At 46.6% G+C, this 72,089-nt stretch overlaps 2 protein-coding genes across 3 annotated transcripts in view; one reads left to right on the top strand and one right to left on the bottom strand.

The window, feature by feature from the left end:
• The first annotated feature begins 14,195 nt into the window (after positions 1 to 14,195).
• On the top strand, positions 14,196 to 57,333 carry galnt7 (UDP-N-acetyl-alpha-D-galactosamine: polypeptide N-acetylgalactosaminyltransferase 7). 2 transcript variants are annotated; one of them, XM_056280920.1, is made up of 15 exons: positions 14,196 to 14,532; positions 16,402 to 16,510; positions 17,538 to 17,853; positions 31,279 to 31,445; positions 33,265 to 33,395; positions 38,240 to 38,319; positions 40,408 to 40,590; positions 44,376 to 44,493; positions 45,544 to 45,666; positions 45,831 to 45,946; positions 46,983 to 47,085; positions 47,224 to 47,322; positions 48,989 to 49,117; positions 51,529 to 51,559; positions 54,993 to 57,333. In XM_056280920.1, exons 1-15 carry the CDS (start codon positions 14,410 to 14,412, stop codon positions 55,097 to 55,099), a joined length of 1,935 nt encoding a protein of 644 aa, XP_056136895.1. In that variant the 5' UTR covers positions 14,196 to 14,409; the 3' UTR covers positions 55,100 to 57,333. The 2 variants fall into 2 exon arrangements, with proteins under 2 accessions (XP_056136895.1, XP_056136894.1); XM_056280919.1 differs by lacking the exon at positions 40,408 to 40,590 and adding an exon at positions 40,903 to 41,085.
• A 9,111-nt stretch (positions 57,334 to 66,444) lies between these two features.
• LOC130113389 (opsin-5-like) overlaps positions 66,445 to 72,089 on the bottom strand; it is a 53,113-nt gene continuing 47,468 nt past the window's right edge. The window contains exons 4-6 of the mRNA XM_056280978.1: positions 67,507 to 67,611; positions 67,091 to 67,314; positions 66,445 to 66,993 (exon numbers count right to left, since the gene is read on the bottom strand). Of these exons, the coding sequence (XP_056136953.1) occupies positions 66,511 to 66,993; positions 67,091 to 67,314; positions 67,507 to 67,611 (812 nt within the window). The 3' untranslated portion in view covers positions 66,445 to 66,510. The remainder of the gene's footprint in view (positions 66,994 to 67,090; positions 67,315 to 67,506; positions 67,612 to 72,089) is intronic.

The raw sequence follows: 72,089 nt of genomic DNA on the forward strand, positions 1-72,089 counted from the left end.
GTTAGCTCAACTTTTCAGGCGCTGCAGCTTTGTTTTCGGCGAGCCTGCCGAAAACAGGAGCTGTTCTCCACATCCCGGCTGGCGTCTGTGCCCTCGGGCAGTGATTATTTGTTTAGTTGGGATGTAGGGTGTGTTCGTTTGAATATGTGTGTTCTTGTAGTTCTTGAATGTGTTTTTGTCTGTATGTTGTACTGCTGTGGGCTGGGGGAAACGGCATTTCGCTTAATTTCATGTGCGCAAGTACATGAGGTGAAATGACAAGAGTGTTCCTGATTCTACTGCTACTTCTACTAGTACTACTACTACTACTACTACTGTTGCCGCTAGTATGTTTACTGCTACTGCTACTGTTACTACTATCAACGGTGTCTCTACACTATGAAGGTGGCGCAGATTCATGTTTGCAGCACCCTCACCCAGTACCGGTGTCGGAGGATGGCGGCGTGGATTCATATTTGCGGCGGCCTCACCCAGTACCGTCCATGCAGTGTCTTTGTCCACGTCTGTGTCTAAGGTTTGTCTTCGTTTGATGGCTGGGAGAGCTGGTGCTGGATCTGCTGGGAGAGCTTGGTCTGCTGCATCCTGTGGGCCCAGGGACCACGGCCCTGCCCGGAACTACGCCTGAGGAGGTAACGCCAAGGGCGGTCTGACAGGATGCAGAAGTGGGGCAGGCTAAGCTAACTGCTAGCCCTTGCAGTTCCAATAACACCGAGGGCGGTCTGGCGGTGGCCTCACCTGGCCTTGACTGTGGTGTTTTTGGTGTCGTCGTGTGGAGTGCGGGGAGGTGTGTCCACGGTGTCTGTCTGGGAGAGCTGGCGCTGGATCGGCCGGGAGAGCTTGGTCTGTTGTATCTGGTGGGCCCAGGGACATACGGCCCCTGCCTGGAGCTGTGCCCGAAGAGGAAACACCGAGGGCGGTCCGACAGGGTGCGGAAGCGGGGCAGGCTAACTGCTGGACCATGCAGACCTGCAGTTCCGACAGTCATCCTGGCTGGCTGGCGTTCATTCCCTTGGACAGTGATTTAAAAAAAATTTTTTTTAGTTTAGATATATGTGTTAGTTTGGATATGTGTGTTGTGTTCTTGTAGCTTTTGGATGTGTTTTTGTCTTTGTGTTGCACCGCTGTGGGCTGTGATCCTGATTCCTGATTAGCGGCTGGTGGAGTCTGTCCCCACCAGATGTCGCCAGTGCACGAAATGATCAATAAATTCAGCGTGTATCGGCCCCTTCGTGATGGCCTGGCGGCCTCTCCAGGGCGTCTCCCCGCCTGCCGCGCAGTGACTGCTGGGATAGGCTGCAGCATCCCCGCGACTCTGAGAGCAGGAGAAGCGGTTCGGATAACGGATGGATGGACGTCATATAGACAGTTTTCTGCGGAACTAGCGTTGTTGCGGCGTTAATCACATATGACGGAAGCGCTGTCCGATAGTATTGTAGCGAATTCGGGGGACAACGCAACCACAGGTTGTGCCGCGGCCGGGACGCGAACCCGTGTCGCCCGCACCGCAGGAGGCATCGCTAACCGCTCGACTAAAGGCTCAGACCCGCCAGCCGGCGGCCAGCGTGTCTTCTTATCCATGCACGTTACAGTATGTTGCCCTACGTGTTGTGTACTTTCAACCAAGCGCCGCTGAATACTGCGCATGCTCAGCGCGCTGTCAGTGCCGAGCAGTGGGGCACGGTCACGTTGGCCCCACGCTGAGAGCAGCCAATGAGAAGTACCAGAATGACGTACGTCAGGACCGTCAGTAAACATGCTTTGCGGTATCGGCGTTGCTGCGCAGCTACACCCAGCACCACGTGACACCACGGGGCAACAGGGGTTAAATGCGCTTGCGGTCAGTGATCATGGATCATGGCTTTACTATGGGCAGCACGGTGGCGCAGTGGTTAGTGCGGTCGCCTCACAGCAAGAAGGTCCTGGGTTCGAGACCCGGGCTAGTCCAACCTTGGGGGTCGTCCTCTGTGTGGAGTTTGCATGTTCTCCCCGTGTCTGCGTGGGTTTCCTCCGGGGGCTCCGGTTTCCTCCCACAGTCCAAAGACCTGTAGGTCAGGTGGATCGACGGTACTACATTGTCCCTAGGTGTGAATGTGTGTCAGCCCTGTGGTGGACTGGCGGCCTGTCCAGGGCGTCGCCCCGCCTGCGCCCCATGACTGCTGGGATAGGCTGCAGCACCCCCGCGACCCTGAGAGCAGGCTAAGCGGTCTGGGTAATGGATGGAACCATAACTACTACTACTACTACTACTATGACTACTGCCTCTACTAGTACTACTATGACCACTGCTGCTACGACTGCTACTATGACTACTGCTTCGACTACTACTACTACTGTGACTACTGCGTCTACTATGACTACTACTACTACTATTACTACTGCCTCTACTAGTACTACTATGACCACTGCTGCTACGACTACTACTATGACTACTGCTTCTACTATGACTGCTACTGCTAATACTAGTACTATGGCTACTTCTACTATGACTACTGCTGCTACTATGACCACTACTACTACCATAACTACTACTACTACTACTTCTACTACTATGACTACTGCCTCTACTAGTACTACTATGACCACTTCTGCTACGACTGCTTCTATGACTACTGCTTCTACTATGACTGCTACTGCTAATACTAGTACTATGGCTACTTCTACTATGACTACTGCTGCTACTATGACCACTACTACTACCATAACTACTACTACTACTACTATGACTACTGCGTCTACTATGACTACTAATACTACTATTACTACTGCCTCTACTAGTACTACTATGACCACTACAACTACGACTACTACTATGACTACTGCTTCTAATATGACTGCTACTGCTAATAGTAGTACTATGGCTACTTCTACTATGACTATTGCTGCTACTATGACCACTACTACTACTACTACTATTACTACTGCCTCTACTAGTACTACTATGACTACTGATTCTATTATGACTGCTACTGCTAATACTAGTACTATGGCTACTTCTACTATGACTACTGCGTCTACTATGACTACTATGACTACTGCGACTACTAATACTAATACTATGACTGCTACTACTAGTGCTACTAATGATAATTATACTATGACGACTACTGCTACTACAACGCCTACTATGACTACTACTGGTACTACAACGCCTACTATCTACTATTACTACTACTACTACTACTACTACTAATAACAATAATAATAATACTGTGACTACTACTATGACTACTACTGCTACTACAACGCCTACTATCTACTATTACTACTACTACTACTACTAATAATAATAATAATGATAATAATAATACTCTGACTACTACTATGACTACTACTGCTACTACAACGCCTACTATCTACTATTACTACTACTACTACTACTAATAATGATAATAATAATACTGTGACTACTACTATGACTACTACTGCTACTACAACGCCTACTATTACTAGTACTACTACTACTAATAATAATATTGAATATGAATACTACAGCTACTACTACTACTACTAATAATGATAATAATACTATGACTACTACTGCTATTACAACGCCTAGTATGGCTACTACTGCTACTACTAGTACTATGACTACTGCTACCAGTAGTAATAGTGATAATAAAGTACAGCTTGTAAGGGAACACACACCCTCCTCTTGGTAGAGTCTGCATGTATAGTTGTGTTTCACCAGACGTGACATGTATAGTTGTGTTTCACCAGACATGGGACATGTATAGTTGTGTTTCACCTGACATGTGACATGCATGTATTGTGGTGAATGTATAGTTGTGTTTCACCAGACATGTGACACGTATAGTTGTGTTTCACCAGACATGTGACATGTATAGTTGTGTTTCACCTGACATGTGACATGCATGTATTGTGGTGAATGTATAGTTGCGTTTCACCAGACATGTGACACGTATAGTTGTGTTTCACCAGACATGTGACATGTATAGTTGTGTTTCACCTGACATGTGACATGCATGTATTGTGGTGAATGTATAGTTGTGTTTCACCAGACATGTGACATGTATAGTTGTGTTTCACCAGACATGTGACACGTATAGTTGTGTTTCACAAGACATGTGACACGTATAGTTGTGTTTCACCAGACATGTGACATGTATAGTTGTGTTTTACCAGACATGTGACATATATAGTTGTGTTTCACCTGACATGTGACATGCATGTATTGTGGCGAATGTATAGTTGTGTTTCACCAGACATGTGACATGTATAGTTGTGTTTCACCTGACATGTGACATGCATGTATTGTGGTGAATGTATAGTTGTGTTTCACCAGACATGTGACACGTATAGTTGTGTTTCACCAGACATGTGACACGTATAGTTGTGTTTCACCAGACATGTGACATGCACGTATTGTGGTGAATGGTATTCATCATACCTCCCGCTAATTATCGGTCCGTCTCGTTATGTTCCCATTCTGACTCTCCTTCCTCTCACCTCCCTCCCCTCTTTCCCCCCTCCTTCCCTCCCTCCCTCCCTCTGCTGATTTACTGCCATGCTGGCCTGCAGGCTGCATGGCGGTGTTGTTAGCTGTGTCGTCGAGTGGTCTCACACCTCCGTCTCACCTCCCTCCCTCTCTCTGGGTGGCCCGGTGGCTTTGCAGGCGTTGAACAATGCAGAAAATAAATCAGCCGTTCCCTAACCGAGCCCGTCTTAGCGGCGGGTCAAAGTCCAGACCCAGCTAGAGTGTTTCTAGGGTGGGTTTTGTGGGCGTTCTAACGTATTGTGTATTTCCATTTGGTTTCTGTTGAGACGCTGAGACTGTTGCAGCCGTGACACACCGGTGCTGCTGAACTGACCTGCCGGCAGACGAGGTACCCTCACTGAATCAGTACATTCTGGAGTATTTTCATGAATCAGTACATTCTGGAGTATTTTCATGAATCAGTACATTCTGGATCATTTTCATGAATCAGTACATTCTGGAGTATTTTCATGAATCAGTACATTCTGGAGTATTTTCATGAATCAGTACATTCTGGAGTATTTTCATGAATCAGTACATTCTGGATTATTTTCATGAATCAGTACAGTCTGGAGTATTTTCATGAATCAGTACGTTCTGGAGTATTTTCATGCATTAATTTCAGGTGACAGTAAAACTGCATGTTGTGTTTGTGGTTTTGTGCGGCAGGGAGAACGGTCCTCTGCATGTCCAGCACCCCACAGACACGGTGTTGCAGTGTGAGCCCCGCAAGGCCTGCTCTCTGCAGATAGGGGGAGTCGACCTGGCGGCATCTCATATCCTCTGTGCTGCAGGATCCTCACCTCTGCATCCTGAGACCACCCCGGACTGAGCGGACCACCAAGGTTTGACCATCCGCCTCACCCGCTTTTGATCAGGGGGTCTGGAAAGACCCATAAAACCTAGGGGAAAGGAGACTTGCACACACCCGTGTACACATGCACACACCAAACTGCTGCTACCCTCACACACACACACACACACACACACACACACACACACACACACACACACACACACCAGCCATCATGTTGACACACCAGTACACATGGACACAAGGCTTTTATTGGTGTCCTGGTTTTATATCTTTATTTTGTGTACTTAAGTCTGGTTCTGTGTGTGTGTGTGTGTGTGTGTGTGTGTGAATATACAGGACAATGGCTAGTTTTGTGTCCAGAATGTATGCATTAGTTACGGCTCTCTAACTCGCTCTCTCTATATACATATATATAATGCTCTATATAACTATATATAGTTATATATTATATATATAACTCTATATAACAATATATATAGTTTTATATATATAGTTATTTATATCACAATATATTGTTATATATATATATATAACACAATATATATAACAAAATATTGTAACATATATAACACTAAGTATCTATATATATATATATAAAATCAGCTTCATTATATCAAACCTCAACAGTAGGTTAAGTGCTCAACAGACAATGAGCAAAATAATCCAGTGATTCAAGTATTTTTTTATTTTTAATTTTAATTAATTTTCAAGCTCTAGTGACAGCTGATGACTGCATGTAGCATGAAACAGGCTTGTACTGTCTAATTGAAAAGTTACTTGAATCACTGGATGTTCATTCATTCGTTCATTCATCTTCAGCCGCTCCTCTGGGGTCGGGTCGCGGTGGCAGCGAGCTAAGTAGGGCACTCCAGACGTCTCTCTCCCCAGCAACTCCCTCCAGCTCCTCCTGGGGGATCCCAGGCCAGACTGGACATGTAGTCCCTCCAGCTCCTCCTGGGGGATCCCAAGGCATTCCCAGGTCACATTGGACATGTAGTCCCTCCAGCTCCTCCTGGGGGATCCCAAGGCGTTCCCAGGCCACATTGGACACGTAGTCCCTCCAGCGAGTTCTGGGTCTACCCCAGGGTCTCCTCCCAGTTGGACGTGCCCGGAAAACCTCCAAAGGAAGGCGCCCAGGAGGCATCCTAATCAGATGCCTGTTCCACCTCAACTGGCTCCTTTCAATGCGAAGGAGTAGCGGCTCTACTCGGAGCTCCCTCCGGATGTCCGAGCTCCTCACCCTATCTCTAAGGCTGAGCCCAGACACCCTACGGAGGAAACTCATTTCAGCCGCTTGTATCCACGATCTCACCCTTTCAGTCACTACCCAAAGCTCATGACCATAGGTGAGGGTTGGAACCAAGACTGACTGGTACATCGGTAAAACTCAGTATTCACTTGATCTTTTTCACATGCAGTTTCTGCCAGCTTACTGAAACATCATTCACACAAAACTGCTTGAAAATATTTTCAAGTGAAAAAACACCTCTTTGAGCCTTACAAACTTTTGTTACCTTCAGTTGACCAAAACATTGTTCACATAATCCACTCTTCACCCGCAAAACATTCCTTAAAGGCTCAATCCGTGATTTATATTTGACCATATATGCATGCATCTTCAACTCTGCCACCTCCAGCTCCGCCTCCTGTCTTTCCATCAGTGCCACCGTCTCCAAAGCATACAACATAGCTGGTCTCACAACCATCTTGGAGACCAGACATGGGCAACTGGCGGCCCACGGGCTGCATTCGGCCCCCATCCTCACTCAGTACGGCCCGTGGGTCGATTTCTAAAAATCAATAAACTGTTGGTTTCACAGGCGTTGGAAGCAAGCAGGTCACTTGAACACATTTGAACCAGATCCGAATGGTAATTATACTGTCCACTGATAGAGGGCGCTTCCTCGAAACACAAGAGGCCTGTAGCCAAGCAACTGCTTGCACATGGTCTCATCTTGGTCTCAGCAGGCCTCTTCCGCAACGACACGCGATTAAGAGACAAAATGAGCTTTGGGAAACATCCCCCCCCCCTTTTTCTCCCCAATTGTGCTTGGCCAATTACCCCACTCTTCCGAGCCGTCCCGGTCACTGCTCCACCCCCTCTGCTGATCTGGGGAGGGCTGCAGACTACCACGTCTCCTCCCATACATGTGGAGTCACCAGCCCCTTCTTTTCACCTGACAGTGAGGAGTTTCACCAGGGAGCCATAGCGCGTGGGAGGATCACACTATTCCCCCCCAGTTCCCCCTCCCCCCCGAACAGGTGCCCCGACCGACCACAGGAGGTGCTAGAGCAGCAGCAGCAACTAGGACATATACTAACATCCGGCTTCCCACCCGCAGACACGGCCAGTTGTGTCTGTAGGGATGCCCGACCAAGTTGGAGGTACTACGGGGAATCGAACCAGTGATCCCTGTGTTGGTAGACAACGCCACGCCACCCAGACGCCCAAACAGAACATATTTTTTACTGAATTCAAAGGCAAACCTGTGTGTTTAGTGTGCCAGGAAACAAAGTCAGCCATGAAGGACTTCAACTTGAGTCGCCACTACAATACCACGTACAAAGACAAACATGGCGTGTACACCGGAGGTGCCAGAGCCGCCATCATCACTGACCTCAAAGGAACAATACACCAACAGCAGAACCATTTTACCAAAGCCACGTCTACACAGGAGTCCTCTCTCAAGGCGTCTTCTGCTGTTTCCCTTGAGCTTGCTGAAGCAGAGAAGCCCTTGTCAGATGGCGACACAGTGAAGCTACGTATGTGCAGTAGAGATGGCTGCTAAAGCTCTTGGAGATGAGAACATGGCCAAGAACTTTGGAACAGTCTCTGTCCCATCACAAAGTGACGCGAAGAATTTTTGACATTCAAAATCAAGTTGAGGGAAAGCTAAAACAAGTCATGCATGACTGCCAGTACTTCTCCTTATCGTTGGATGACAGTACAGATGTGATGGGTGTTAGCCAGCTTCTCATCTACACAAGAGCCACTGACAGTTTATTTGAAGTGCACGAGGAGTTATTGACACTGGTGTCTTTGCATGGCGCTACCAAGGGCAAGGATGTTTTCAACGCCGTTAAAAGTGTTGTCCGCTTCCTGTGCGGGAAGATGGCGGCACGAATTGACATTCGCGGTGGCCTCACCCAGTACCGTCGATGCAGTGTCTTTGTCCACATCTGCCTCTAAGTTTTTGTCTTCGTTTCTTGGCTGGGAGAACTGGCGCTGGATCGGCCGGGAGAGCTTGGTCTGCTGCGCTGTGGGCCCGGGGACCCTGACCTTGCCTGGAGCTGCACCCGAGGAGGTAAACCCGAGGGCGGTCTGACAGTACGCAGAAGCGGGGCAGGCTAAGCTAACTGCTAGCCCGTGCAGACTGGCAGTTCCGATAATACCGAGGGCGGTCTGGCGGCAGCCTCACCTGGCATTGACTGGTATTTTTGGTGTCATTGTGTGGAGTGCGGGGAGGTGTATCAAGGGGGTCTGGCTGGGAGAGCTGGTGCTGGATCGGCTGGGAGGGTTTGGTCTGCTTCGTCTGGTTGCCACAGGGACCACAGCCCCTGCCTGGAGCTGCGCCTGAGGAGGAAACACGGAGGGCGGTCTGACAGGACACATAATCGGGGCAGGCTAAGCTAACTGCTAGCCCATTTGTTCCCTTGGCAGTGATTTGTTTAGTTTGGATATATGCGTTAGTGTGTTCTTGTAGTTTTTGGGTGTATTTTTGTCTTTGTGTTGCACTGTTGTGGGCTGGGGGAAACGGCCCTTCGTTTCACTTCATGTGCACAAGTACATGAGGTGAAATGACAAATAGTGTTCCTGATCCTGATTCCTGAGTGTAAGTGAGCATGGGGGCTTTGACATGCTTTCTGCTGTTGTTACCGATGGCGCACCATGAGTGTGAGGAAGACGCTGTGGATTCGCCGGGCTCCTCCAACAGAGCGGCCCTGACTGTCCAGTATTGCATCATGCATCCAGTGGGTGACGCTACTGGTAGCCAACTGTTGATATGCGGTTATGGATGTGGGTTTTCTTTGTGAGCATTTTCATCATAGGCAAGGCTGAGCGTTTTCCGTTTTTATTTTTCAAACCCATCCAGCATGCCGAATTTCGCCACAAGGGGGCACTGTTACATAACCTCACACGAAAAGGAACACCTTCTGGATCCGTGGAAACATAAAATCTGGGTGAGAGTCCGTTTCAAAATCTGGGTATTTTTCGCTGAGCCTTGATCATAGGCTATATCATATTTCATTTTGATCTTACGGGAGGCCCTCTCTGCCAAGACAATGAACTTCAGCCATGTCGTGGATTTGGTTACCAAGGTTACCAGTCTCACTCGAGGGGGGAACGGGTCTCTCAATCGCAGGAAGTTTGTGGCCTTGTTGGATGAAGGGAGCGCCGCTTAAGGGGATTTACAGATGCACACTGAGATCAGATGGAGGAGTGGCGGGAAGTGCTTGGAGGGGCTTTTGCGCTGCACATTGAAATCCCCGTGTTCTGGGAGGACACAGCATTCGGTGTGATACAAGTGCTTCCTGCAGCAAGCTCAAGGATACAGGTTGTCTGCAACACGGCCGTCCTAGCGCATATTACCTCGCATCTCGATGACCTTCGTACGCAGTTGCAGGGAAGAGGCCAAACTGTGTCAGATCTCTGTGCACACATGAACGTATTTAAGCGTAAATTAGCCCTGTTCAAAGAAGACTTTTCACCCGACCATCTGAATTTGCTACACTTTCCCGCCTGCGAAGAAATGCGCAAAGATGTCCGCCAACGGGAGGAATCATTTCTCAAGTACAGAGCAGACATAGAAACACTGCAGCAAATCCCCACGTCCTAACTGCAGTCCACTGACTTCCGGTTTCTACTGCAGCGGTCATACCAGGTTCCTGTTTGTTGGCGTGTGCTGTTGACAATGACATATTTTCCACGATGCCTGCAAGATTTACCATGGATACATGTCAACGACACGCACACAACTGTCCACACACTTTCACCTGGACCTACCAGCACACGGGTGAACAGATTCAGGTTGTACGTATCAAGTTACGTCCGTCTGTCCATCTGGACCATCCTCGGCCGTGTCTGCGGATGGGAAGCTGGATGCGGGTATGTGTCCTGGACTCCTGGTCGCTGCATAGTGCCTCCTCTGGTCGGTCGGGGGGGGGGGAGTAGGGGGGGAGTAGAATGATCCTTCCACACGCTACGTCCCCCTGGTGAAACTCCTCACTGTCAGGTGAAAAGAAGTGGCTGGCGACTCCACATGTATCGGAGGAGGCATGTGGTAGTCTGCAGCCCTCCCCGGATCGGAAGTGGGGTAATTGACTGGATACAATTGGGGTGGGGGGGTAAGGGGGGGCACTGCAGCAGCAGTTCAAGGAACGCTTTCAAGATTTCAACACCATGCAGCCACGAATTGGGTTATTCACTGACCCCCTGTCTGCTGCTGTCCGTGAGCAACCCCCCGAGTCGCAGCTTGAACTTTAGGAACTACAGTCAGGCCCCGTCTTTCAAGCGTAGCGCAGTGAGAGAGGAATTTCATTTTGGAAACTACTACCCGAGTCCCACTTTCCACCCCGCCGGGGTTTTGCACTGTCAGTGGCCAGCGTGTTTGGGACCACTTCCACCTGCGGGAGCAGCTTCTCGACAATGAAGCACATCGAGTCAAAAGAGGGAAACGGGCTGACAGGCGAAACTCTGGTCCAGCTCATGCAGACTGGATGCACAAACGCTGACATTCAGTCTGTTGTCCGCCGCAGGAGAGGCCACAAGTGTCTCATGAAGACACAACTTTATACTGATCCACCTGTGGGGGAGTTTCAGTGGCGTCATCAGTGTTTGAATGGGTGAATGTGAGGCATACACTGTAAAAAATAACTCTGAGTGGCGGGTAGACCAGAAAAGCGCTGTATAAAATGCTTTCACCATTTTCAGCTAAAGGCATGTTTATTTGAAACGTGTCGTGGAATGGGAGGGCAGAGTAGAAACGCACAACTAACATGAATATTAGTTGCTGCACTTAGTGTGAATGTTAACGTTTGTACCATTATTAAAGGAGGATTTTTGAGACCCCAGAGAAGCGGCTGATGATGAGAGATGTTTTGGACATGACCATCAGCATTGGGGTGTACTTTGATGGCACGTTCAATGGGCCGAAGGCTCGAGTACACCCCAGTGCTGATGGTCATGTCAGGTCAGCCGAGGTGCAGATCCAGGACCGTGTCTACACCAGACCGGCTGCACGGCTGGTCGTCCTGCAAGCCATTTCAGAAGGCGGAGATGAGAGACACCCTAGCGCCTCAGTTCCCCCTCAGTAGACTGTTTTCACCTTCCCGTGGAGCAAATGCAATCTCCACATTTGGGGGCAGCTGTTAGAAAGGTCCCAAATGGGTGTGCGTTTGTGTAGATCACCGCTGGCAGCGCCTCCCGTTGTGGGGCAGAACTTTCCTCGTCCTCCAGGAGAGCATCGGACCTGTTTAAGTGACGGGCCGAAAACCAACATGAGGTTATAGCGTCAGATTACCGTAGAAGTCAATAAGGCGTCTTAAGGTGTACAAGACCCTCTCACAAACTGTGCCTATTAATTTGGTCCCGACAGTGGACAAGGAGCTAAAAATCTGTGCAGCTCTTGTACATCTGAGAGGAGCGCTTATTTCCAGGAAATAGACACAATGACTGAACACAGCCGACATGACTGACCACCTGTGGTGTCATGTAACTAAGTACTGTACTGAAGTACACATTTGAGGTACTTGCAGTTTACTCGAGTATTTCTGTGCTATGCAACTTTGTACTTCTACTCCACTACATGTCAGAGGCAAATATTGTAGTTTTTACTTCACTTCATTCGTCTGACAGTGTTAGTTACTAGTTACTTTTCAGATAATCGTTCACACCATTCCTGTCCAGTGGAAACCAGAATTTGAGTGTTTGTGATAAACTGAAGGGTGAAGTGTTCCTTTATGGGTCGAGAAAATTCTCCTACTTCTTAATCTGAACAAACTATTTAAAACCCTCTTGGATTAGTTGGAGGCCCTGTAATGGACTGGGGCCCTGTGATGGCCTTGCAGCCTGTCCAGCGTGTCTCATAGGGATAGGTTCCAGCATCCCCACGACCCTGAGAGCAGGATAAGCTGTTCAGATGATGGATGGATGGATGAATGGATTAGTTGGAAAAGCCATATCAATCACAAAGCTGAAATCCGGCTGTTTTTCTGATTTATTTTATTTTTTAATTTTTTTTGAGATACGTGATTCTTGCAGGACAGCCATGCTACAGACATATGATGATCTTATAGAATATGATGCATTGCTGTAGATTAAAGCAACAAACAGTGTAGAAAGTAGTTCGGCTGAGCTCCGCTTTAAACATCTACAGCAGTAAAATGCAGCTGAGCTAACACGTCAGACCAGGACTCCACAGTCTACACCATAGTGGCCACTCTTTCAAGGATGAGGATGTGACCATCCTTGGTGGGGAGGAACACTGGTTTGAACGGAGAATCAAAGAGGCCATCTATGTAAAGAGGGAACAACCATCCCTGAACCTAGGGGGGCCTAAGAGTACACCTGTCACCATCTTACAATACTGTGATTGCAAACATTCCCAAATCCTCTGTGAATAGTACACATGGCCATTAAACTAGTTAATGGTCACACCCATATTTGCTTATGAAACTGGTCGTTGGTTTATGTCGTTATGCTACTGTATTGTTTATAAGGGTGGAGTACCTGCAGTCACTGTATTGTTTATAAGGGTGGAGTACCTGCAGTCACTGTATTGTTTATAAGGGTGGGGGTACCTGCAGTCACTGTATTGTTTATAAGGGTGGGGTACCTGCAGTCACTGTATTGTTTATAAGGGTGGGGTACCTGCAGTCACTGTATTGTTTGTAAGGGTGGGGTACCTGCAGTCACTGTATTGTTTATAAGGGTGGGGTACCTGAAGTCCCTGTATTGTTTGTAAGGGTGGGGTACCTGCAGTCACTGTATTGTTTGTAAGGGTGGGGTACCTGCAGTCACTGTATTGTTTATAAGGGTGGGGTACCTGAAGTCCCTGTATTGTTTGTAAGGGTGGGGTACCTGCAGTCACTGTGTTGTTTATAAGGGTGGGGGTACCTGCAGTCCCTGTATTGTTTATAAGGGTGGGGTACCTGCAGTCACTGTATTGTTTATAAGGGTGGGGGTACCTGCAGTCCCTGTATTGTTTATAAGGGTGGGGGTACCTGCAGTCACTGTGTTGTTTATAAGGGTGGGGGTACCTGCAGTCACTGTATTGTTTATAAGGGTGGGGTACCTGCAGTCACTGTATTGTTTATAAGGGTGGAGTAGCTGTAGTCAGGTGAGACTGAAGAAGTCACTTAGACGAGTGGTGAAGCGTTTCTCTCAATAAACGTTGTGTCCAGATGAACTGATTCAACGTTCTGTGATAAACTATATTTTAATTCATTATGAAGAAAACACCCTAAAGGGAGGTATAATTGTTGCAAGCAGGCTGATATGGTGTGACATGTATTGATGGGGCGTTTGGTATAGGGGAAAAAGATTTCAGGGGTCATTGAGCAGTAAAGTTGTATGAAAGATATTGATTTTGACAAACTTATGCACGTGTTCTTTAAGTTCACTTTAGTTATTTCATCCTCCCATCCATGATCCTAACCGCTTATCCTGCTCTCAGGGTCGCAGTTAAGTCTAGATACGTGACCCGGAGCTAGTTTTCTGCGTGTTTTATGAGACATGCGTTTCGGTACATCCTCCGGCTCAGCTGGTGGCAGTGGCGCGCCGCGAAGTCGTCTGCCGACCGCCGTATAAAAAAACCACAGAAGAAGCGGAAGACGACGACGACGAAGAAGAAGCGCGAAGGCGGAAGAAGAACGCGGTGGGACGTAAGCGCGTCGTGTGAGGCGCAGCGGAGAGTGTGCGTTTGGAGTGCAGGAGGTTTTGTGAAGTTTGAGGCGTCCACTCGGAGGACACGGGCAGTGTTGGCAGGGGGTTCCCGTCCCAAGCCAGCCCGCTTATTTAGCGACGGTAGCCCGCGTACAGCAAAGGTGTGCCACCCGCCTTGCCGAGCCGCCGGTCTGCCCTGGAAGAGCGGTCGACATGAGGTTCAGAGTTGGATTTACTTTGCGGAGTTTGGTTGTGATCGGGACCTTCCTGGGTCTGGTGCTGCTGTGGTCGTCCCTCTCGCCGAAACCCGACGAACACGACCCTTTTGGGAAAAGGGTGAGTGAAAGAAGCTCCCGGCTACCCCCCCCCCCCCGGTCCGTCACGTCGTCGTCTCTCTCTCTCTCGCCATGAAGGAAACCAGGTCCGAGCGGCGGCCAGACCGAGCCCCGCAGCCGCAAGCTCGCTGGTCCATGCAGCGTTACAGGACGCTGGCTGGCACACCACCACCACCTCCTCCTCGCTGCCATCTTAAAAAGGGGGTGATTTCCTACGCCTTCAGCGTAGTTCGACGCTCCTTTTAGCAAAGCAACGAAAGCAAACGGGGGGGTTTATTCTTAACCGTTCCCCCGGTTCTCTCGCTAGCGACGCCGGCTAGCTGGTTGTCATGGAGACCGGTCGACTAGCTGACTGTCCCAGGCGGACGTCATCCGCGTTAAGCAGCGGAGCGTGGTGGAGATGTGTGCCCCCCGCCCCCCCCCCTCCCGGCAGTACTCGAAGCGCATCTTTACAGTTGCCCTGCTCCTCGTTAACCCCGAGAGCGGTCCGCCGCCTCGCCATTACCGCTTAGAGCCGGACCCGCCCACGCCAAATCCGGAGTCGCATCCGCGTATGTCGTCACTCCTCAGCCAAGCGCGCGGCCAAACCGGAAGAGCCCCTTCACGTCAGATAGGACCGGTTTGCGAGTTACTCAGGCTGTTCACCGGCGCTTTTAACCACCGCGCCCATACAACGTTCAGGCAGCTGCTTTGAGGTGCATTCCAGCCTTGACATGAGGCACAATGTGGGAGGAGAACTAAATCAGCCAAACAACAATCACAAGCAACTCCTGCTCACCTGAGGAGGACTCGGGCCGGAAGCGCCTCTGCATAGCAGAATGAACACTGCCCCCCCCTCACACACACACACACACACACACACGCTTGCTTGCTGGTTGTCCATGGTGCCCGATGATGACCATCTTCTTCTATCTGTGGGTCCTTTGAGGACTCAGATAGCAGAAGATACCTGCGCAGCAGAGATGGTTTTTAAAGTGGCATGGGGGGTGGGGCGCTTCTCCCAACGCCACATGACTTGATAGTAGAGGAGATGGTTCCGATGGCAAGGGGGATCCCTAGACGACCGGCACCTCCACACAACTGCGGGGGGCTGCCGGAAATCCAGTTTTTCGGAAACCGCCTCGAAGCGTGCCGCCACAGCTTGCTTTTCTGTTGGGGTAAGCTCCCTTAGCCTTATGTCTTCCAGACTCACCCACAAGGCAGCGGGGCAGTGGTTGATAGGTGCCAGGGCGTGTCCACCAGGGTGGGCCTGCACACCATATCTCTGGGGCCCACTGCTGCTCCGAGATCCCCTGCCAAGTTAGCCTGGGGCCGCAAGACCCCAGTTACCACGTGTGGCCACGGGGAGGCCTGGCAGGAGTCTTGGTGAAGGAGAGGCTGTGTACTGGCAAGGGAAGGCTTACACGCTAGGACGCTTCCCTATTCGCCACAAAGGCTAGCCAGCGGCAGCAAGCTAAGGGCAGGAAGGACACAAGCGGGTTGGAAGAACACATGCACCTTCCCTCCAACCACACACTGCTGCACTAGACGCATCACAACACCCTGTGGGCATGTCCACACACACACACAAAGGTTTGTTAATGGGGCTCTTAATGTGTCCCAATTCCCAGACCTATACAGATGACTGTCCACCTGTACCCAGTGCATCCAGCTCGGGGTCGTGGAACAAATCTCTCCATTCTCACCTTGCAGATTTCACAGATCAACACACCCTCAGCGTGTTTGGTTGGAAAGACAACCTGCGTACACACACCCCCATCTGGCACATAATTAAATACTGCTGTGCCATACTAATATACTCAAATTGGTACTCGACCCAATGAAAAGATGTGTACTGCTAAATGTTAATGCTATCATATCTCTTCCAAAGGATGACGGTGTGCTGCCTCGAGGTGAGCCTGAACACTTGAGACCCGTTGTTCCCTGGCCTCACGTCGAGGGAGTGGAGGTTGACTTGAACTCCGTCAGACTCAAACATGGTGAGACAGACACTGACAACACACAAAGGAGTTTTTTTCCCCATATTATTTATACCGTACAACCATGAAGGGTTTCTTTCCAAAGATGTGAGCACAAAAAATGTGATTTTTGTAGTTTAATGGGAATCGGTATCGTCAAGAGAACAATTAAGGTTTTGTTATGTTCATTTAAAGGGAACATTTTTTCACGAGATTTTTTTGTTTTTTTGTTTTGTCAACACTGGGTGAAATGGTGAAGAAAAACTGAGTATGGATGGGGGTGATGGAGAGAAGGGAAGACATGCAGCAGAGATCTAGTGCTGGATCTGAATCCAAAATGTTGTGCTTGGGCCTGGGCCATCGTGGTATGCTTTATGTGGCTGACAGGTTTTACATCAAAATACCTGCGTTTGAAAACAATCCAAAGATGACTCAAAAGTATTTGCATGTAGGTGTGTGAGGGTGTGTGAGTCAGTAGGTTAGATGGTATGTCTTCACCCTGTAAATAAGTCTAAAGTCCTCTTTATATATGCAAGTATTTATATAGATTTGTGATTTTTAATTGCATGTTAGGTTTTGTTTTCGAGTTAGCAACATGAGTTATCAAAAACAACATCTCGGGCCAAACGGCACAAGTGTTGGCTGCCGAGTGTTTGTGTAAAGACAAGGTGCCTCTGGAACAAATTTTGCTTCTGTAGGTTGCAAACCTTTAGGTGATCGTAAAAAGTAAAACAATGAGGGTTTTTTTAGAGTTTATTAAGTAGAGAAAGATTATTACATCTCAGAATGTAGCCCTTCCTCATGGTGAACAACAAATGTGTCTCATTATTAGCGAGTATAACAGACACGTGCTGATAAATATACCGAAGCCTCCAACAAGCTTCAAGCCTCACACTCGTACAGAACAACAGTATGATTAAATATTACTCGTATGGATGTTTGCGGTCAAAAGGAGAAATTGTTTATTGTAATTTTGTGCATTATTCAAATGCACTTTTGTACACTGGATATCCGCTCATAACCTGTTTTTATCTGTTCCCATTTGAAGGGGTCAAGCATCCCCAGATACAAAACCAAAACCCAAATCAGAAGCAGGTGATCCAGCAGCAGTATATTACATTCAAGCCTCATTCGAACCCCTACACTAGCCCAGTCCTAAAAAGAGGAATCCCTGGGAACTTTGAGCCGAAGGAACCTGAGCCTCCAGGGGTTCCAGACGGTCCAGGAGAGGCGGCCAAGTCCTTTGTCCTTGGGCCAGAGTACAAAGACGCCGTCCAGGACTCGGTTAAAGAGTTTGGCTTCAACATGGTGGCTAGTGACATGATCTCGTTGGATCGGACCATTAATGACCTCCGGCATGAGGAGTAAGTCGTAATGTCACTATGACACAATCTTGCATCATGTATAGATTTTTTTTCATTAAATTTATGTTAATTCATTTGTAATCATTTAGCTGTCGTTACCTTGTAGTTGTTTACGTTTACTGTTATACAAATTTATCACATCTAGAAATGTCTGCCTGTATGTGATATGCAGTGCATCCGGAAAGTATTCACACCCCTTCACTTTCCCCACATTTTGTTATGTTACAGCCTTATTCCAAAATTGATTAAATTCCTTTTTTTTCTCATCAATCTTCACACAATACCCCACAATGACAAAGCGAAAAAGGTTTTGTAGAAATTTATTAAAAATAATAAACTGAAATATTGCATGTACATAAGTATTCACACCCTTTACTCAGTACTTGGTTGAGGCACCCTTGGCAGTGATTACAGCGTCAAGTCTTCTTGGGTACGAAGCTACAAGCTTGGCACACCTATATTTGGGGTATTTCTCCCATTCTTCTCTGCAGATCCTCTCCAGCTCTGTAAGGTTAGATGGGGAGTGTCGCTGCACAGCTATTTTCAGGTCTTTCCAGAGATGTTCAATGGGGTTCAAGTCTGGGTCACTCAAGGACATTCACAGACTTGTCCCGAAGCCACTCCTTCGTTGTCTTAGCTGTGTGCTTAGGGTCGTCGTGTTGAAAGGTAAACCTTCGCCCCAGTCTGAGGTCCTGAGCGCTCTGGAGCAGGTTTTCATCAAGGATCTCTCTGTACTTTGCTCCATTCATCTTTCCCTCGATCCTGACTAGTCTCCCAGTTCCTGCCGCTGAAGAACATCCCCACAGCATGATGCTGCCACCACCATGCTTCATTGTAGGGATGGTATTAGCAAGGTGATGAGAGGTGCCTGGTTTCCTCCAGACGTGACGTTTGGCATTCAGGCCAAAGAGTTCAATCTTGGTTTCATCAGACCAGAGAATCTTGTTTCTCCTGGTCTGAGAGTCCTTTAGGTGCTTTCTGGCAAACTCCAAGCGGGCTGTCATGTGCCTTTTACTGAGCAGAGGCTTCCGTCTGGCCACTCTACCATAAAGGCCTGATTGGTGGAGTGCTGCAGAGATGGTTGTCCTTCTGGAAGGTTCTCCCATCTCCACAGAGGAACGCTGAAGCTCTGTCAGAGTGACCATCGGGTTCTTGGTCACCTCCCTGACCAAGGCCCTTCTCCCGCGATTGCTCAGTTTGGCTGGGCAGCCAGCTCTAGGAAGAGTCCTGGTGGGTCCAAACTTCTTCCATTTACGAATGATGGAGACCACTGTGCTCTTCAGGACCTTCAAAGCTGTGGACATTTTTTTGTACCCTTCCCCAGATCTGTGCCTCAATACAATCCTGTCTCGGAGGTCCACAGACAATTCCTTTGACTTCATGGCTTGGTTTCTGCTCTGACATGCACTGTCAACAGTGGGACCTTATATAGACAGGTGTGTTCCTTTCCAAATCATGTCCAATCAATTGAATTTGCTACAGGTGGACTCCAATCAAGATGTAGAAACATCTCAAGGATGATCAGTGGAAACAGGATGAACCTGAGCTCAATTTTGAGCGTCATAGCAAACTGTGTGAATACTTATGTACATGCAATATTTCAGTTTTTTATTTTTAATAAATTTGCAAAAATTTCTACAAAACCTTTTTCACTTTGTTACTGTGGGGTATTGTTTGTAGATTGATGAGGAAAAAAAAGGAATTTAATCCACTTTGGAATAAGGCTGTAACATAACAAAATTCGGGGAAAGTGAAGGGGTGTGAATACTTTCCGGATGCACTGTATGTATCTCAAAATTAGAAAAGATCAAATTCAAGCGATCGCTAGCCTCTTACTGAAGGAAATTATTCATGCATGCATGCATTTGCCTTTCATCAGGGTCTCCTTTTGCACTCGTGTGTCTTCCCATTTGTGCCACTGTTTCAGTCGGTATTTCGCTACCTTGTTTTTCCGTTTTCAAACTGTCCTGTGAGCAGCAAACAATGACAAACGCTCGAGCTAGCGAGCTACATTGTCATTATGAAAAACCTTCATGAGGACTTGCATGCAGCAATTTAAAGCTACTCAAAGAATGTTTAGAAAATGTATTGTCTGAAAGGGACATTCTTGCTTCTCATTCTAACCCCACAATAACCCCCCCCCCAGCCCTTGACAGGTCTGATTGGTTAAAGAAATCCAAAAAAACCAGAAGGTGTTTTCACCTGTTCCAGAAGGGTAACGGGTTCTGCCAGACTTCTCCTGTGCTAGTACAGTGCTGCTGAAGTGTGGTGTGGAGATAGTCTGACTAATGGAGACCAAGCCTTTTCATTCAGTCCCTCTTTGTTAAGGCTCCCCATGCACCCTGCACTGACTTCCTCTGTTTATTAAATGTCAGTCATGATGTCTTCAGAGGAGGGTTTTTTCACTCTGCACAATTAGAAAGGAGCGACTTTAGTTTATGCTTTACTGAAAAAGAACACGCATATATAAAAGGCGAGTGCCTTCCGCAGTGATGTCAAATATATTAGAAGTTACAACATATTTCTCAAGCTGTTTTAGGCACTGATGTAGTATGCTGTCAAAAATTCATTCATTCCTCATCAGCCTCTTCTTCGGTGTCGGGTCGCGGTGGCAGCAAGCTAAGTAGGGCACTCATTTTTTTCAGTAAATTTTAAAATAAACTTTAAACACCAGTTTATTGCTTAAGAAGTAATCAACTTCTTAAACTGCAGGTTTTTTCAAAAACTATAATATATGTCTTGCCTGCAATATATCATCTGCTTGATGAATCCCTCCTCCTGTATTGCTCTCAGTGAATGGATTGGGCTTGCTTTACGGTGGAGTGCTTTGTTGAGATTACCACTTTGAGCTCATTTTCAGTGTTCAGCGTTTGACCTGAGTCTTGATTTGGACAACTGCAGAAGAACCTCCCACCCTGCGGCGAGGGGCAGCAGTATGTGCAAGAGCTCTTTACCCTAAGATTGGAATTTCTATTTCTATTACGTTTTAAAAACACACCCATCTTGCTTGTTAAATGTAGCCTCACTGCTGAGTTGGAGGCCATGTCAGTATACACACCTCTCCTGTTCTTCTTCTTCCCGAGTTTCAAATCCCGGGATTGTTAAAAAGCATCCTTTCCTTGCATCAAGTCAATTCCACCTTTTACCTGTCAAGCTGCTTTTCACACAAACCCAGTGAATCCCTACATTTAGTTACACCAGTTTCCATCCTGTATTGTAATCACCTTCATATCATCACGCCTCTGTTTATTTTGAGCTTCAGCGAATGGGGAGCAAGCTTGCTTTTTCCGATGAGTTGCTATTTTTGTATAATAGAGGAGAGGTGATGATTAGCGAGCAGCAGTATGGTTTCATGCCATGAAAGAGCACCACAGATGTGATGTTTGCTTTGAGAAGGAGGAGGTTTGGTATTGTATGAGGAAGTCGGGAGTTGCAGAGAACCATGTAGGAGTGGTGCAGGATATATATGAGGGCAGTGTGGCAGTGGTGAGGTGTGTGGTTGGAATGACAGATGGGTTCAAGGTGGAGGTGGGATTACATCAAGGATCGGCTCTGAGCCCTTTCTTGTTTGCTATGGTGATGGACAGGTTGATGGACGAGATCAGGCAGGAGTCTCCGTGGGCTATGATGTTTGCAGATGACATTGTGATCTGTAGTGAGAGTAGGGTGCAGGTGGAGGAGAGCCTGGAGAGGTGGAGGTATGCACTGGAGAGAAGAGGAATGACGGTCAGTAGCAGCAAGATGGAATACATATGTGTGAATGAGAGGGAGGACAGTGGAATGATGAGGATGCAAGGAGTGGAGGTGACGAAGGCGTATGAGTTTAAATACTTGGGGTCAACTGTACAAAGTAACGGGAAGTGCAGAAGAGAGGTGTAGAAGAGAGTGCAGGCAGGGTGGAGTGGGTGGAGAAGAGTGTCAGGAGTGATGTGTGACAGAAGGGAACCAGCAAGAGTTAAAGGGAAGGTTTACAAGATGGTAGTGAGACCAGCTATGTTGTATGGTTTGGAGACAGCGGCACTGATGAAAAGACAGGAGGTGAGCTGGAGGTGGCAGAGTTGAAGATGATAAGATTTTCATTGGGAGTGATGAAGAAGGACAGGATTAGGAACGAGTATATTAGAGGGACCGCTCAGGTTGGACGGTTTGGAGACAAAGCAAGAGAGACAAGATGGAGATGGTTTGGACATGTGTGGAGGAGAGATGCTGGGTATACTGGGAGAAGGATGCTGAATATGGAGCTGCCAGGGAAGAGGAGAAGAGGAAGGCCAAAGAGGAGGTTTATGGATGTGCTGAGGGAGGACATGCAGGTGGCTGGTGTGACAGAGGAAGATGCAGAAGACAGGAAGAGATGGAAACGGATGGTCCGCTGTGGCGACCCCTAACGGGAGCAGCCGAAAGTAGTAGTAGTAGTTACTTTTTCACACCATACATTTACTGTCATGTCATTATGACATCAGCTGCTCCATAATGCAGCTGAATAGGGAAGAGTATTTGGCCGGTAGAATGTGAACTTGTGCTCTTTCAAAAAAATATACTATATCCAGAATTTAAATATGCAATTTCATCGGGTGTGTGGGATGGGATGTGTTAAACAGCCATCCATTATCCAAGCCGCTTATCCTGCTGTCAGGGTCGCGGGGATGCTGGAGCCTATCCCAGCAGTCATTGGGCGGCAGTCGAGGAGACACCCTGGACAGGCTGTCAGGCCATCACAGGGCCGACACACCCTGAGATTATGTTTATTATGAAATCACCGCAGACACTACTCGTTGTAATAAGATGGTAAAGATAACATTTAGTAAGCAACCTGTATTGCCTGAAAAGAGCTATCTGATTTGTGGTGATAAGGCTTATAGCTATTTCCTCCTGTGGTATATATGCAGCTCAGGGAGAGGTCAAGTCACTCTGTACTGTGTTAGAACTCTGATCCATTGATCTGATCCAATGGGAGCGACTGGAAGACTGGGGAATGAGGTGACATCAGAGACAACGTAGTCTCAGGTCATTACATAGAAACACTGTCAGGGGTCTGCGTGTCAGCCGGCAGGCGTGACATGGTTTCCATACAGAAGCAACCCACCGCCATCAGCAGACTAACAGCAGACTTCTCCCATAGTGCAATGCAGTGGTGCTAACAGGAGCGAGCGCATGTGGCTAGTTTCATCCCGCTACCTAACACAGATTTTTATCTTTTCCTGCTTTTTCAAAACATTCTTCATTTACATCTGTTAAGTTGCATTCAGAGTTCAGAAACTTAAATCCTGCGATTAGTTGCAAACTGTGAAAGGACTGGAGCTCAGACAGTCTGGGCTTTGATATGAAAGCACTGGCAAAGTGCAGCGGTTTTCATTGACACTTCTCAAACATTTATGCTCCTAGCTCCCTGACTCTTTCATCAACCCTGCCACATGTTATCACCCACGCAGACTTGAACTTGCTTTAGGACTAAATTCCCTATCAGACACTAAAACCCCATGGCCTATAACCAGCATAAAGTAAAAGGAGCCATATAGAAGCTTTGTTTGCACAGTGAATTATGTTATTTGTGATTTGTATGATTTCTTCATTTACATATTCACATAAACTTTGTTTTTTTGCAAATATTCACTCATTTTGAATTTGATGCCTGCAACACGTTCCAAAGAAGCTGGGACGGGGGCATGTTCACCACTGTGTTGCACCACCTTTCCTTTTAACAACACTCAATAAGCGTTTGGGAACTGAAGACGCTACTTGTTGAAGCTTTGTAGGTGGAATTCTTTCCCATTCTTGCTTGATGTACGACTTCAGTTGCTCAACAGTCCGGGGTCTCCATTGTCGTATTTTGCGCTTCATAATACGCCACACATTTTCAATGGGAGACAAGTCTGGACTGCAGGCAGGCCAGTCCAGTACCCGCACTCTTTTACTACGAAGCCCCGCTGGTGTAACATGTGCAGAATGTGGCTTGGCATTGTCTTGATGAAATAAGCAGGGACGTCCCTGAAAAAGACGTCGCTTGGATGGCAGCATATGTTGCTCCAAAACCTGTATGTACCTTTCAGCATTAACGGTGCCTTCACAGATGTGCAAGTTACCCATGATGCCATGGGCACTAACACACCCCATACCATCACAGATGCTGGCTTTTGAACTCTGCGCTGATAACAGTCTGGATGGTCCTTTTCCTCTTTAGCCCGGAGGACACGACGTCCATGATTTCCAAAAACAATGTGAAATGTGGACTCGTCAGACCACAGCACACTTGTCCACTTTGCGTCAGTCCATCTCAGATGAGCTCGGGCCAGAGAAGCCGGCGGCATTTCTGGGTGTTGTTGATATCTGGCTTTCGCTTTGCATGGGTGAGTTTTAACTTGCACTTGTAGATGTAGCGACCAACTGTGTTAACTGACGATGGTTTTCCCAAGTGTCCCTGAGCCCACGTGGTAACATCCTTTACAGAATGACGTCGGTTTTTAATGCAGTGCCGCCTGAGGGGTCGAAGGTCACGGGCATTCAATATTGGTTTTGGGCCTTGCCGCTTACGTGCAGAGATTTCTCTGGATTCTCTGAATCTTGTGATGATATTATGGACTGGAGATGATGAAATCCCTAAATTCCTTGCAATTGTACGTTGAGAAACGTTGTTCTTAAACTGTTTGACTATTTGCTCATGCAGTTGTTCACAAAGTGGTGAACCTCACCCCATCCTTGCTTGTGAACGACTGAGCCTTTCGGGGAGGCTCCTTTTATACCCAATCATGACACTCACCTGTTTCCAATTAACCTGTTCACCTGTGGAATGTTCCAGACAGGTGTTTTTTGAGCATTCCTCAACTTTCCCAGTCTTTTGTTGCTCTTGTCCCAGCTTCTTTGGAACGTGTTGCAGGCATCAAATTCAAAATGAGTGAATATTTGCAAAAAAAAATAAAGTTTATCGGTTTGAACATTAAATATCTTGTCTTTGTAGTGTATTCAATTGAATATAGGTCGAAAAAGATTTGCAAATCATTGTATTCTGTTTTTATTTACGTTTTACACAACGTCCCAACTTCATTGGAATTGGGGTTTGTACATACTTCTTTGCCACTCTCGACATTCTCATACAATACCACACCTCCTCTCTCGGCACCCTGCCATATGCTTTCTCTAACTCCACAAAGACACAGTGTAACTCCTTCTGGCCTTCTCTATACTTCTCCATCAACATTCTCAAAGCAAACATCACATCTGTGGTGCGCTTTCATGGCATGAAACCATACTGCTGCTGCTGATCATCACCTCTCCTCTTAACCTAGCTTCTATTACTCTTTCCCATATCTTCATGCTGTGGCTGATCAACTTTATACCTCTGTAGTTGCTACAGTTCTGCACATCGCCCTTGTTCTTGAAAATTGGTACCAGTATACTTCTTTTCCACTCCTCAGGCGTCCTCTCACTTTTCAAGATTGTGTTAAACAATCTAGTTAAAAACCCCACTGCCATCTCTCCTAAACACCTCCATGCCTCCACAGGTATGTCATCTGGACCAACTGCCTTTCCACTCTACATCCTCTTCATAGCTGCCCTCACTTCCTCCTTGCTAATCCACCGCACTTCCTGATTCACTATCCCCACATCATCCAACCCTCTCTCTCTCTCATTTTCTTCATTCATCAGCCGTCCACAAAGTACTCCTTCCACTTTTTCAACACACTCTCCACACTTGTCAGCACATTTCCATGTCTATCCTTGATTGCCCTAACTTGCTGCGCATCCTTCCCACCTTGGTCCCTCTGTCTAGCCAATCAGTACTTTTCTCCTTCCTTAGTGTCTAACCTCTCATACAACTCACCATACGCCTTTGCCACCTCTCTCTTCACTTTACGCTGCATCTCCTTGTACTCCTGTCTACTTTCTTCATCTCTCTGACAATCCCACTTCTTCTTTGCCAACCTCTTCCTCTGTATACTTTGCTGTACTTCCTCATTCCACCACCAAGTCACCTTGTCTTCCTTCCTCTGTCCATATAACACACCAAGTACCTTCCTAGCTGTCTCCCTCACTATTTCTGCAGTGGTTGCCCAGCCATCTGGCAACTCTTCACTACCACCCAGTGCCTGTCTTACCTCCTCCCTGAACTCCACACAACAGTCTTCCTTCTTCAACTTCCACCATTTGATCTTCGGCTCTGCCTTCACTCTGTTCCTCTTCTTGGTCTCCAAAGTCATCCTACAGACCACCATCCGATGCTGCCTAGCTACGTTCTCCCCTGTTATCACCTTGCAGTCTCTAAACCCTTTCAGATTGCGCCTTCTACATAGTCCACCTGTGTGCACTTTCCTCCACTCTTATACGTCACCCTGTGTTCTTCCCTCTTCTTCAAATATGTATTCACCACAGACATTTCCATCCTTTTCACAAAATCCACCACCATGTGTCCTTCCACATTTCTCTCCTTGACACCATACCTACCGTCACCTCCTCATCACATCCGTTTCCTCCACCAACATGCCTATTGAAGTCTGCTCCAATCACCACTCTCTCCTCCTTGGGTACCCTCTCCACCACTTTATCCAACTCACTCCAGAATTCTTCTTTCTCTTCCATCTCACACCCAACTTGTGGGGCATGTGTGCTGATAACGTTCATCATCACACCTTCGATTTCCAGCTTCATAGTCATGACTCTGTCCGACACTCTTCACCTCCAACACGCTCTTGACATACTCTTCCTTCAGCATTACCCCTACCCCATTTCTCTTCCCATTTGCACCATGATAGAAGATTTTGAACCCACCTCCGATGCTCCTGGCCTTACTCCCCTTCCACTTGGTCTCTTGCACACACAGTATACCTACCTTTCATCTCCATCATATCAGCCAGCTCTCTCTACCAGTCATAGTGCCAACATTCAAAGTTCTGACTCTCACCTCCACACTCCTACCCTTCCTCCTCTTCCGCTCCCTCTGGACATGCCTTTCCCCTCTCCTTCACCCAACAGTAGCATAGTTTCCACCGGCACCCTGCTGGGCAACAGTACCGGTGGCGGTCATTGGTAACCCGGGCCTTGACCGATCCAGTATGAAAATCTGATTTATGATCCGCATATTTGATTTGGTAAAGATTTTACACCGGATGCCCTTCCTTTCATCCTCTGTGGCTGGGTTCACCAGACCTCTGATGCACTTGACAGAATTTGAATGAGTGAAAATAAGTGGTGAATAGGAACCAGGGCTAGTGATTATGGTCAGTGGCAATGCTAAGGTCTGTTTGGGTCCTAGGCAGAAATTCTGAGGAGGGGCCCCCCAACCGGCATTCATCGCCATTATGTTATAAATAATCTGACACCAACAAAAAGTTAGTGTGAAAAACATGAGAAAACGCTAATTGAGTGTTCCTTTCCTTTACTATTAGCTAGCTAGGTTAACTAACAAAAAACGTGACACCGTTGCTAGCTAGCTGAAGAGTTATTCAAGTATCTCACCCATTATGGCTATACTAAACAGCATTCAGTTATCTGCATATCAGTAGCTTTTCTGCTCCACTTACCACTGTCTTTCTTTCTTTTTTCCTCCTCCTCTTTTTTCTCGTCTTTTCTGCTCCCGAGGGATAACGCCTCTTAATATTCCTTCGTTGACATCTCTTGGTGTGGATGCTGGGAGTAACTTTCACTTTCGAAGAGAGCGGGCAGTGCCTTTGCAACGTGAATGACATGGGGCCCCTACAAGGGAGGTTTCCTACTGTGATGTCATGTCATTGCAAATCGTCCATTAGTTGTTTTAAGGCGGGGGGGGGGGTTGCGGTCACTGCTTTGGAGTAAATTCTGTCAGTCCTCGAGGGCCCCCTACTGCCTGGGGCTCCAAGCAGTTGCCTGCTTGCCTGTTCAGAAGCTTCACCTCTGGCTATGGTGCCCCTGCATTGGATCAGCAGAAAAACAAAAAGATAGCGTGATAATACTCGAGTCTATCAGCGTAAATTGGAATCTTGTCAGTATGATACAACTTAGATCCCTGCATTGTTACCAGACAAGTAAAGCGCACACACACACATTGTCAGCAAGGATTCATTTTGTTTCACAGATTGGTGGCGTGATGTGCTGTTTTGTCAAAGACATAGTTGGGATGAGTCATGCAGGTGTGACATCCAGTTCTTTTACCTGGTCTGACGTGTACTGGATACCAGTTTGTGTCCTCCTTGTTTGTTATAATAATAATAATAATAATAAATCAATGTGATATAGCGCTTTTCTAACACTCAAAGTGGCTTTACAATAAACGGGGTGAAACAAGACAACAGATAAACGCAACACAACCTATAGGAGTGGATGGGAAGGGGGCTACGAGAGGGAGAAGCAGCAGCCACACATGCCACCAGCAGTACTTTCCCACTTAAACACATATAAAAGGGCAAGAAAAACAACAACACTGTGGACGTTGATGTTGTGTAGGGTTTTACTCCCGTAGCCTATTCCTCTCCCGAGGTATCCACTAGGTGGCACTATTTAACCCATACCTGGGGCTAGTTCGTGGGCATCAGGGAATGTCCACACACCGGTGGGCCTGCGTACCACACGTCTAGGGGCCGGATCTCCTCCGAGTCCCTTGTAGTTCAGCCAGGGTCCAAGGTGTAACCAGTTACCGTGTGTCGCCACGAGGAGGCGCTAGATAGGACTTGCTGTTGTAGAGGCTATTTACTGACAGGGAGAGACTTATGTGCTCGGCTCTCCTGTTCGCATTTCTGCTAGCCAGCGGTGAAGGTTGAGAGTGACACGTGACAGGCACACAACACTACACCAACACACTAGACGCTTCACAGCAACCCCACTTCTTACACAACAATGTCACACACACATTGTTGTCGGAGTAGTTGTGGAGACAGACGACCTGTAGTTTGACTGGATGTCATATGACCGGATGTCGTATGACAGGATGTAGTATAACAGAATGTAATATGACCGGATGTCGTATGACAGGATGTATTATGACTGGATATGGCCGGGTTATGATGACGTCAGTGCTGGGGATGACTGTCTCTTCAGTCTCGTGCACACCAGTCTAATTATGAATGAAGACATTGAATCGTTGGTTAATGACTGATTATTATGTTAACAAAGGTGTAATGGACAACTCCTACCTGACTTTAAAAAGGAAAAACTTTTTCAGTTGTCATAATTGTGCCTTTGCCTTTTCTTCACTTGCGTTAAATTCAGTAGTTTGTCTGACTTGTTTTGGACCCACATTTGACCCGAGTGAGGTTAATTGGTAGGGTTTTTTATATTCTGTAAAGAGTTTTATGTAAATGTGATTCATCCAGGTCATATGATGTGTACATCAGACTTGTTTCCCTACAGATTCTTTTCATAGTCACACGTGAATGTAATAAAGAAGATTGAAAGCATGGGTTGGTAATACGGACTCAGGTTCTTCTCTTAGTTCTATGAAAATAAACAACATCTGGTCCAGTCCTGTTTGGAAGCCTGGTTGTGTTCAGCCCTGGATAGTTGGGTTTCTGTCAGGGCCCAACTTAACACTCGCCACCTGCCAAATGCGAGTAGATTTTCTGATTGGCGAGTAAACCTCAGAAGCCTACCCCGAGTGCATTAGAATGTTGCTAGACGCTACTGGCAGGTAACATTACACACACACACTCGAGAGGAACAACGACAGCAGCACCCATCAGACTCGGTACTGGCCTACTCTATTCTTTTAACTAACGTTAGCGAGCAACACCAGTTATGTGGCGATAATTAGAAGGCGCAAAACCACCATCAAAAAGACAACCAAGCCCCGAAGAGGAGGAAGAAGCCACCATCACCACCAAACCGAAAAAAAGAAAGTTTAGTGAAAAGTGGAGGTGTGACGATAAAAGAGCTGCGAGAGGCTGGCTGGAGTATAACGCACAGACCGTGATAATGAGTTGCTCCGTCTGTCGCCAGGTTGCCAAAAACCATAGCAATTCATTTGTCATCGGTAACAACATAATGAAGGTAGAAAACATAAAGGAACATTGCCGCAGTGGTGTAGCGGTCTAAGCATCGGCTTTGTGTCGATGCAGTTAACCACTGGGGACCGAGGTTCGCGCCTCGGTCTCGTCAGATCCGACTATGGCCGGACTCGATGAAGCAGCAATAATTGGCAACGCTGTCTTCGGGAGGGGGGCGGAGTTGGCTTGTGTTCATCACATGGATGCATCTCTGTGTGTGTGGAGGAAAAAGCAGTGGTTCGGCCTGGATTCGCCTTGTCACGAAAGTGGGGAGGCATCTCCTTCGAGACTGCCGGCCGGAGAGATGCAGTTGGTGAACGCATGCAGTACGAGGGTGGGTGTTTGAACTAAAATAGGGATCGATTGGCCACTAAATTGGGAGAAAAAAAGGGAAAAATCAGAAATAAATTTAGGTAGAAAACATCAAGGAACATGAGACCCCCAGATGTCACATTACCTGTATGAATGCCTCTCGGGCTCAATCGGAGCCTCTCCTTGCAACATCCTCCGTAAAGGCGCTAATAGCCATGTCCGAGCAGACCAGCATGAAAATGCAGAACATGTTTAGGACTGTGCAGGCCATTGGCAAGAAGGCGAGACCACTCTCTGACTTCGAATGGATGTGCGAAGTAAGCGAATTTAGTTGTCATCTCAAAATATCCTTATACAGCGTAAACAAAGCGCTGGCTGTAGCTAACGTTAGCCAGCCAGCTCTAGTATGTGACACCTAATTATCACTAATGTTAGCTGTGTGCTAGCTTCAACACCATGAAACAGGTTAAAACTGATTGGCGGTCCAACCTCAACTCAGTCACACTCTCGGATCTACTGATGGTGCAGCTGTCATCTCCTGAGATCAGGGAGTATGACCCAGCCAGTGCTCTTGATCTGTGGCATCAAGACTGTCAGGAGCAGGAGGCCAGACTTCATGGAGAGTGCAAAGAGAGTGGCTGCTGTAGAGTGAGAAGTAGTCTGGGACTAGGGATGGGCATGTAGAGCACTCGAGTAGTTATAATAATACTGCAAATAAAACATGAAATCATACTTGTAACATTTTATCGTTTAACCATTGACTAATTATACATAAAAATATTTTTGCTTCAGATCTGCTCTTGTCACATTTTTAAAAGCGTTTATTCAGCACAATACCTTATTCTGTCATTTATGTACCGAAAACGTATGTATGGCTCAAAAAAGGCTACTAATTATTTTGGCCGGTTGAAATTTGGAACTGGAATTTTTCAGCGTTTCATTAACGCAGCTGTCAATGTCGGATGCTTTTTCTTTTTTTTTCTTTTTTTTTTTAGTTTTAAGTGATTGCATTTTCTCTTTTGCTTCTTGTTGGGTAATGGAAGCGTCCAGTGGGTTTTTGATGGTCTTATATGATGGTCTTATATGGATTGTAGTGTCTTCCATTCTTCTAACAGTGTTTTGCTCTGCATTCTCTCTGATTTGTTTGCCCTCTCTCCGCCCCCTGCAGGTGTAAGTACTGGCACTATGATGACCGACTGCTGACCTCCAGCGTGGTGATAGTTTTCCATAATGAGGGCTGGTCTACGTTGTTGAGGACCGTCCACAGCGTCATCAAAAGAACACCAAGAAAATATCTGGCTGAGATAGTGCTGATTGACGACTTCAGTAACAAAGGTAGAATGGACACACGCAACACTGGACACGCGTGATGAATTTTACAGACATACACACAATTTGGACACAATAGTAGAAAACACCTTGCAGTGGGCATAAAGGTTTTTCAAAGCACTTATCAGCGCTAGGTTGGTTGCAGTTGGCTGATAATGACTTTTTGTTCCTCCATTAAAGCCACTTTCTGACATTCTTTTTTTCTGTTAGCTTGAGGCTAATGTCCACTGAAAGCATGGCAGAGCTAAAACGCAGCCCTTTGGGCTAATACACATGAGACTGGAGTGAGATGAAAGAAATGTGTGTGTGTGTGTGTGTGTATGTGTGTATATATATGTGTGTGTGTGTGTGTATGTATATTATATATATATATATATGTATATTATATATATATATATATATATATATATATATATATAAAACACTATTTATTTATTTGTTAACATAAGAACGTCTTGGATCACTACTCGATAAGCCCGCTGGCATCCCATATGTTGTGTTTTAACAAGCTAACCATTCACCTTTTTTTGGATGATGACCCTGCTGGTGGTGTCGTCAATGATCAGAGGTCAGATCAGTATAGTTCTCTCAAGTTTGATTGATAAAATACTCCTTTGAAAACAAGGATGACAAATTTGTCATCCGGGAACTAGAGAAGTGCAAATAATCGTACCATGCTAGTTGTGCGTTTTACAACGATGATACAATAAAAGAATGTAGCTATGTGCAACATTGAACAACTCACAATATGCTAATTTTTTCCAGATAAGAAACCTACAAAATTATGATTCATTTTCCATTGTAATAATTGGCAGCTATACAACTGCTTTTTACAGGTGGTGAGCCAGATGCAGTCAAAATGTTCAGTGCAAATATTGTATCCGAACTGCATTTCAAGTCAAACATCAGTATGAAATGGCAACAGAAATAATCCAGTGCTTGCTAAGTGGGGCCTAATAGCTTTAACTTTCAGCAGTGCAAGTAATCAACAACACCTTTATTGAACAAATGTCCAAGTCAGAATCAGTGTTTTTAAACATTAAAAGTATAATTTAGTCTTCAAGACGCAGTATTCCCAAACTACACTTGGTGACCAGTTTTACACATTTGTTTGATGGTACTTTTCTCAAAAAGTGTTTTTACACTATAGAGTAAAGGGACTAGGGTAATTGCAGCATGTACTTGTACTCAGAGGACCTGCTTGGGCTCTTTTACTCTTCAGTTTAGTTTCTATAGCAGGCATCTTCGCCCTTTGATTTAAAGGTTTGACATCTTGTTTGTTTGACCTCTCTCCCACAGTGGAAACTTAACAGGCAAGAAATGACAAGAAAACATTTTTAAAATTTATACATATTTCACTTGATGCATTGCTCAATCACCTATAACTTTGGTGGATGTTACAATCATGAAACAGGCGGGCGTTGCCCCCACTTGTGGACATTGGCCTTTACTACCCTTTGTTACTGTGTTAATTACAATAACACACCAAGTCCCAGAGATCCAATGGAAATGAAATAGACTTGTCACCATATTACATCAGTGGTTCTCAATCCTGTCATCAGGTGCCACCACTACTTCTGGTTTTCTATTCTGTCAGGTAGCTCATTGCAGTCACCTGTTGTTCCAGTTATTCCAGCCTCCAATAAGAGAGGCTTTAGATCTGCAGGGCTAGTTATTCATAGGTAGTGGAGGCGGTCATGATTTATTTTGAAGAAATCAGCTTGGCAAGGGAACAAATCATTAAACAGTGTTCATAGGGATGTTTTTGTACATATGTGCATCTGTATTTGTGTGTATCTATCTGTGCATTTCTGTTTATATGTAGTCCATTTAAAGGAGCGATTGGAGGAGTACATCAAACAATGGAATGGTCTGGTCAAACTTTTCAGAAATGACAAGAGGGAGGGCCTAATCCAGGCCAGGAGCATAGGAGCCAACAAGGCAACTAAAGGACAGGTATGCTGCTGTTGCTGCTGCTACTACTACTACTACTACTACTAACTGATGTACAACAACAACAGCTTAGTTTTGTATAGCGCCTTCCAAGGAACCCAGGGATGCTTTACACTAGATAAGAAAAAAAAAGGGATTAAAACAAAGATCAAAAGACTACAGAACATAGGCCTTAGTAAAAAGGTAGGTTTTCAGTAGTCTTGAATTGTCCAAAGAAGCAGCGTTGCGGATCTCTGCTGAAATAGAGTTTCAAAGGGTGAGGGCTGCCACACTAAAGGCTCTATCCCCAAAAGTCCGCAGGCTGGTGTGGGGGATGGAAAGCAGGCTCGTGTCTGCGGACCGCAGACTCCGGGACAGAATATAGGGGGTGAGGAGGTCTAATAGGTACTGGGGGGGATGGGCATGGAGGGATTTATCGGTGAAGAGAAGGATTTTATAAGAAATGCAGGTTTTGACCAGGAGCCAGTGAAGGTGTGCAAGGGTGGGAGTGATGTGCTGCCAATTCTTGGTGTGGGTGAGCACCCTGGCAGCTGAATTCTGCACATACTGAAGCCTCTCTAGGGCTTTGCTAGTTATCCCAGACAGGACTCCATTGTAATAATCCAGATGGGAGATGATGAAGGCATGGATGAGGGTCTCTGCCACAGAGTCTGAGAGTAATGACCAGAGTCTGGAGATGTTTTTGAGGTGAAAGAAAGCAGATTTGGTGACAGATTTGAGATCTGACTGGAATGAGAGGGTGGAATCCATAATGACACCAAGGTTGTGGACTTCTTGGGGTGAGCAGATGGAGCAGCCATCCACGTCGAGAAGATCTCCAACCTTTCGGACTAGCACCTTAGAAGCCACAACTATGAGCTCAATCTTATTGGTATTTAGCCTGAGTAGATTTGATGACGTCCAGATTTTTATTTGGCGGAGGCAGTTAACAAAGGATTGTGGGGGGAACTGAGAAGATGGTCTAGTGCTGAGATGAAGCTGTGTGTCATCAGCGTAGCAATGGAAACTTAAACCGTGTTGGTGGATGATCTGACCAAGGGGGAGCATGTAGATAGTAAAGAGGAGGGGTCCTAGCACAGAGGCTTGTGGCACGCCTTGGTTGACTGGGGCTAGGGTGGAACTGGAGCCTCTGGTGGTGACAAACTGTTTCCTGTTGGTGGGATATGACTGGAACCACGAGAGAGGTACGCCAGTGAGGCCTAAGTATTCAGATAAGCGGTTGAGAAGAATGGTGTGGGGAAATGGTGTCCAAGGCTGCAGAGAGGTCCAGGAGGATGAGAATACTGATGTGGCCATAATCAGCAGCAATGAGAAGGTCATTGGTGATTTTGATAAGGGCAGTCTCCGTGCTCTGAAGCCAGATTGGAGGGGCTCATAGGGCTCATGGTTGGACATGTGCTGATGAAGTTGGGCAGCAACTACTCTTTCCAGGATTTTACTGAGAAGTGGAAGGTTGTAGATCGGCCGGTAGTTAGTGAGGTCATCTTGGTCCAGGCCTGGCTTTTTGAGGATGGGGGTGACTGCAGCCTTTTTGAAGATGGAGGGTATCATGCCAGATTCCAAAGAGGAGTTGATAATGTCCACAATTATGGGACACAGGGTAGGTAAACATGCCTTGACCAGGATGGTGGGCATGGGGTCCAGGGAAGAGGTGGAAGCCTTGGCCATGGTAACCAACTTAGCAACTTGAGGAGCATCCACAGGGGAGAAAGAGGAGAGGCAGCACTTAGGTAGGCATACAGCATGGGGGAACAACATCCTGCAACTGAGGTGCATGCGGGGGGGGGGGGCAGGTACCAGAGGCTGCTGGTGGATAGAATCCACTTTGGCCTGGAAGAAATCCGATAACTTGGTTCAGAGGTCAGGGGCACCTGAAGGGTGGGGGGCATCAAGGGGGTGAAGTAGTCGGTTGATGGTGGAGAATAGCATTTGGGGTGATTTTGCTGGTTGCCAATGATTGTGTGTTAGTAATGCATGTATTAGTAATGCATTTTGGCCTGGGAGAGAGCTTCTTTATAGGTCTTCACATGATCTTTAAAGGTCTCAAGGTGGACAGGGAGGCCAGACCTTTTATAGAGCCTCTCCAGTCGATGACCAGTGGCCTTCATGATGCGGAGTTCAGAGGTGAACCAGGGGGCAGGATGGGAGAAGGAGACAGACTGGGTTTTGAGGGGGGCAAGAGAGTCAAATAAGGCTGCGTTGTAGTGGCCTACCACACCATTCATCGTAGTGTCGGGGGGGATCTGAGGTTAGATTGGACACTAGCATGTTGGTCAGGGCTGGTGCACTCATTGTCTTGATGTTCCTGAATCTGATGGTACGTTTAGTGTGCTGCCTGCATAGGAGGACAGGAACAGCAAAGTGGATGGCATGATGGTCGGATACCACAAGGTCCAGGCATTTCAAATGTAGTGGAGTTGTACCAGTAGAGCACACCAGATCCAGAGTGTGACCTTTGGAATGGGTGGGACCTTGAACATGCTGTTTGAAGTTAAAGCAGTCCAGTAATGACGGGAATTCAACAATAAATGTGCAACTACTGGAGTCCACATGGATATTGAAGTCACCTAACAGGAGTGTAGATGGAGACATAGAGCAGACAAAGGTGAGTAGCTCAGATAGCTCAGACATGAAGGTAGTGGAGGCTTTATGTGGGCGGTAAACGAGGACCATCTGAAGCTGTGCTGACCCAGCTAGTGTGAAGGCAACACACTCAAATGAGGAGACATTTAGTACTGAAAGTTCTTTAACCAGAATGTCAGCTCATGTTTAATAGCTAGCCCACCACCACAACCCATGGAGCAAGGTTTCTGTATGTACACATAGCCTGGGGGCGTGGCTTGATTTAGTGTCATGAAGTCCTTCTGATTTTGCCATGTCTCAGTTAGGCATAGAAAGTAAATTTTCCTGTCCATGATGATGTCATGGATGAGTAGTACTTTATTGTTTAAGGAGCAAGTGTTCAGTAGCATGAATGTTGCAGTGTCATTCATAGATACTGAGGCAGGCCCTGTGGGAGGAGTAACACTGTCAACATAAACCAGGGGCTTCAGAGTGCCAGAGTTTGTTGTGATGACATTGACATCGCAGTGTGATAGAACGCCGGTCAGACAGCACAGATGGAATAGCATGATCAGAGTAAACAATCTTACATCGGGAGGCCCTGTGGACATAGCGGGGGCGATGCAAGAGTCCGGGGGGAGTGGTGTCAGCGAGGCAGGTAGGAGTGATGTGGCGACTGAGGTTTGGATGTTCCAATGCAAAGTATTTTATGAACGCCATATCAGCGACAGAGGTGCAGCAGCTAGCTACTGAAGCCAGTAGCCATAGAGGAGGCATTCAGCCCTGGACCACAGCAGCGGCACAGCAGTGAAGCCAAAACAGGATGACGGGTCCAAAAGAGAGGTCGGGGATAGTCCTGAGATAGTGGCACAGAATAGTCCAGTCAGGGTGTACCAGAGGGGACAATCCACGGTTTGTGGGGTAAGCCGGTGGATCGCTAGCATGCAAGCAGACTAACAGTTGGTCAGTGGAGTAGGTGAGTAAACAAGCTGCAGGTGCACAATGATCAACTGTTGGCAATACAAAAACTAAAAAATGTTGGGATAAAATAGGTTGTGACAGAGAGTTAACAATCCATAACAGAGCCTACGTGCAACGAAAGCACAAACTGATTCAGATTGAGAAGCGGTGACATACACGCCAGCGTCCTCTCACTCTAAATGAACCAAGTCTTACTACTGCTACTATTAGTGCTAACTACTGTACTACTGCTATTACTGCTGCTGCTGCTGCTGCTACTACTAGTGCTAACTACTGTACTACTACTATTACTGCTGATGCTACTACTACTACTACTACTACTAGAAAGACTAGGTGTGGTGGTTGGTAATTTTTCTTATTTCCCTGAGATGTTATTCTATCCAGTACAAACATTTGAGCACTTTTGTTGCACTCCGCCAGTACAAATTCTGTCTGAAATGATGGTACATTGAGTTAATTCTGATGCCCGTGGGTAATTTTAATCATGACCACATCTGTATTTGAACCAGGGGTAAGGTAGACTCTTACCTGTTTATGCTGTGTTGTTCATAATTCCGGATGAATTATAATTTAAAAAAAGGCTCCCAGTAGCTGCCCGCATCAAATTCAAAACCTTGATGCTCGCTTACAAAACCGCAACTAAAACGGCTCTCACCTACCTGAACTCCCTCATTCAGGTCTACACTCCTGCTCACTACACTCTGCCAATGTAAGGCGCCTGGCACTTCCACCCCAACAGGGCCCTAAGTCACTAGCCAGACTCTTCTGTTCTGTAGTTCCCCGGTGGTGGAAAGAGTTACCAAACTCCATTCGATCCGCAGAGTCCCTCTGCATCTTTAAGAAGAAACTAAAGACCAGCTCTTATTCCAACACCTCCACACCTGATGGTATTATTAAAAAAACAAAAACAAAAAAAACCCACTTCTATGCACCCTATGCATTGCCTTTGTGCACTGCTTGTTGACACCTATGTCCTATGAGACTTGACCCTAGTTTTTTGGCACTTAATTGCGTTGTTGTGTCCTGACTAGATCCATGCGTGTGTTGTATTAACTCCCAGATGTACGTCGCTTTGGATAAAAGCGTCTGCTACATGAAATTGTAACATTGCAACAGTGTAAAAAGGAAGAGATGCTAAATGATGCCAGCTCATAGGGTAGTCACGAACCTACAGGAAGTTAAGTTCAGCCAATTCAGCGAACACCAAAATAGAGATGTGCATGGGTAAAGTCAAATGACACTGATGCCAGTGTTGCACAGAGAAGAGTTTACTCACACCTGCTTTTCTGTGGGGAACTTTTTAGGTGCTGATTTATCTTGATGCCCACTGTGAGGTTGGAGTGAACTGGTATGCCCCACTGGTAGCTCCAATTTCAAAAGACAGGTAAGACACTAACACAAATATGTGAAAGGCCATCTAGGCCATAATTCTCAGCTACACTCTCTCACGCACTATCAAACTCTCACACACTATCAAACCTCTTTTTTGCACTGTCAAACTCTCACGCGCACTATCAAACGCTCTCATGCACTATTAAACTAATACACACTATGAAACTTCTCTTACTATCAAACTGTCATGCACTATTAAACCCTCACACGCACTATCAAACCTCTTTTTTGCACTGTCAAACTCTCTCACGTGCACTATCAAACACTCTTTGCACTGTCAAACCTCTCACACACTATCCAACCTCGCTTGCGCACTGTCGAACTCTAATACACACTATGAAACCTCTCTTACGCACTATCAAACTGTCACGCACCATCAAACTGTCATGCACTATCAAACCCTATAATACACACTCAAACTGGCGCACTATCAAACCTCTCTTACGCACTATCAAACTCTTAATACGCACTATCAAACTCTTAATACGCACTATCAAACTCACACACTATCAAATTCTCTCTCACCACTATCAAACTCTTAATATGCACTATCCAACTCTAACACACGATCAAACTCTTAATACGCACGATCAAACTCTTCATACGCACTATCAAACTCTAAAACACTATCAAACTCTAACACGCACGATCAAACTCTTAACATGCAGTATCAAACTCTAACACACTATCAAACTCTTAATACGCACTGTCAAACTCTAATACGAACTATCAATATCTCTAAAATGTACTGTCGAACCAATACACACTATCAAACTCTTAATACGTACTAGCAAACCAATACGCAGTATCAAACTCTCTAACCCGCACTGTCAAACTCTAACCTGCACTGTCAAACTTTCAAAGAGAGTTTGATAGTGCGTGTGAGACAGTTTGATAGTGAGTGAGAAAGTTTGATAGCATGTGAGAGACAGTTTGACAGTGTGTGCGAGACAGGTTGATAGTGAGTGTAGATAAGAATTATGGCCTAGACGGCCTCTCATACACAATGTACATACAGTCACGCATGTACACAATGGAGTAACTGCTGATGTTGATGTCCTTGTCTACCCATGGTTCAAGTCTGTCTGTGTATCTGATGTGCTGCTTTTCTTCACAAGTAGATCTGTCAGCCACCACGCCTCCGTAGCAGAGTTTATACTGTCTTACTGTCAGGATTCCTCTGCATCACAGAGAACCTTGACATGTAAACACACTACTCTTTTAACTCGAGCAAAACAAGCTGGAGAACCAATGTCACAAAAAAGGTTTAAACTGTATGACAGTACGGACGAGGTTGTTCCCCAAGTCTGAGAAGCTGTTCACTTCGAACCTGTCTGAGAAATGTTTTTTTAGGGGGCATTTTCCCTGGACCCCTTAGGATCCACTCCCTTCATTTCTTCTGCCAACAATTATTCGAATAAAACAATATTCAGGCCATCCGGGTGGTGTAGCAGTCTATTCCGTTGCCTACTAACACAGGGATCACCGGTTTGAATCCCCGTGTTGCCTCCAGCTCGGTCGGGCGTCTCTACAGACACAGTTGGCCGTGTCTGTGGATGAGAAGCCGGATGTGGGTGTGTGTCCTGGTCGCTGCACTACCGCCTCCTCTGGTCGGTCGAGGCGCCTGTTCAGGGGGGAGGGGGAACTGGGGGGAATAGCGTGATCCTCCCATGTGCTACGTCCCCTTGGGGAAACTCCTCACTGTCAGGTGAAAAGAAGCGGCTGGTGACTCCACATGTGTCGGAGGAGATGTGGTAGTCTGCAGCCCTCCCCGGGTCGGCAGAGGGGGTGGAGCAGCGACCGGGACGGCTCGGAAGCGTGGGGTAATTGGCCGGATACAGTTGGGGAGAAAAGGGGGGGGGAATAAATATTCAGAATTAACTCGAGTGTTAAAAAACAGATTTCCTGAGATGAAACAAGTTTGAAGCCTGGTGTGTGTGTCTGTGCATGCTTCTGCAGTGATTGTGGGTGACAACACAACATGCAGTTCAGTCTAAATCATAGTAATCATGATATGACTCATTGTAATGGTACCAGAACAAAGACAGTGTGTGTATGCATATGTCTGATCTGTCTCTAGGACCGTGTGTACGGTGCCACTGATAGATTATATTGACGGTAATGAGTATACTATGGAGCCCCAGCAGGGTGGGGATGAGGATGGTCTTGCTAGAGGAGCGTGGGATTGGAGCCTGCTCTGGAAGAGAGTGCCGCTTAGCCAGAAAGAGAAGGCCAAGCGAGCACACACCACAGAACCCTACTGGTACACACTCTCACACACACACACATGAAAACGCACAACATTAAACATTCTAACAGTCATTCTTGTGTTTGTGTCTCCATCCCTTCATCCATCCCTGCATCTGTTTATCCACCCACCTCTGTACTGCCCCTTTGTGTGTTTTGTGGTTCATCCACATACCCCCTTGCAACGTTACTGTGTACCCCTACCTTCTATCTCTCCTCTCTGCCTGATGCTGTATGTCTGTCTGTCTGCATCCATGTATCCTGTATGGACCCACTCCTTTTACCACCCCAACCTCCAATGCTGCCCCCCCACCCCACCCTCTGTCAGAACGGTGTGCACAGTGCCTTTGATTGACTCCATCCACGGCCAGACTTTCTCCATTGAGCCTCAGGGGGGAGGAGACCAGGATGGCTTTGCTAGAGGAGCCTGGGACTGGAGCATGCTCTGGAAGAGAGTTCCTCTTGGAGACAGAGAGAAAAAAGAGAGAAAGACTAGGACTGAGCCATATAGGTACATTAAACTAACACATTTCAGCTGTCACTGCCCAGGAGAAAGCACACAGGGACGTCAAGTTAGACTGACATGCCTGGAAGATTCTAGTATACACCAACCATAACTAACCCTATCCATAGATATAGAAAACATGGGTGCAGAGACCCTGCAGTATTTCTGTGCAGTCCAGCAGAATAAAATCTAAATCTGAATACCATTGCCATCAGTAAGATACGTATTTAATTAGTATTAATTTCTGCCGATAGCAGATGTGATTATAGGCTTTTGTCTTGTTGGCTAACATTTATATATATCAAAGTTAATGCAATAGACTAAAAAACTTGTAACTAATTAACCAGCTAACTAAACTAATTTATTGTTTTGCTAGCTAACTGATTAAACCACCTTATTTATCAATTAACACATCAGCTTTAGCTTTTTCATAACTGGGCTCGCTAAAGTAAGTGACTAATGGGCTACCTAGGCTAATCGCTGTGTATCTGATAAAGATGACTTTGGTGTTGGGAAAAACATCATACTCGCCCCTGGTAGGTCACTTTTTCCTCTAATGCAGTGCTAAATTTATTTATTTATTTTGAGGAGAGACACTTTATCTGGCAAGATATTCAAATGAAGGCTGCCACGGTGTGCATAATGCAGATTAATGCATGTAAAATGGGTTTAGCTTGAAGAAGTGAACGGACGCTATACAGTGTAGGCTCAGTGAAAGCTGGGTGAGCTAAGTTCTGGGTTCTACAGGAGACTGGCAGGGCTGCTTTCATGATACTGTGATGTGCAATCTATCCACATCCCAAATTACTACATAGAAGACAATTTTAACTTTAATAAAAGAGACCTAGTTACTCACGTTTACTCTTAAAATCCCTTAAGCGATGAAGTATAATGTGTTTTTTTTTTTTAATGTTTCGTCTGCACATTCTTGGAATTTTGTTTTCTATCAGTTATTCACATAACCATCTTCTTTACATAATGGTATTCATATAAGTTATTCTGGATACTGATTTACTCCAATGAAGAATAAAAAACATGTCAAAGAGGTAAGATTGAAGTTCAGATGAAAACGCAACAAAAGAGGAATGAAAGTACAAAGAAAATGAAATGAAACAAAATGATCTTTTGGTTAGTCTTTCATCCCCTTTTCTATCAATCAATCAATCAATCAATCAATCAAGTGGCATTCATTATCTTCAATGAGTCCATGCGTTTGGCATACTGCAGTCGGCTGGTCCAGCCACTAGGGGGCGCCTGTGGCCGCAAGACCTCCGTGACTCTCCAGCTATAAAAAGTCAAGTCAGGTGACTGTACTGATCAGTGTTTAAGTAGGGCGTGTTGTGGACTCCTTAAACCGGGTTGACATGCACTCTGTCCTGCCATCCATGCTGGGTCTGCCTCTGGTTTTCTCACAGTTTAACAGGCTAATTAATCAAATGAGACTTTTTTTTTCTTTTTCTTTTTCTTTTTTAGAAAAGAAAACAGCTGATTTGGTATAGGGTCTGTCCGGGGCACCTTTCACCTCTCTCCTCCCTTAATCCTTTCTTAACCTTTCATTCGCTCATCCCTCTATGCATGTCTTGCTGCTGTATCAGACCTTCTTTTTCACTCTATTTTCTTAATTCTCACTGTCTTGGTATCAGTCTGGTCTGTGATGATTATCGTTATCATGAGTGAGCTAGCTGAAAGCTTTGTATTTCTTTTAAATATTAAACTCATTTATTTTGCCATGGAAGTCAACGATGAAGGGCGTCCGGGTGGCGTGGCGGTCTATTCCGTTGCCTGCCAACATGGGGATCGCTGGATCAAATCCCCGTGTTACCTCCGGCTTGGTCGGGCGTCCCTACAGACACAATTGGCTGTGTCTGCAGGGGGGAAGTTTGATGTGGGTATGTGTCCTGGTCGCTGCACTAGCGCCTCCCCTAGTCGGTCGGGGCGCCTGTTCGGGGGGGGGGGACTGGGGTGAATAGCGTGATCCTCCCACGCGCTACGTCCCCCTGGCGAAACTCCTCACTGTCAGGTGAAAAGAAGCGGCTGGTGACTCCACATGTATGGGACGAGGCATGTGGTAGTCTGCAGCCCTCCCCGGATCGGCAGAGGGGGTGGAGCGGAGACCAGGACGGCTCGCAAGAGTGGGGTAATTGGCCAAATACAATTTGGGGGGGGGGGGGGGAGTCAATGATGAAATGCTAAATTTTTCAAGCCAGTTGCATCATAAACTGTTTATAACTGGCTGTTCACGTGTTTCAACCACCAAGTAACCCCCTGGCCAGTGCTTTCAGCTATTCTCTCCCATTTTATTCTGGAAATTTGTGTTCTAATATTATCGTTGTTGTTGTTGACAGGAAAAGCCAATACAATGAATTGGGTGGCTGTAGGATATATATCACAATCAGGATCATGTTTATTGGCCATGTAGGTTTGCACTACATGGAATGTGACTCTGGTTTCATGGCTCTCTCAGTGTACTTAACATAGAGTAACAACACTGCAACACAACAATCGTCACATAAATACACAAGGATTGACTTATACAGGTGAAATAAGAGGTGATGAAGTGCAATGGTGCAGAGACTATAAGAATATATTGAAATGAGATGTGGCTGCTGGCCCCTAATGTGAGCTACCTCCCCCCAGACTCCACTCATTTATACAGAAGTGTAAAAAAATAACTACATCTGTAAAAAGAGGCTTAACATGAAGAGTTGGGGGGGGGGGGCATTCAAGTCAAAAATAGATCAGGCATCATCTTTTAATTAACTGCTTATTATGGTGTTTAGGCAAGGTACACGCAAGATAATTAATATTAGTTAATTGCAAACTCATAGTCACAGTGATTTTTTTTTTTTTGATGGAAAAACTTCATTTTCAGCTCAAGGTGGGCAGATCCCTCTAGTCATATTGCCTTTTCCTAGCATGAAGCAACACCAACAACAACCAAAATCATCAAATCCAGTCAAGAAAGTAAGGTCTGGAAAAAGTCTGTCATTTTGAAATGGAAGATGTGTGAGTATTCTGATAAACTGAAGGATTCATTGAGTACTTAAGTACTTGCTGAGCAGTTGCCTTGATCCACAGCTGTTACTTCCATGTTCTTTTGCCTCTCCAAATGTATTCCATGGAAACATACATGGAAATATTTTGATGTAGCTCCCACAGCAGTTATGCTAATTTTGTGTGTTTAATGCTGAGGTTTTTTGCATGTGTGTGTGTGTGGATCAATGTACATGTGTATGTCTGTGAATGTGTTTGTGTGTTTTGTTGGTGTGTGTACTTTCCTGTCCGCGCGTCTGCAGGTCTCCAGCCATGGCCGGTGGTCTGTTTGCCATAGAGAGAGACTTTTTCTTCGAGTTGGGTCTCTACGACCCTGGACTGCAAATATGGGGGGGCGAGAATTTTGAAATATCATACAAGGTAGGGAAAATATACACAGGTAATAATACAGTGAAAGTACTGCTGCATGTGTCTTTGGTTCAGATGGAGGGAGACTGGGGAGTCTCAGGCAGCATCCGGTGCTAGCCAGCATCTCTCCTGTTCTACGTCAACCCAGAGCAGTTTTTTTTGGTGTGCATGTAGTTTTCTCAACTTCCCTAAAGCTTACGGGGGCATGGCATGTAGTTTTCTCAACTTCCCTAGAGCTTACGGTGGTATGGGATGTAGTTTTCTCAACTTCCCTAGAGCTTACGGTGGTATGGCATGTAGTTTTCTCAACTTCCCTAGAGCTTACGGGGGCATGACTTGTAGTTTTCTCAACTTCCTTAGAGCTTACGGGGGCATGACTTGTAGTTTTTTCAACTTCCCTAGAGCTTACGGGGGCATGGCATGTAGTTTTCCCAACTTCCCTAGAGCTTACGGGGGCATGGCATGTAGTTTTCTCAACTTCCCTAGAGCTTACAGGGGCATGGCATGTAGTTTTCTCAACTTCCCTAGAGCTTACGGGGTATGGCATGTAGTTATCTCAACTTCCCTAGAGCTTATGGGGTATGGCATGTAGTTTTCTCAACTTCCCTAGAGCTTACGGGGTATGGCATGTAGTTATCTCAACTTCCCTAGAGCTTACGGGGTATGGCATGTAGTTATCTCAACTTCCCTAGAGCTTACGGGGGCATGGCATGTGGAGGCATCATCATGCCCTGCGCCTTTATGGCCTCTTTCATGACCTAATAAGAATAACAGATGATAAACAGATCAATTACAACCACCCAGGAAAAGACCCTGACCACAACCAACAAACAAAATGCTGCCCGTGGGTCTCCTAGCACACTACATGCTACAGACAACTTGTCTGTATGAAGTGACCAAACTAATACGTGATTATATTTACAGTTTATACAGGTTATATTTACATTTGCAGAAAAAGAATTGCTAACATTTTACATCTCGGATTTCCTTTTAACAACATTTTCACATTGAATTGTTACAGTTATGAATGTGTGTCTGTGTGTGTGTATTTAATGTGTGTAGATCTGGCAGTGTGGCGGGCAGCTGTTATTCATACCATGTTCCCGTGTCGGCCATATCTACAGACTACAGGGCTGGCAGGGCAACCCTCCACCTGCACATGTTGGATCATCACCCACACTTAAGGTATCACACACACCCACACACACACTCACGTCAGATGATAATTGAAGTGTTTTTTATGCTCCTGTGCACCCTAATAATCACGTTGTCTGACTGATTACAAAAATCACCTCAACCACAGGAGCTTTACTTCAGCTGAACTGGAAGTTGTCTGTGTGTGTTTGCAGAACTATGTACGTGTTGTGGAAGTGTGGTGGGATGAGTATAAGGACTACTTCTACGCTAGTCGTCCTGAAACCTTGACCCTAGCTTATGGGGACATTAGCCCGCTGAAACGCTTCAGGTATCACGAGACACAACATTTCTAACACAGAAACGCACTGGGGCTGTCAAGGAATATTCCAGATCCTAATATATAACTGAGTTGCAAAAATATGTAAAAAAAACCATATTTGAGTGTGAAAATTAATATTTGTTTGTGGAGGAAAAAAAAGCGGCACTACCGCGGCTGTCTGCCTCGTGAATTCTCGCAAGAGTCTTGGCCGCCATACTGAATATGCTGCATGACGGACAGCAGTCACACAACGTCACTTCCACTGGTTGAAAATGAAATGTAGGTCAAGCTGAAACGAGCGTATGATTCAACACCAGCAATGCAGTAAAGATGGCAGAGAGTTCACAACCTAACTCGGCTGCAGAGACAGTGATTTTCACTCGGAACAATCTAGAAAGCCCCGTTTGGAAATACTTCAGATTTTGGTCAGAAAACTGAAAAATTGTGGAATGTAGAGATAAAGTCGTGTGCAAGCTCAGCTACAGTTAGCTTACTGAAAATACTGTCAAAATGTGTATTTAAACCATCCATCCATTATCCAAACCACTTATCCTGCTCTCAGGGTCACGGGGATGCTGTAGCCTATCCCAGCAGTCACTGGGCGGCAGGCGGGGAGACACACTGGACAGGCCGCCAGGCCATCACAGATATATTTAAACCAGTGTGACAGCAGTGCGAGTGCAGTCAGTGCTAGCTATCAGTGCTAGCAGTCATACAGGAACACAATTCTACAAACAATAAGCTAATTTATTAATGTGTCCTCAGCCAGTGTATTTACTTGTAGGGGGTTTGTGTTGACTTGACCAGCTGAATTTTGTTTGTTTTTTTTCTAACTACTTGTATATATCGATGTCATCCGTGTTAACTTGTTTTTTTTTTTAATCTTTTTTGTGTAATTATAAAGTACTTTGAGTTGCATTTCTCTGTATGAAAAGTGCTATACATATAATGTTTTATTATTACTATCATTATTAATAATAATAATAACTGCTGATGTATTAATTCACTGACTATGTTATTAATTGTTAGCTGATCTGTCTGTCAGGGAGGAACACCGCTGTAAGAGCTTCAAATGGTTCATGGAGGAAATTGCTTATGACATTCCAGTCTACTATCCTCTCCCTCCAAAAAATGTACACTGGGGTGAGGTAGGCACTCACACTCACGCAGACACACACACTCTGTGTCTCTCTCTCACACATAACTACAACCCTGGTTTAAAGCAGTCTGTCAGTTGCTGAGCTATGGAGTCAGTTACCTTAAATGTTCTTTATATGTGTGTTCAGATTCGAGGCTTTGAGACCAGTTACTGTATTGACAGTATGGGTCACACCAATGGAGGCAACGTAGAGACTGGGCCTTGCCACAGGATGGGTGGCAACCAGGTAAGAAAATACAAAAAGAAAATAAAAATACACATTCCAGAAGTTGGCGACACACACTCATCAGGTGGACAGTCTGTTGGTGTGAAGGACCTCATGTCCATTTGCTGTGTCCAGCATGGCTGGAGCCAGTCTGCCACATGCTGAAATGGGTGTGGTGCACCTCAGTATGCCTGTCAGTGACTTTGCAAATGATGTCGAATGGCCCTCTTTCAGTCATGATTTGGCTTTAGCAGTAAAGACCACGACTTGCTCTTCAGTCTCAAGATGTTCCGATACCATTTTCCCATCCCGATACCGATTCCGATGCCTGACCTCACGTATCTGCCGATACTGAGTAGCGATCCGATACCAGTGCGATAAATATATATATTTATTTTTTTATTTATTTTTTTCATCTGTGTACTACTATCCCTGTGTGAATGTGATGATTGCATTATTGTGTGATATCATTGTTGTGTGGCCTGGCTCAGGTTCAACCCTTTGTAAAACATGAACAAATACATACAGAGAGTGAATGCCATACAACTTTCTTTTACTATCTAGTTTGACAGCCATAACTGAAAAACAGCACAAATAAATAAATCTAGGAATAAATAACAAATCCTTTAAAAAACTCAAAGTGCAGCCACAATTTAGTAAAATAAAAAATTGTAAATAGTGCAATAACTCAGTGATGTAGCGATGTAGCAGTCCTTGTGAACCAGAGTTAGCAGTCAGTGTTAGCAGTCGGTGTTAGCAATCAGTTAGCAGCCAGTGTTAGCAGTCAGTGCTAGCTAGCAGTCTGTGTTAGCAGTCAGTGCTAGCAGTCAGTGTTAGCAGCCAATGTTAGCTGTCAGTGTTAGCAGTCAGTGTTAGCAATCAGTGCTAGCAGTCAGTGTTAGCATTCAGTGCTAGCAGTAACAGGAGTGCAACAACTTAAAAAGTAAACATTCAAAAATAAACAAGAATTACAGTTAAAGTGTAAAACAAAAGAGCAACAGCTACACAGTAAACAAAAAATAAGTATAAACAAGTAGGCTACACATCGCAGTAGCAACTTAGTACTGCTCACAGTTTCAAGAGCAACTGCAGGTTCTTCAAGAAGGCGAGCATTTCTGCTCTCTCTCCTAGTCTGTTCCTGCTTGCATCAACAATGCTGGAGGCTGCTCTGAACAGTCTCTCACACTTGCTGTGTAGGCTACCGTTTCAGAGCGGCGAAGAAGCATTGATTTCTGGGAAATGGACGTTTTATCCAGGTGAAACTACTTTAAAGTTAGTCCTGTTTCGGGGCTAAAAACTCACCTGATATCGGATCGGTGCATAGACTCCCGTACTTGCCAATACCAGATCCAACATTTAGGCGGTACCGAAGGCATTTCCGATACTGGTATTGGTACCGGAACAGCTCTGCTTGGGTCCACACTGTGAAGGCCTCGGTCTCATGTCTGACTCCACCGCATAATGACTCGGACTTGACCTGGTCTGTAATGGCACAGACTCCAAGTCATTTTTGAAGACCAGACAACTACAAGCTTTAACTGACTTTTTTAATGAATATTGAACTTCTGAGAAGATCATTGAAGTGCAATCTTGTTTGTATTTTTACTGTTATTAGTGGTAGTGGTATTATTTGTCAGGTCGCAGGGTTAACTCTTGGTTTCATTGTCTGGGTTGTTTCTGTGTGCAGTTGTTCCGCATCAATGAAGCCAACCAGCTGATCCAGTATGACCAGTGTTTGACCAAGGGAGCCGACAGTTCAGCCATCATCATCACCCACTGTGACTTAAACCAGCACACCGAATGGAAATACTTTAAGGTAACACAACCACATATGCGTATGCAGACAGAGGAGCTGGGGCAGTCCAGTTGTGTCTCAACAACACACGAGTTGTGTGTATTACAATGTCACTGACCTTCAGAACAAGGGCTTATAATGGTCTATAAAACATGTCCCGGAGTGACTGAGAGACTTACATATACGCTTTTCTTGAGTTGGGTAGCTCATCTATGGCAGTGGTTCTCAATCAGGTCCTCAGGTACCAGCAGTACTACTGGTATTCTATTCTAGCAGGGAGTTCATGACATTCACTGTTGTCTCAGGTAGTTCAGCTAGCTGATCACACCAGATGAATGTCACGAACTACTACTACTACTACTTTTGGCTGCTCCCGTTAGGGGGCGCCACAGCGGCTCATCCGTTTCCATCTCTTCCTGTCCTGTCCTCTGCATCTTCCTCTGTCACACCAGCTACCTGCATGTCCTCCCTCGCCACATCCATAAACCTCCTCTTTGGCCTTCCTCTTTTCTTCTTCCCTGGCAGCTCCATATTCAGCATCTTCAGATGAATTCATTCAGATGAATGTCATGAACTACCCAGTGGAAAAGAACAGCTAGTACCCAAGGACCTGATTGAGAACCACTGATCAACAGACAAATGTTTTTTTTAATTTTTTTATTTAGGGCTCCAAATGCCCCAGTGGGTTGTTTATACTTGGATCGGCATGCTGGAGGTTCTCCTCTGTCACACTTTGTTTTCTTGGGTCTTCCAGTCAGATTTCTGAACAAATATGTTCAGTAACAACTCCTCACTACTGCCTCACCCCGAAGGTCCACTACAGATATGATTACCAGGTCATAGTTCCTGCTCTGATGGGCTGCCGCTCAGTCAACTCCTCACTACTGCCTCACCCTGAAGGTCCACAACAACCACGATTACCAAGTCATAGTCCCTACTCTGATGGGCTGCCGCTCAGCCAGCGTGGCATCAGTGACTAATTTACTGCACTCTGGAAGTTTATTTTTTCTTTGGATTTTTCGCTGCAATTGTACTTGGCCAATTACCCCACTCTCTGAGCAGTCCCGGTCTCTGCTCCATCCCCTCTGCCGATCCGGGGAGGGCTGCAGACTACCACATGCCTCCTCCCATACATGTGGAGTCGCCAGCCTCTTCTTTTCACCTGACAGTGAGGAGTTTCACCAGGGGGACGTAGTGCGTGGGAGGATGACGCTAGTCCCCCCAGTTCCCCCTCCCCCCTGAACAGGGGCCCCGGCCAACCAGAGGAGGCGCTAGTGCAGCGACCAGGACACATACCCACATCCGGCTTCCCACCCACAGACACGACACGGCCAATTGTGTCTGTAGGAATGCCCGACCAATCCGGCGGTAACATGGGGATTCGAACTAGCGATCCACCTCTTGGTAGGCAATGGAAAGACCACTACGCCACCCAGATGCCCACTCTGAAAGTTTCGAACAAATGAGATTGATGAATTTTACTTTTACAACTATAACCTCCAAGTCTGAGGCCATGGTTCTCTACTGGAAAATGGTGGATTGCTCCCTCCGGGTTGGGGATGAGTTATTGCCTTAAGTGAAGGAGTTCAAGTATCTCGGGGTCTTGTTCACGAGTGAGTGAGGGTAGGATAGAGCGGGAGATTGACAGGCAGATTGGTGCAGCTTCAGCAGTAATGTGGACATTGTACCGGACCACTGTGGTGAAGAGGGAGCTGAGCCAGAAGGCAAAGCTGTCAATTTACCAGTCTATCTTCATTCCAACCCTCACCTATGGTCATGAGCTTTGGGTAGTGGCCGAAAGGGTGAGATCACGGATACAAGCGGCTGAAATGAGTTTCCTCCGTAAGGTGTCTGGGCTCAGCCTTAGAGATAGGGTGAGGAGCTCGGACATCTGGAGGGAGTTCGGAGTAGAGCCGCTGCTCCTTCATGTCGAAAGGAGCCAGTTGAGGTGGTTCGAGCATCTGATTAGGATGCCTCCTGGGCACCTTCCTTTGGAGGTTTACCAGGCACGGCCAACTGGGAGGAGATCCCGGGGTAGACCCAGAACTCGCTGGAGGGACTACATGTCCAGTCTGGCCTGGGAACGCCTTGGGATCCCCCAGGAGGAGCTGGAGGGCGTTGCTAGGGAGAGGGAGGTCTGGAGTGCCCTACTTAGCTTGCTGCCACCGCCACCCGACCCCGGAGAAGCGGCTGATGATGAGATGAATGAATGAATGAACTATGACCTCTTAGTTTGATGACGCGTGTCAGTGAATTTCTTTTGAATCTTTTTCACTAATTAAAGATGTGGTTGTTTGATTCAATAGTTTTTCCTCGCTCCAGGTCTTAATAAGTCTTAATTTTCCCACCCTCTCTCTCTCTCTCTCTCTCTCTCTCTTTTTCCCCTTCCCTTGTTGTTCCTTCCCCCTCCCTCTCTTCCTCTGTGTATGAAGGATCTTCATCGGTTCAGTCACTTGCCGACTGGTAAGTATGTGGCCCATCTTTACAGTGGACAGGTGTGTTAGTCTTGACTTGACAGGTGAATGACAGCGTTTAACTGACAGGAAGTCAGTAAAGACACTAGACTAAGCCTACGTGTTGAGAAAAAGATCTCATGTTGTGCGCTTCTTACACTATCCTTTTTATAGAGGTGTTGACTATTTTAACAAAGTTCAGCATTTAAAATAATGTTTAAACTCTCACATACTCATACAAGCAATATAAACTAGAGAAACGCTGTATATATGGTCCTTTTAAAGAGCTGATGGGCTTTATATATATCGTACATATCTTTATGTATATATCATTATATAGCTTTACATATATCTTTACATATCTTTATATATATCTTGATATCTTATATATCTTTACATATCTTTATATATATCTTATATAGCTTTAATATTTTTATATAGCTTTAATATCTTTACATATTATCTTTATATATCTTTACATATCTTTAATATCTTTATATATTTATATATCTTTAGTATCTTTATATATCTTTACAAATCTTTATATATGTTTACATATCTTTATATGTATATGTTGTTCAGAGAATGTCACGGCAGCTACGTTCAGAATAAATGTAACGGAGAAGTTAGTGTAAGTCAGTTACTCCATGAAGACCAGTTTGTAAAGCTGAATATTGCTGTAATAAGAAGATGCATGTTTTTGCATACAGGTATTTCAGATGTATACTGGCAGGCTTGCCAGCCTGCCAGTATACAGTATTTGTGCTAGTGCAGCTGTGAGATATTTGCATGTCATGTTTGATATCTCTGAAGTAAAGGAAGTTGTATGGTTATCTTAACACTAGAACGACCAAGGCTGTCATTTTTGCAGTTTTGGATTTTCAAAGTTTAATAACTTTATGGGGGAAAAAATACAGACCTCCCGCTCCCTGAGTGCTGCTAAAACTGCATATATTTACATTAAAATGAGTTTTAGATCCACTGTACAAAAAAGTGATAAGATCTACCCAAAACAACCATGAGCTGTCAGAAAGATGGCTCGTAATTTGCACGGGATGGTGTGCGTCATGTCAGTATTTATGACGTGTGTTGGTCGCATCAGTTCCTGTGTGAAACACACTAGTGTCCTCCAGTGCAGAGAAATAGTCTAAACTTGATGTTTGATCATGGCCAACATGTCTGGTTACAGACGCGCCATGACTACCACCGAGGCCTTGCAGTATTTACAGGCGTTGGACGGCGGCCATTTTAAATTGTTTAAAAAATAGTATTGAAGTTGTTAAAATGTTAATTTTGGTGTCAGTTAGTTTCACAACAGACATACTAACATATGTAATGCCTTAATATCGCAGCTGGTATTTATCTTGACAGAATATAGAGTTTAAAAACTGGCCGTCATTTTGACCGCCCATGGTCGTTTTAGGTAGGAGTGACGTCCCAGTCGTTCTGGTGTTAGATAGCGGTGGTTGGACATGATGGTGGTCATACAGAGAGGCGTAGCTGTGGTGGATGTTCTGGTGTTAGATAGTGGTGGTAGAACATGATGGTGGTCATACAGAGAGACCTAGCTGTGGTGGATGTTCTGGTGTTAGATAGCGGTGGTTGGACATGATGGTGGTCATACAGACAGGTGTAGCTGTGGTGGATGTTCTGGTGTTAGATAGTGGTGGTTGGACATGATGGTGGTCATACAGACAGGCGTAGCTGTGGTGGATGTTCTGGTGTTAGATAGTGGTTGGACATGATGGTGGTCATACAGAGAGGTGTAGCTGTGGTGGATGTTCTGGTGTTAGATAGCGGTGGTTGGACATGATGGTGGTCATACAGAGAGGTGTAGCTGTGGTGGATGTTCTGGTGTTAGATAGCGGTGGTTGGACATGATGGTGGTCATACAGACAGGTGTAGCTGTGGTGGATGTTCTGGTGTTAGATAGTGGTGGTTGGACATGATGGTGGTCATACAGACAGGCGTAGCTGTGGTGGATGTTCTGGTGTTAGATAGTGGTGGTAGAACATGATGGTGGTCATACAGAGAGGCGTAGCTGTGGTGGATGTTCTGGTGTTAGATAGTGGTGGTTGGACATGATGGTGGTCATACAGACAGGCGTAGCTGTGGTGGATGTTCTGGTGTTAGATAGTGGTGGTAGAACATGATGGTGGTCATACAGAGAGACGTAGCTGTGGTGGATGTTCTGGTGTTAGATAGCGGTGGTTGGACATGATGGTGGTCATACAGACAGGTGTAGCTGTGGTGGATGTTCTGGTGTTAGATAGTGGTGGTTGGACATGATGGTGGTCATACAGACAGGCGTAGCTGTGGTGGATGTTCTGGTGTTAGATAGTGGTGGTAGAACATGATGGTGGTCATACAGAGAGACGTAGCTGTGGTGGATGTTCTGGTGTTAGATAGTGGTGGTAGAACATGATGGTGGTCATACAGAGAGACGTAGCTGTGGTGGATGTTCTGATGTTAGATAGCGGTGGTTGGACATGATGGTGGTCATACAGACAGGTGTAGCTGTGGTGGATGTTGTGGTGTTAGATAGTGGTGGTTGGACATGATGGTGGTCATACAGAGAGGCGTAGCTGTGGTGGATGTTCTGGTGTTAGATAGTGGTTGGACATGATGGTGGTCATACAGAGCGACGTAGCTGTGGTGGATGTTCTGGTGTTAGATAGTGGTTGGACATGATGGTGGTCATACAGAGAGGTGTAGCTGTGGTGGATGTTCTGGTGTTAGATAGCGGTGGTTGGACATGATGGTGGTCATACAGAGAGGCATAGCTGTGGTGGATGTTCTGGTGTTGAATAGTGGTGGTTGGACATGATGGTGGTCATACAGAGAGGCGTAGCTGTGGTGGATGTTCAGGTGTTAGTGGTTGGACATGATGGTGGTCATACAGAGAGGCGTAGCTGTGGTGGATGTTCTGGTGTTAGATAGTGGTTGGACATGATGGTGGTCATACAGAGAGGCATAACTGTGGTGGATGTTCTGGTGTTAGATAGTGGTGGTTGGACATGATGGTGGTCATACAGAGAGGCGTAGCTGTGGTGGATGTTCTGGTGTTAGATAGCGGTGGTAGAACATGATGGTGGTCCTACAGAGCGACGTAGCTGTGGTGGATGTTGTGGTGTTAGATAGTGGTGGTTGGACATGATGGTGGTCATACAGAGAGGCGTAGCTGTGGTGGATGTTCTGGTGTTAGATAGTGGTTGGACATGATGGTGGTCATACAGAGAGGCGTAGCTGTGGTGGATGTTCTGGTGTTAGATAGTGGTTGGACATGATGGTGGTCATACAGAGAGGCGTAGCTGTGGTGGATGTTCTGGTGTTAGATAGCGGTGGTAGAACATGATGGTGGTCCTACAGAGAGGCGTAGCTGTGGTGGGTGCAGCAGTACTGGTGGCTGCAACTTTGATAACCATGGTGTGCTTTGCTGACAGGTAAATGTCTGGACCGCTCTGACTTGCTGCATAAAGTCTTCATGTCGGACTGCGACACCAGTAAAACCACTCAGAAATGGGAGATGAACAACATCGTGGCTGTATAAGGACTGCACGACGCACAAACCAACATGCACACACACACACACACACACACACACACACACACACACAAATACAAAACTAATGACTGTATGAAGATATGCACACCGACACCCACGGACTTCAATGTACATTCACATGACCAAGGCACACGGCCACCGAGAGGCGATCTGTCCACAACCTCCAGATGCCACCGTAGTGGCCGGCGAGCACCTGGGCCAACGCCGTCCCCACAAGTCCCCATGCTGGAGAAACACTGGGCGACAGCAAGACCACTGGAATACCTGGGCTCTGTCATCCGGGGTCCGTCTTTCCCTGGCAGGTTAAAGAGCGCAAGAAGACAATAGCCACTCCATCTCTTTTCTGTCATCCCTTCTCTGTTCCCTTATGCCCATCCTTTTGCCCCACCCTGTTCTGCTCTTCTCTAGTGATTGTGTTTACATCATATCTCTTGATCAGCTTTTCTGGGGTCTCAGGTGTTTTCTAAACCGGTCATTTTATTTATTGATTAGCCGATCACGTCGACTCAAACGCTCCAGTTGCAGTTGTCATTCTCGTCGTTCTTTTTTTGTGTTGTTATTTTTTTCACGAGACTTTCACTCACCGTCACTCATGTTTTCAGCCCACGGGCACGTTTAAATGAACCGTACACTGGTTGGCATCACGCTGGTTTTGCCATGAGTAGTGGGTCATACTCAAAAGATCTAAGACACACATGGTAGATATGACACTCCCAAAACACACAACAACCCTCAGAAGTGACAAGAACACTATATTCATGAAACGAGAACACTAAATGTATGCTTCAGATATTCTTTTAGTTGGTGGAATAACAGTTAGGTCCCCCCGTTTAACAGGTTATGATATTTGACATCATGCCGGTGTTAATTTATGAATGGAAAGCTTTTTAGTTGGCGCTAAATTAGCACTTTTAAATGGCAAAGCGTTAGCTGGTTAGCCTTGTTCTAATTGTTGTCACAGTGATGTGTATAAATGAGGAAAAGCTAGCTAGTTTTGCTATTTTTATTACCTTATTATGACAGGCCTTTAGCGTGATGCAAACAAACTGTCACCACACTGTCTTGCTAAGTTGCGTCGTCGCTAAACAGCCAATGACTTTCTGTTAGCAGTGATGGTTTTGGAGGGTTGTCACTGTTGTGCGGTCAGTTTGTGGGACTAATGTGACACGACGAATAAATAATTCTCCATGTAGATGCAAACCAACATGGAAAAAAGTAAAATTAGTGGAACAGACTTGTTTTCTTGAAACCATCTCAAGACAGGAGCTCAACATGCAGTTTTGAAACCTGCCATTTTCCTGCGTCTTGTCGAGTACATTTACTTTCTAATGAGGGAAAACTGCTCACACGGCGCCATCGTTTTGTGTGACCACTTTGCATCGGCATTGCTTTTGCTCTAATGACATCTGGCATGCGTCGTTTTCCCATTTGTTATTACTCACAGTTCTCTGCCTTGGTATTCTACGATTTAAGAGTTTCGCTGACGTTCGTAGACTTCCTCTCTTAAGGAATTGGATATTAACATAATACTGGATTGCATTAGGTAGCCTAAAACCTGTTTCTAGCAGCACTGTTGAACTGGTGTAACTGTTTCACCGCCTGCTTTCCTGTCTGACTGAAGAGCTCATCAGCAAAGCAGAGCTGTGCTTTCCTGTCTGACTGAAGAGCTCATCAGCAAAGAGGAGCTGTGCTTTCCTGTCTAACTGAAGAGCTCTTCAGCAAAGCAGAGCTGTGCTTTCCTGTCTAACTGAAGAGCTCTTCAGCAAAGCAGAGCTGTGCTTTCCTGTCTAACTGAAGAGCTCGTCAGCAAAGCAGAGCTGTGCTTTCCTGTCTGATTGAAGAGCTCGCCAGCAGAGCTGTGCTTTCCTGTCTGACTGAAGAGCTCGTCAGCAGAGCGGAGCTGTGCTTTCCTGTCTGACTGAAGAGCTCATCAGCAGAGCGGAGCTGTGCTTTCCTGTCTGACTGAAGAGCTCGTCAGCAGAGCGGAGCTGTGCTTTCCTGTCTGACTGAAGAGCTCGTCAGCAAAGCAGAGCTGTGCTTTCCTGTCTGACTGAAGAGCTCGCCAGCAGAGCTGTGCTTTCCTGTCTGACTGAAGAGCTCGTCAGCAGAGCGGAGCTGTGCTTTCCTGTCTGACTGCAGAGCTCATCAGCAAAGCAGAGCTGTGCTTTCCTGTCTGACTGAAGAGCTCGCCAGCAGAGCTGTGCTTTCCTGTCTGACTGAAGAGCTCGTCAGCAGAGCGGAGCTGTGCTTTCCTGTCTGACTGAAGAGCTCGCCAGCGGAGCTGTGCTTTCCTGTCTGACTGCAGAGCTCGCCAGCAGAGCGGAGCTGTGCTTTCCTGTCTGACTGAAGAGCTCGTCAGCAAAGCGGAGCTGTGCTTTCCTGTCTGACTGCAGAGCTCATCAGCAAAGCAGAGCTGTGCTTTCCTGTCTGACTGAAGAGCTCGCCAGCAGAGCGGAGCTGTGCTTTCCTGTCTGACTGCAGAGCTCGTCAGCAGAGCGGAGCTGTGCTTTCCTGTCTGACTGCAGAGCTCCTGGGCCAGGCGCTGCTTGGTCACTGGATTACAGACTGGTCAGATAAAGCAGATAAAGGAAAAATGGATGTAGGTTTGTTTTTGTTTTTTGTTTTTTTAATCTCAGAGGTAGCATGGGGATGATAACTGTGATGAATATCTTAATTTTGGTGGGTAAGGAAGGACATTTTTCTTTTTTTTTTCAGGGGTTAGGTTCGGGTGTATGGATTATCATGTATGCAATGTTTTGTACAATGTAAATAGATTACTTTATAATGAAAATAATGAGCGTTTTGTGAAGGGCCTTGAATGATGTAAATATAAATTATAGAGATTTAATTACATGGTCTGAAAACTGGGTGATACAGGAAATAAAAACCTGCTTTTACCACATCGGTCTGTCCTCTTTATTTCCCTGACACATTAGGGTCTGTGTGTCTGGTGGTGAGCCGGACCAAACTCCCAGATCAACTGTGGTGACCTGACAAAAACAGCAAATATCTTCTTTTGGGGGGGGGGCTCCCCCCCCCCTTTTCTCCCCAACTGTATCCGGCCAATTACCCCACTCTTCCGAGCCGTCCCAGTCTCTGCTCCACCCCCTCTGCTGACCCGGGGAGGGCTGCAGACTACCACATGCCTCCTCCCATACATGTGGAGTCACCAGCCGCTTCTTTTCACCTGACAGTGAGGAGTTTCACCAGGGGGACGTAGCATGTGGGAGGATCATGGTATACGCTACGCCCCTCAGTTCCCCCTCCCCCCCGAACAGACGCCCCGTCCAACCGACCAGAGGAGGCGCTAGTGCAGTGACCAGGACACATCCGGCTTCCCACCCGCAGACACGGCCAATTGTGTCTGTAGAGACGCCCGACAAAGCCGGAGGTAACACGGGGACTCGATCCGACGATCCCCGTGTTGGTAGGCAACGGAACAGACCGACACGCCACCGGGACGCCCAACAGCAAATATCAACAAAGCTTTACTTGCACAGAAACGTGGATTACATTACCCCGCTTCCTACAGCAGCTTTCTGTACCGCTCAACAAGCGCAAGGCAAAAACAAACAAATATTGCATTGGAAGGCCTCACTGATGATGTCATAAACACATTCTCAGTGGTGCCCCCTCGGGTTTCAACAGGCGTCCTGCAGAAGTTGGTTGATACCGGTTGAAAGTTTGGCAAACGGATTCGACGACGTCATACGCAATGATTTGTGCAATGATTAGCTCATTTGTACGATTTCCTTTTAAAGGACGTTGACTAGTCTTGTATCTCCGTCTTTCATTTCTTCTCTAACTTAGTTCTTATAAGCCCATGATTCATCTCGCACCTGGCTGGAGAAGTTCAAGGCTACAACCTCTTCATGTATGGATTTCCTGTAATCTACTACTACTACTACTTTCTGCTGCTCCCGTTAGGGGGCGCCACAGCGGATCATCCGTTTCCATCTCTTCCTGTCCTCTGCATCTTCCTCTGTCACACCAGCCACCTGCATGTCCTCCCTCACCACATCCATAAACCTCCTCTTTGGCCTTCCTCTTCTCCTCTTCCCTGGCAGCTCCATATTCAGCATCCTTCTCCCAGTATACCCAGCATCTCTCCTCCACACATGTCCACACCATCTCCATCTTGTCTCTCTTACTTTGTCTCCAGACCGTCCAACCTGAGCTGTCCCTCTAATATACTCCTTCCTAATCCTGTCCTTCTTCATCACTCCCAATGAAAATCTTATCGTCGTCACCTCTGCCACCTCCAGCTGCACCTCCTGTCTTTTCGTCAGTGCCGCTGTCTCAAAACCTTGTTGGAACTTTTAACTATTTGAGTCCAATTAAAACTATCAGTAGTTTGTTTTAGCGTTATCCTGAAGGACTCGTCTTCCCAGTTTAAGTTGAAGTCAGCCATTACAGTGACCTCTTTCCTGAAATCACATCGACGTTATATCTCCTTGAGTTTATCGTAAAAGCTCATGTTTGAAGAGGGTGGTCGATAAATGACTAAGTGTATAGGACATCTGAGGAGATCAAATCCTGTTTAGGCCTATACATTCCAAATCAGTTGGATCTTGTCATTGGATCTCATTACAATTAATGCTGTCCTCTACATATGCTATAACCCCCCCCCCTTTGCGTCCGGGCGGGCTTTCCAGTTGTTTCCTTGTTCTCGTCTTAAAGGATAATTCTGTATTTTACAACCTGGGTCTTTTTGTTATAGTGTCTTCTTCCATCATACATATCGGTGATGATGTCATTTCACTCACCGTCTTCATTCAGTAGATGTTGGACATGGACCACCACTGGACTCGAGCTTTAAAACGGTGTCTTAGGGGACAACTGAACGGTGTCAGACATGTTTCAACAAGTCCATTCTAACCCAACCATCTAAACCACGTATTTGGAAGTGAAGGTTAAACGTTATGATGTGGTGAGATGTCCTACATGATCAGTGGTGGAGGACATGGCTGATCTACTTCCTGGTTCACCCTGCAGGAAGTAGCAGCCTGTACTTACCGTAGGTAGCAGTAACATCCGTAAACTAGCCGGCCAGCACAACAGAGAGGTCATAGATGATGGACAGTCGTGGACACAGTCTGACTGAGACACTAGGGGGGTTTGTTCAGTAAGTGTCAGTCCATCTGGACACAAAGTTTAGTGGGGGGAACTTTGTGTCCAGATGAACTGATTCAACTTTGTGGACAATTAGTGTCCAGATTAACTGACTGAATTTTCGGGGATTTTCTTCCTCGGTTATTGAGCAAGCATCAAGACATGTTTAATACTCATTTTCTGGTGTCCTATAAGACACTGTTGTATATCTCAGTCTAGCGGTGGTTCTGTGTCCAAAATATAAATGAAACTGGTGAGTAGAATAGAACACAAGAATAGAATACTCTTTGTTGGTCCTTGTGTACATACATGCAGGTGAAATTTACTCTCTGCATTTAACCCATCCTAGATGTGTAGCTCGGAGCAGTGGGCAGCCGCCGTGCAGCACCCGGGGGACCAGCTCCAGTTATTTCTTCCCATTGTCTTGGGTCAGGGGCACAGACAGGAGTATTAACCCTAGCAATCATCAGAATCAGGAATCAGGAACACTTTATTTGTCATTTCACTTCATGTGGTATTTGTGCACATGAAATGAAACGAGATATCTTGTCTGTGAATGTTCTCATTCATCCAGGTCGTCATGGTTCTCCAAAGGAGGTGAATCAAGTGCAACTGGACTTGGTATATATCCGTGAAGACGTTTCGCCTCTCATCCAAGAGGCTTCCTCAGTTCCTGCCTTTCTGACTAGACCAAGCTAGGCTGACTGGCTGCTGATGAGACTCAGATATTTATCCTCTAGGAGTCGTCAGAGCTATAGATGTCCATGGCTCTTTGTGTTCCGATGTTTACCAACGCCCGTCACTAACAGAGCCATAGATATGTGTGGCTCTTTTGTGTACCGATGTTTGGCCGCGCCCGTCGCCATCGGAGCTATTGATTTGCATTTGTTTAGCAGCGACGGTCGTTGGGGGTGTTAGTTCCGACTTCATTGTTCAGTGGTCATGAGAGTCGTTGGAGCCGTTAGTGACCGACTGTTGTTCTTGGAGGCTAGGCTTTCACGGATATATACCAAGTCCAGCTGCACTTGATTCAACTCCTTTGGAGAACGAAATATCGTTTCCCCCATCCCACAGCAGTGCAACACAAAGACAAAAACACATAGCCAAAAACTACAGGAACACATAAATCCCATCTAGAACACGTATATCCAATATAGAACACATATATCCAATATAGAACACATATATCCCATCTAGAACACATATATCCCATCTAGAGCACATATATCCCATCTAGAGGACATATATCATATATCCCATCTAGAACACATATATCCAAACTAAACACATATATCCCATCTAGAAGACATATATCACATATCCCATCTAGAACACATATATCCGATCTAGAACACATATATCTGAGCTAAACACATGTATCCAACTAAGCAACAACAAAAAATCACTGTCCAGGAGAACGAACCCCAGCCAGGATGACTGTCGGAACTGTCGGTCTGCATGGGCTAGAAGTTAGCTTAGCCTGCCTCGCTTCAGCGTCCTGTCAGACCACCCTCGGTGCTTCCTCTTCAGGCGCAGCTCCGGCAGGGCCCCAGGTCCTTGGGCCCACCAGACGCAGCAGACCAGGCTCCCCCAGCTGATCCAACGCCAAAACACAGTCAACGCCAGGCGAGGCCACTACCAGACCGCCCTCGGGGTTATCAGAACTGCCGGTCTGCATGGGGTAGCTGTCAGACCGCCCTCGGTGTTAAGATTATTTCATTCTTAATCAGATCCTGTTTGTTGCCGCTCGAAATCCTTCCACGTTTTTCCGAAATCATGCGTATTCGCATATGAGGAAGTGAGTCCATGCTTCCGGTGTGGGAAGATGGCGGCGCGAATTCACGGTTGCGGCGGCCTCACCCAGTACCGTCCATGCACTGTCTTTGTCCACGTCTGAGCCTCAGCTTGTTTTGTCTTCGTCTGATGTCTGGCTGGGAGAGCTGGCGCTGGATCGGCTGGGAGAGCTTGGTCTGCTGCATCCTGCGGGCCCAGGGACCACGGCCCTGCCCGGAGCTGTGCCCGCAGAGGAAACACCGAGGGCGGTCTGACAGGATGCAGAAGCGGGGCAGGCTAAGCTAACTGCTAGCCCACGCAGACCGGCAGTTCCCACAGTCATCCTGGCCGGCGTTCGGTCTCCTGGACGGTGGAGTGTTTGGACTGTGTTGCACCGAGTGGACTTTTTTCTTTTTCTTTTTTTTTGTGCTTTTCTCTCTGTTTTTTGTATGGTTTTGGTGGTGTGGTTTTTGGGAAATTTGGGATGTGTGTTTTTGTCTCTTGTGTCGCACTGCTGTGGGAAAGGGAATTTCGTTTCTTTTGTGTATGCAAGTACATGATTGAAATGACAATAAATTGTTCCTGATTCTGGAGCCACCATAAAAGATGTAGGGCCCCATTAAGTTGTGCGCAACACCGGTCATCCTCATGTTGTGTTCGAACGGTGCACCTTCAGCCACAGTGGAAACTGCGACGCCACCGAAGTGTGCATGCTTCTATCTACCGGGCATGTCTACTTTAAACCCAGCGTAACCACACAAACAACAGAACGTTCCTCAGGACTCGTGCAGGTGCAGTAACATTCCAGTGGAGGGCGCACATGCTCCATCAATGTCACTGACCGGCTCGTCGTCGATAGTTCACGCGGTGGAGTAGTTTATTCTGCACAATAAGATTCAAGTTTCTTTTTTTAACTTTTTCAAACGTTCAATTGTTCAATATAATTTCCCTGCTTTGTTAACTGGAGAAGTGGAAAATTAGATTTTTTTTGAGGACAAAATTATTAAAACGATGTGACTCGTCAGTCTGAGGCTGTTTCCTCCTGGCATTAACGTGCGTCCTGGGTGATGCGGTCACAAGTGGACAGACTGCTCCAAGTACAGGTGTGAATACCCCCTTAAAACCGTGGGCGGTCTAGTCGTGTTTTTTTGGTTCCGGTCGTTGATTGGGACTGTTTAAGGGGTCCAGCGTCCCGCGACCCTGAGAGTCAAGGGCTTTACAGCAACACAACAGCAGGAAAGCGGTTTGGATATTGGATGGCTGGAAGCTGGACCATGTCTCTCTGAAGTTTAGATTGTTTATAAATAGTATTAAAGTTGATAAAATGTTAATTTTGGTGTCATTTAGCTTCATAACCGACATACTAACACATGTAGAGTGATTCTGAATTGCTGGTTGATCTAGAATAGAGTAAGTATCAGCTTTCTTGCTTTACAAGTTGCTACTAGTCTTATTCCAGCTGCTTGAGTATTAGTCCTTTTCTCTATACATCTGCTGCTGGCTCCTAGTGGGATCTTATTCTAGCTGTAGCTGTTTTTCACCTAGTGTGCCCTTAAATATGTCTTGTTGCCTAGCTGTTCTGACTTAGTTATCCTTTTAGCTTATAAATATATTCCTTGGTAACTTGCTGTTTGCAGTTTTGATAGTATCTTGTGTGAGGTTTGATAGAGTTTTACATAAGTGACCAGTTTCTGGGCTATAGGCCCATTTTCAGTGTACCTCTTTGGCCAATTGGGTGTTAAGTGGCCAGGGTGTGACCTGCACTCCTGGCAGACAATTAGCAATCAGTGTTCTGTAAATCACTGCTGCTACTTGGAAGCATCAGCTTCCAAGTGTCAGGCAAACAGGTCTAGGTTGAACGAAGGCTAGAGTGAACAAAGGCAAGCGTGACTTTTTCAAGCCAAGACTTCGTCAAGCACGGACTACTCTTTTTAGATCCGGTCAGTCATCTGTATTGTGTGTACCTAGTATAGACTATGTGTTTCCTACACACTTTCCTACACACTTACACTGTCTCCCAGTAGCTGCTCGCATCCAGTTTAAGACTCTGGTGCTGGCCTACAGGGCAGTGAAAGGCACAGCTCCTCCCTATCCCCCAGGCCATGGTCAAGCCCTACACCCCCGCCCGACCACTTCACTCTGCTGCCTCGGGACGTCTGGTTGCCCCGTCGCTCAGAGGCCCCTGCTGCCGATCGACCCGGTCCCGGCTCTGTTCTGTCCTGGTCCCACAGTGGTGGAATGAACTCCCCACTGATGTCAGGACAGAGGAGTCGCTGCCCTTCTTTCGGCGCAGGTTGAAAACTCACCTCTTCAGGAACTACTACCCTGTTACTTGTTCTTAGCACTTATTGTATTCACTCATTTAAAAACAAAAATCTCTTTCTTGTGCTTTTACTGTAGCACTGGTTTTGCTCTTAGATGCTTGTTTAGATGCACTTATAACCTCTGATGACTAGTAGTTCTCCTGATCTCCTACGTTACATGATGCTCTGATTGTAAGTCGCTTTGTATAAAAGTGTCGGCTAAATGACTGTAATGTAATGCATTCATATAACTATTAGTTGTTTATCTTGACAGAAAATAGAGTTTAAAAACGGGTCGTCAGTTTGACCGCCCACAGTCGTTTTAGGTAGGAGTGAAATCCTGGTCGTTCTAGTGTTAAGAAGGAACTTTTCGTGTCATTGAGGAGTTGTGTTAGGGTTTGGCTAAAATACTTAATGAGTACATCCTCTGGTCTTTATTGGCCAATAAAAGAGTCTTAGAGAAGGAAAATTTTGTTCAACAGAAACATTTTTTATTCACAGCCACAACTACAAATACTTTCCGGTAGAAAAAAAAACTCATTGTGTCAAACACACAGGGTGGCATACTTTTCATTACAAAAACAACCATGACACAAACCGCTGACCTTTAAGTCGCCACCGCCACGACTTGAGTTCCAGACCGTTCGGAACGAGAGTCCACAGAGACGAACGGGTTTATGGAGCTGCTGTCGTCCTGAGCTGCTCTCTTCATTCTTACAACTTACACTTTTATCCAAAGTGACGCACACGTGAGAGCTGATACAACACAAACAAGGATCCAGTCAGGGGACAACAACACGAGTAAGAGCTACGTTAGAGTCCGATAGGACATAGGTGTCAACAGGCAGTGCACAGGGGCGATGCATAGGGTGCATAGAAGCGAATTTTTATTATTGTTATTATTAATAGTGTAATGATCACGAATGAACAGCCTCGCTAGCCCTTGGCTAACGTGTCGGACCCTTTAGTTGATCGGTTAGCGCAGTCGCCCGCATGGGCGACCCGGGTTCGCGTCCCGGCTGCGGCGGATTCCCGGCTGCCCCCTGAATTCACTACAATACTATCAGGTGTGGAGGTGTTGGAGAAAGAGCTGGGTCTTTAGCTTCATCTTAAAGATGGAGAGGCACTCAGTGGATCGAATGGAGTTCGGTAACTCGTTCCACCACCGGGGAACTACAAAAGAGAAGAGTCTGGCTAGTGACTTGGGGCCCTGTTGTGGTGGAAGTGCCAGGCACCTTTCATTGGCAGAGTGTAGTGCGCGGGACTGGGTGTAGACCTGAATGAGGGGGTTCGGGTAGTCGGGAGCTGTTTTAGTTGCTGTTTTGTAAGCGAGCATCAAGGTTTTGAATTTGACGCGGGAACCAGTGGAGGGATATGAACAGCGGAGTGACATGTGCTGTTTTGGGTTGGTTGAAGACCAGATGCGCCACCGCGTTCTGGATCATTTGCAGAGGTTTGAAAGTGCATGCAGGGAGACCTGCCAGTAAGGAGTGTCAGTAGTCAGTGTGTGATATAACAAGAGCTTGTCCCAGGAGTTGTGCTGCGTGCTCAGACAGGTAGGGTCTAGTTTTCCTGGGGTTGTACGGGGCAAATCAGCACGACCGAGCAATCGAGGCCCGGTGAACCTTAAAGGTTAGTTGGTCATCAGTCATGACACCCAGGTTCCGGGGCAGACTGTTTGGGCATGAGTTGGGTTGATCCGAGCTGGATATTGTTAAAAGAGCTTTAAGCCCATTTAGGCCATATGACACGTACTCTACATTACCACAAACCGTTTTCCAAAGCATACCATGGTGGTTTTGAATGCATTTCCCTTCCTCCCAGGCAGCCATGGTTTCTATTCATTTCCGTACGATATGAAAATCGACTTGCAGAGACTTGAAACATGTTTGATCATTTCCATAATTCTTTTAGTTGAAGCGTGGACTGATTTGTTGGAGTTGCAGTCACAACACAAGTCTTCGACAGAAAATAGTCCCTGAAAAAAAAAAGACTTATTCATGGTTGCCGGGAGGAGTAGGGAATTTTAATTTTGACTGAAAGAAAACATGGGAATCGTGTAATTATCCAAAACTCCACAAAAGTTACAGTGTACTTTGTAAGTATTTGGCAATAATGTAAAGTATGTGTGACTTACAGCAAAGGGGCCAGTGTGGTCCTGTGATCAAATGGTAAAACCAAAGTAAATGAAAGGCTCTAAAATGTTCCTCACAGTCTGGCGCATTCAAACTCCGATCCCGTTTCCGACGCCATGGGCATTTCGATGTAGAACACCTCCTTGCTGACGGGCGGGGGTGTGCAGGGAGGACTGCCCACGCCGGAGTCTGGGCTCTGGACCGGGTTGGGCAGGTCGCTCGGTGCGTACTTCCTCTCGTTTCCATTCAGCTGTGCCTTGGGTCCGGCAGCACCCGGTCGGCGGTGTGCCTGGCCGTCGCCCTTGGGCCTGAAGCGTTTGAGCTTGACGGTGTCTTTGGCCTCTCGGGTGCAGGGCAGCAGGATGGCCACGTCCTTGCGGAACTTGGAGCTCAGGCCGAAGTAGATGAGCGGGTTATAGAAGCTGGCCGACTTGGCGAAGAGGCGCGTGAAGATGCCGGTCAGGCTCGGCACGTGGAAGCCCCAGGCGGACCACATGGAGACCACGGCGTACGGAGACCAGGCCAGGATGAAGGCGGTGCAGATGACTATAGAAACCTGGAGGACGGAAGAGAAGGTCAGCGCCTTGATCATTCACCAGTTATCTCCGGATGTCGTCTAGAGTTTACAAGACAACTCTTGAGTCCCTACTCACCACGGTGACGTCTCTCTCGATCTTCCTCTGCCGCTCGGTCAGGTCGCCCTCCGAGGAGAGGGCGTTGCCTCGCTTCACCGTGTTGATGATGGACACGTAGCAGGAGACCATGATGACGACGGGGATGAAGAAGCAGAAGATGAGGATGGAGATGATGTAGGACTTGTAGATGGTGGAGTAGTTGGCCTTGGCCCAGTCGATCTCACACGTCCCGTAGCCGCGATCTGGGGAGGGAACAGTAGATTAGTGTGACGGAGTCGTGGCACCGCTGTTGGACCGGAACGAGCCGTCTGTAAAAAGTGGGCTTACTGTTGTTATTGATGTAAAACCTCCAACTGAAGAAAGGAAAAGACAACAGCGGTGCTTATTGTGTCTCTGATTGTGTAGGTATGTGTTGGCTTGTCTGCTTGTCCCACCTGTGTAACTCCCCCAGCCCAGCAGGGGCGCTGCTGACCAGAAGGCAGCTCCGACCCAGATGAACACGAGGCAGACGGCGATGGTCTTGCTGGTGATGTAATGAGCTTGGAAACACAACCACAAAGTAAGTTAGACGGTTCTTTTAATGACACCGCTCTAATGGGTGAGAGGGAAAGGTCGTGGTGAACAATAGCAGAAACCGAGTTGATTTTTTCATTCATTTAGTGGCTGCTCATCCATGTTTGCACAGCATCATATTGTAGTGAATTCAGGAGGCAGCCGGGAACCGCCGCAGCCGGGACGCGAACCCGAGTCCCCCGCTCCACGGGCGACTATGTTAACCCGTCGACTCAAAGCTCCGACCCGTTAGCCAACGAGCTAGCGAGTCTGCTCATTCATGATCATTACATGTTTTTCTTTGGCGTTCTTCTCCCACTGCCGTCACAGCCAGGGACACTGGGAATTCACCCACTTCCTATCTTTAAGATTGACTGAAGCATGACTGGGTGGCGCAGTGGTTAGCGCGGTCGCCTCAAAGGCCCTGGGTTCAAGCCCCGGGGTAGTCCAACCTTGGGGGTCGTCCCGGGTCGTCCTCTGTGTGGAGTTTGCATGTTCTCCCCGTGTCTGTGTGGGTTTCCTCCGGGTGCTGTGGTTTCCTCCCACAGTCCAAAGACATGTAGGTCAGGTGACTCTGCCGTACTACATTGTCCCTAGGTGTGAATGTGTGTGAGGTGGCCTGTTGGTCTGTCCAGGGTGTCTCCCCGCGTGCCGCCTGATGACTGCTGGGATAGGCTCCAGCATCCGCGTGACCCTGAGAGCAGGATAAACGCTCTGGATAATGGATGGATGGATGGATAATGGATGGATGAAGCATGACTGTTGGCTGCATGCATTCACTCAATCATGAAAATGGGAAACACAGCGTCCCCTGATGGCACTCTGAAGACATGACTTAAAATGACTCGCCATACCCATCAACAGCCACAAGCCCACGTCCAAAGTAAAACATCCCAGCTCAGTCCCAGAAATCACCACTGTCAAAACCCGAGCACCTCAGATCCGTCAGCGCTTCCGTTGTAATCAAAGTTTTCTCACGTCACGCATTTCTGTCAATCATGCACCACGCGTCATACCAGCACGTGTTAAAAGATGTCACATATAATGATTTGACTTTGACATGATTCATAACCAAATGACGAGTGAATATCACAACACAACTAACCCATAAATATCATAACACGACTAGTAAATATAACTAGCAAATATGACAAGACTCGTTAACATATGACTGGTAAATATCACGATATGGCTAGTAAATATAATACAGCTAGTAAATATAATATAGCTAGTAAATATCACGATATGACAAGTAAATATATAATAGCTAGTAAATATCATGATATAGTAAATATATACAGCTAGTAAATATCACGATATGACGAGTAAATATAATATAGCTAGTACATATCACGATATGACGAGTAAATATAATATAGCTAGTACATATCACGATATGACGAGTAAATATAATATAGCTAGTACATATCACGATATGACTAGTAAATATAATATAGCTAGTAAATATCACGATATGACAAGTAAATATCACGATATGACTAGTAAATATAATATAGCTAGTACATATCACGATATGGCGAGTAAATATAATATAGCTAGTAAATATCACGATATAGTAAATATAATATAGCTAGTAAATATCAGTACTAGAGAGGCCATCTCAACAAGTGACCTGGTGTTCCTGAGCTGTCATAACATTTATCCATTCAGATTCATGTTGGAGAGAGGGTCAGAGAGAGGATCAGAGAGAGGGCCAGAGAGAGGGTCAGAGAGAGGGTTAGAGGGTTAGAGAGAGGGTCAGAGAGAGGGTCAGAGAGAGGGTTAGAGAGAGGGTTAGAGGGTTAGAGAGAGGGTCAGAGAGAGGGTCAGAGAGAGGGCCAAAGAGAGGATCAGAGAGAGGGTCAGAGAGAGGGTTAGAGACGAGGTCAGAGAGAGGGTAAGCGAGAGGGTCAGAGAGAGGGTCAGAGAGAGGGTCAGAGAGAGGGTTAGAGAGAGGGCCAGAGAGAGGGCCAATTGAGGGTTTGAGAGAGGGTTAGAGAGAAGGCCAGAGAGAGGGCCAATAGAGGGTTTGAGAGAGGGTTAGAGAGAGGGCCACAGAGAGGGTTAGAGAGAGGGCCAGAGAGAGGGTTAGAGAGAGGGTCAGAGAGAGGGCCAAAGAGAGGATCAGAGAGAGGGTCAGAGAGAGGGTCAGAGAGAGGGTTAGAGAGAGGGTCAGAGAGAGGGTTAGAGGGTTAGAGAGAGGGTCAGAGAGAGGGTCAGAGAGACGGCCAAAGAGAGGGTTAGAGAGAGGGTTAGAGAGAGGGTTTGAGAGAGGGTCAGAGAGAAGGTCAGAGAGAGGGCCAGAGAGAGGGCCAGAGAGAGGGTTAGAGAGAGGGCCAGAGAGAGGGTTAGAGAGAGGGCCAGAGAGAGAGGATCAGAGAGAGGATCAGAGAGAGGGTTAGAGAGAGGGTTAGAGAGAGGGCCAGAGAGAGGGCCAGAGAGAGAGGATCAGAGAGAGGATCAGAGAGAGGGTTAGAGAGAGAGCCAATAGAGGGTTTGAGAGAGGGTCAGAGAGAGGGTCAGAGAGAGGGTTAGAGAGAGGGTTAGAGAGAGGGCCAGAGAGAGGGCCAGAGAGAGGGTTAGAGAGAGGGCCAGAGAGAGGGTTAGAGAGAGGGCCAGAGAGAGGGTTTGAGAGAGGGCCAGAGAGAGGGTCAGAGAGAGGGTTAGAGAGAGGGCCAGAGAGAGGGTCAGAGAGAGGGTCAGAGAGAGGGTTAGAGAGAGGGTTAGAGAGAGGGCCAGAGAGAGGGCCAATTGAGGGTTTGAGAGAGGGTTAGAGAGAAGGCCAGAGAGAGGGCCAATAGAGGGTTTGAGAGAGGGTCAGAGAGAGGGTTAGAGAGAGGGCCACAGAGAGGGTTAGAGAGAGGGCCAGAGAGAGGGTTAGAGAGAGGGTCAGAGAGAGGGCCAAAGAGAGGATCAGAGAGAGGGTCAGAGAGAGGGTCAGAGAGAGGGTTAGAGAGAGGGTCAGAGAGAGGGTTAGAGGGTTAGAGAGAGGGTCAGAGAGACGGCCAAAGAGAGGGTTAGAGAGAGGGTTAGAGAGAGGGTTTGAGAGAGGGTCAGAGAGAGGGTCAGAGAGAAGGTCAGAGAGAGGGCCAGAGAGAGGGCCAGAGAGAGGGTTAGAGAGAGGGCCAGAGAGAGGGTTAGAGAGAGGGCCAGAGAGAGGGCCAGAGAGAGAGGATCAGAGAGAGGATCAGAGAGAGGGTTAGAGAGAGGGTTAGAGAGAGGGCCAGAGAGAGGGCCAGAGAGAGAGGATCAGAGAGAGGATCAGAGAGAGGGTTTGAGAGAGGGTCAGAGAGAGGGTCAGAGAGAGGGTTAGAGAGAGGGTTAGAGAGAGGGCCAGAGAGAGGGCCAGAGAGAGGGTTAGAGAGAGGGCCAGAGAGAGGGTTAGAGAGAGGGCCAGAGAGAGGGCCAATAGAGGGTTTGAGAGAGGGCCAGAGAGAGGGTCAGAGAGAGGGCCAGAGAGAGGGTCAGAGAGAGGGTCAGAGAGAGGGTTAGAGACAGGGTCAGAGAGAGGGTAAGCGAGAGGGTCAGAGAGAGGGTCAGAGAGAAGGTCTGAGAGAGGGCCAGAGAGAGGGCCAATTGAGGGTTTGAGAGAGGGTTAGAGAGAAGGCCAGAGAGAGGGCCAATAGAGGGTTTGAGAGAGGGTCAGAGAGAGGGTTAGAGAGAGGGCCACAGAGAGGGTTAGAGAGAGGGCCAGAGAGAGGGTTAGAGAGAGGGTCAGAGAGAGGGTCAGAGAGAGGGTCAGAGAGAGGGCCAGAGAGAGGGTTAGAGAGAGGGTCAGAGAGAGGGTTAGAGAGAGGGCCAGAGAGAGGGTCAGAGAGAGGGTTAGAGACAGGGTCAGAGAGAGGGTCAGAGACAGGGTCAGAGAGAGGGTCAGAGAGAGGGTAAGCGAGAGGGTCAGAGAGAGGGTTAGAGAGAGGGTCAGAGAGAGGGTTAGAGAGAGGGTAAGCGAGAGGGTCAGAGAGAGGGTCAGAGAGAGGGTTAGAGAGAGGGTCAGAGACAGGGTCAGAAAGAGGGTAAGCGAGAGGGTCAGAGAGAGGGTTAGAGAGAGGGTCAGAGAGAGGGTCAGAGAGAGGGTCAGAGAGAGGGTTAGAGAGAGGATCAGAGAGAGGGTCAATAGAGGGTTTGAGAGAGGGTCAGAGAGAGGATCAGAGAGAGGGTTAGAGACAGGGTCAGAGAGAGGGTCAGAGAGAGGGTAAGCGAGAGGGTCAGAGAGAGAGTCAGAGAGAAGGTTTGAGAGAGGATCAGAGAGAGGGTCAGAGAGAGGGTCAATAGAGGGTCAGAGAGAGGATTAAAGAGAGGGTCAGAGAGAGGGTTAGAGGGTTAGAGAGAGGGTCAGAGAGAGGGTCAGAGAGAGGGTTAGAGAGAGGGTCAGAGAGAAGGTCAGAGAGAGGGCCAGAGAGAGGGCCAGAGAGAGGGTTAGAGAGAGGGCCAGAGAGAGAGGATCAGAGAGAGGATCAGAGAGAGG

The sequence above is a fragment of the Lampris incognitus genome, chromosome 5 (assembly GCF_029633865.1).
Source record: "Lampris incognitus isolate fLamInc1 chromosome 5, fLamInc1.hap2, whole genome shotgun sequence".
In the NCBI taxonomy this organism is placed as follows: Eukaryota; Metazoa; Chordata; class Actinopteri; order Lampriformes; family Lampridae; genus Lampris; species Lampris incognitus.

Bases quoted from the DNA above. Each gene is read 5' to 3' on its own strand.
- galnt7 (XM_056280920.1), top strand. From the start codon at position 14,410: ATGAGGTTCAGAGTTGGATTTACTTTGCGGAGTTTGGTTGTGATCGGG. The intron at 17,854-31,278 runs GTAAGTCGTAAT...CGCCCCCTGCAG, and splicing joins AATGACCTCCGGCATGAGGA to GTGTAAGTACTGGCACTATG. The intron at 47,086-47,223 runs GTAGGCACTCAC...ATGTGTGTTCAG, and splicing joins AAAATGTACACTGGGGTGAG to ATTCGAGGCTTTGAGACCAG.